This window comes from Lathyrus oleraceus, chromosome 7, assembly GCF_024323335.1.
Source record: "Lathyrus oleraceus cultivar Zhongwan6 chromosome 7, CAAS_Psat_ZW6_1.0, whole genome shotgun sequence".
NCBI lineage: Eukaryota > Viridiplantae > Streptophyta > Magnoliopsida > Fabales > Fabaceae > Lathyrus > Lathyrus oleraceus.
Window position 1 is genome coordinate 233,037,977 of NC_066585.1, and position 72,089 is coordinate 233,110,065.

At 36.8% G+C, this 72,089-nt stretch overlaps 1 protein-coding gene, 1 long non-coding RNA gene and 1 other non-coding gene across 3 annotated transcripts; 2 read left to right on the forward strand and 1 right to left on the reverse strand.

The window, feature by feature from the left end:
* The first annotated feature begins 379 nt into the window (after positions 1–379).
* LOC127106931 (uncharacterized) lies at positions 380–2,588 on the forward strand. The gene has a single exon (XM_051044225.1). It carries the CDS (start codon positions 743–745, stop codon positions 2,282–2,284), a length of 1,542 nt encoding a protein of 513 aa, XP_050900182.1. The 5' UTR covers positions 380–742; the 3' UTR covers positions 2,285–2,588.
* A 25,399-nt stretch (positions 2,589–27,987) lies between these two features.
* LOC127106604 (uncharacterized) lies at positions 27,988–29,592 on the forward strand. Its single transcript, XR_007795426.1, has 2 exons — positions 27,988–28,081; positions 29,065–29,592. It is a non-coding gene; the product is annotated as an uncharacterized LOC127106604 (long non-coding RNA).
* Positions 29,593–31,264: 1,672 nt separating this feature from the next.
* LOC127108796 (small nucleolar RNA R71) lies at positions 31,265–31,371 on the reverse strand. The gene has a single exon (XR_007796307.1). It is a non-coding gene; the product is annotated as a small nucleolar RNA R71 (small nucleolar RNA).
* Between the last annotated feature and the right edge of the window lie 40,718 nt (positions 31,372–72,089).

The window sequence follows — 72,089 nt, forward strand, 5'->3', positions numbered from 1 at the left end:
GTGTAAGTTATGTATGTTTAATTTAAAGTTAAAAACTCTATGGGACGACATGTGAGAATGTGGCAATAGTCACAACCAAAGGGCTACATAAAATGAAAAACAAAAAACGAAATATTTTAGTGAAAAACAAAAGTTGAAATCCTTTCTCAAGAAAAGGATTGGAGATTGTGACACTTTAAAATGAGAAGCAAGCAAGTTGTGAATTTATAAGTCATAGCTTTAGTTTTGGATGCTTCATTTTTGGTATGCCATATATAGTACTCTCCAAAAACAAAAAGCTAGAGTAATCTTGGCCGTTGAAATAATCTCCCAATTATTCTCACACAAGTACACGTGCACCTATCACACATTTTTTAATTTTTGATCTATTATTACTTGTTGCTTTCATGCATGGAATTCTCCTCCAACACAAACAAATGAAAGAAAGAGTCATTCTTATGCTTTTATTACCTCTCTTAATATTACTTCAACTCTTCAACACACCTCATTAATTTTCTTACAACCCCATTAATTTAATTTAATCAAAATTTAATTTTTGTTCATTCTATTGTGAAACGGAAATGAAGGGGTCTCTCCCCTTTTTGTGGGTCGGATCTTGTACTTATACAACTGTCACATCTTCACCATCATCATGATCATGAAATAACGCACATTTCATGTTTGTGATATTGTTTCTGAGTAGTTTTGTTATATATATTTAGATCAGATTCATATAATTCTTCAGTGTTGTGATTGCGAATCAATGGAGGAGAAGCAGAGGAAGTTTGTTTGTAAGTATTGTTTCAAGAGATATCCTTGTGGAAAGTCTCTTGGTGGTCACATCAGAACACATATGAGTGAACAAAGAACTCATAATGCTGCTGCTATTGCTGTTGCTGCTGTTGCTGCCGATGCTCGTGTTTTCAAGCTAGATGGTGTTAGAAACAAGAGAGATTCTGAAACTGTTGGTGGTGCTGATGGAAACAACAGTTACGGTCTTAGAGAGAATCCGAGGAAAACAATGAGGTTTGTGCATTCTCATCATCATCAACATCGTCGTCATGATGATCATGCTGCTGCTGCTGCAACAACCGTGGCCGTGGAGCATGAAATGATCAGATTCTGTAAAGAATGTGGGAAGGGATTTCCTTCGTCGAAAGCTCTTTGTGGTCACATGGCTTCTCATTCTGAGAAAGAGAAAAAGATTAACAGATTTGATCAAGTTATGGAGGATAGTCAATCTGATGATGATGATGATGATGATACTGATGATGATGGTTGTGCTGTTGCTGCAACAATGAATCTGAGGAAATCGAAGAGAAGAATTAGGTTTAAGTCTCTTACTCTTTCAAATCAGAATCTAAATCAAATTCAAAATCAACCTTCTTCTTGTTCTGTTAATGGTTCTTCATCTATGTCAGAGATGGAACACGAACAACAAGAGGTTGCTATGTGTTTGATGCTTTTGTCTAGAGATTTTTTTAGTCATAAGGATCGTTTTGTTTCTGAATCTTCTGATAATAATAGCTCTGTTGTTTTAGAGACAAAACCGTACATTTCTGATAAAAAGATTGTTATTAGAAATGGTAACAAATTTGTCTCTAGTAATGATCATCATGAAGCTGCCGAGAAGAAGCTGAAGCTGAAGTCTGTTGGGATTGGTGTTTCCAATAAATCGGATTCGAAGGATTTCAGATATGCCTCCAAGATCAAAATTGTAGATTCAAAAGTTTCAAACTTTGAATTCAAGAGGCCGAAAGATGAAGAAGATAAATCTGGATTTGTGGATTGCAAAAGCAAATACAATGTAACAACAACAACTGTGGTTAAGAAATCAGGGATGAATAAGGATTTGGATCATGATTCGAGAAAGAACTCGAACTATGAAGGATTTAGTTTCAACAACAACAATAACAAGAATGAAGAAATCCATGAAGATGTTAGAAACGGTTTGAAGTACGAGTTTTATGGCAGCGAAAAGGACAATGATTCTTCTTATGTTTCAACAACAGATGAAGAGAGTGATGAAGAAAACAGTTCAGAAAGTGATTCTTTTACTGCTGCAAAATCTCACAACAGTAAAAAGAAACCAAGTAACAAAGCTAAGAAGAAGTTGAAGTCAAAGAAAAGCAAGGAATATGAATGTCCAATTTGCTACAAAATTTTCAGGTCAGGACAAGCATTAGGAGGACATAAAAGATCACATTTTGTTGGAGGATCTGAAGAAAACACTACTTTTGTGATCAAACAAAATGCTGGTCCTTGTTTGATTGATCTCAATCTACCTGCTCCTGTTGATGAGTAAACAAAATGACCAAATGGGTTATCTTTGATTTTACTTTTACATCATTTTTTTTAAGCTTCTTCTATTAAGGTACTTTAATGAATATCTTAAATTTTAAGAATGTTTTTTTTTTGTCATTATCCCATACCATGATAGCAATTTGCAATGTAGACAAAGTGGTATTAAGCACTAGAAACTCACATACAATAACAGTGAGAATTAGAGTTCGAACCGTGATGTTGACGTCTAACCTAACAATTTTGCTAGTTGAACTAGGATTTGCAGAATTGCTTTCATAGTCTTGAAAATTTTGTTTCACCCTTGATTGATTGAATCAATATAGTAAATAATTGTGAGTTGAGGTAGTTGTAAGGTTGCCTAGGATTAAGGTAGGAGAAGCATATAATTGAAGCATGTGTACGTGTATAACACGTAGTTCTAATAGTAGAAGAATTTGTATACTTTTTCTCTTCATGCCAATTACTATATATGTGGTGTATGAGAGGACCACAAAGGTATCATTCTACCTTCTGATCTATCATGTGGGCTCAATAAACAAATTTGGAGCACTCGAGAATCAAATTAACTCGCATATGAACAAAATTGTAAGGTATGTGTGGAGTTATTACAATGAGATAATGCCACTATATGAGTATTGTGAAGAGATTTTTATGAGTAATTAAATTATGAGACACTGTAATTAAAATACAAGTGTCGTTTGATTTTGTGCAGTTTTGTCTGTTTCTATAAATCTGAATTTGTTGGTGAATTGAAATGCAAGAGTCAATGGTAATTAAGTGCAATAAGTTGGTGAAGAAATAAGTGGTTTAGTGTGATCATGCTTAGTGATGAGGGAACAATTGTTGTCTCTATTATACATAAAGTAAATTGCTAAGCATCAACTTTTCTGCTTCAGTGTGACAAAAATATGAACAGTATTTATCTAGATTGCTCTGGCCGGCAGAATCACAAGTTGTTTTGATCAAGTGGCAGGAAAACATAAAATACTAGGAACTCTAGTTTGTTTGGAATGAATGAGTTTATTCAATTTCACCAAGGGAGCTAAAATTTACTTTAAAGGAATAGTAAGATATCGTAGATCGAACTTGTGCACTTGTAATTGGATTTTCATGTACAACTATTAATTGAGTTGAGTGAACTTGAAACCGTGCCTACAATTTAATGTCGATACACACCTACCAACTGAACTAACTTAACTCACGATTAGAATTTCTAAAAATTTGAGACAGCTCGATCTAAATCATCTTCTAATGCATGACAATTTTGTGAGCTCATCTAAATTTGAAGTATCCATCTAAATTTTTGTAATTTTGTCACTTTTTTTAAGTAGTTTAAATTTTTTCTAATTTATACTGTAACAAGGTATGTAGTACTAGTACCAAGTTATTGTTACCGACTTTATAATTGAAATATTGAAAAAAAAAATAGTAGTCACTATTTGTCTGCAATAGAATTTCTGTTAAACTGTGTGCAGACTATGATGTCTGGCTTAATAAGAATAAGATCATTGATTCGTTCTAGAGTGGGCTCAATAAAAATAGTGAAAATAGGGTGAGAGGAGGTTGAATAATTGTAGAGGTAAGAAGTGTCCATGTGATCTAAGTGGATTAATACTTTGAATTTTTTTTCAAGACTTTTCTTTATGAGAGACGTTTAAAACATCTATAACAGTGGAAATCACCATATTATTAGAAGTTTAGGCCCTCCAAGTTTTTATAACCTGAGCAATGAACAAAATAATTGATGAATTTTGAGGTATTAATATCATAGGGGTAACGCAATCACAAAATGAAATGAAAACAAAACAAATGAATCACAAAATGAAATGACAACAAAACAAATGAATAATAGAGACAGCGAGATAACTAGAGATAATTAGGGTGAAAAATGATTGTTTTCATTAACGATGTCGTATATATACAACAATATACATTAATGTAACTAACCAACTAAAATAAAAATAAAAACAACAGACTTTTCAGACATGTATCTGGTTACACCAAAGCTGTAACTGGTTACAATACGCTACTGTCTCAAAATACTGAAAATTGGAGGGTGGTAATCGATTACACCAAAGTTGCAACCGATTACATTCGATTTTGTTTTATTCTGACTATTGCTGAAGTGGTGGTAGTCGGTTACACTCATGTTGTAATCGATTACACTAATTTGAATTATCATTTTTTTCATAACACGCCACCTTAACTTAAGTCCTTCGAGTCTTTCATACTCATGTGTTTTTTCAATCCCTTGAACACTTCAACGGTTATTCCTTTGGTTAGCAAACCGGTCACTTAACCTTCACTTTTGTAATACCTCAATTTTAATTTTCCTTCACTCACAAGCTCTCTCAAGTAGTGAAATCTAATCTTTATATGCTTGGCACTCCCATGCGCATGGGATTCTTAGTAAAGTTTGTAGTGAAAACATTGTCTATCATTAAAGTCATACACTACTACGGAAAACACATATCATAACGGTTGGAAAAGGGATACAATCACGTCCGATCAACCGTTGTGAGGTAGGGTGTGATTGTACGTATGATGCTTTCCACCACGGGCCTTTGACCGTTGTGATAAGCTAGGTAGCGCACTATATATCTGTTAGCTCCCAAGTTCGACGTCCATATAAATTAAGAGAATAAAGTTTCCTATGAAGATGTTTCGACAAATTGTGCGTTTGAAGTTCTAGTCGAAGGTGCCTTGGTACAAGGGTAAAGATGCTGCATGGACTTAGAAATATTTCTAAGTAGTTTAAGATGTTTTTTCGACAGAGGCGCCACCAATTGTGGTTCGACGAGAGATTCAAATTCAAATAAAGGAGAGAACTTTTTGTTCTTATCTGAACTATTGAAAATACATGTGGAGCATAGTGGATGGTTAAGTACATGCAAAGCGCCACTTGTCTCGATTTGGTGGAAAGACCGTTAAAAACGGTTACTTCGACTAGTATAAATAAGAGGTCTTAGTGTTAGGATCAGAGCGTGTGTTCAAGTGTGTACAAAATCTGTCAATTTTACCCAAGTATTCGTGTGCAGAGAAAGATTAAATTGAGAAATGTACGTTTGATGTTACACCATTGTTTTACTTGAAGTAACTTAATCAGTTCTTTATTTTCAGCATTACACTTTACCCAAAAATTTATGTTTACTGCCATTTATTTTCGATTTACAGCATTCTTTTTACCCTATTTCACTTTAAATTTTTATTAAATCTTTTAACAAACCATTGTTGGTATGAACATTGTCGAAGTGTTTATGTTCATTAGAATTCACTTTCTAAAACGGTTAGCACATGTTCTAGGATCAATCTGATCGATCCCGTAAGTAACCAAATCTAGTAATTTGGAAGATCAGCGGTTGTTTACCAGTTTTCACGGTAAACAAATTGGCACGCCCAGTGGGACAGTGCTAACACTTGGGAAAGTAATTTTTTCTTCATTTTTTCTGGTCTTTTAATAATTTTTCCCTTTTGAAAATTTGTTGTATATTATTAAGAAGTGGTAAATTTGCCACAACCAACGAAGATAGTCCAAGGAGAATGGAGAATTCAAATGCGCCAAGTAACCAAAATCCTCAAAATCTAAACAATAATGTACCACCCCTTCTTCTTCGACATGGGCTAACACGACCATAATGCCCATGTCTGAACCGATACCATCTATGGCAAGTTCGATGCCTACACATTCGATTGCCCACACTAAACCCATTTTGACTTACATTGGGTCAAGGGGACCTCCTGACACCCCCCCGCCAATTGGGAATGTCCCAAGTAGGCCTTTGGTACCCCCTGGTTTTTCTATACCTTTTGGTGATCGAGAGCAACCATATCGAATGCCAACTTCAGTAATGGAAAGTTTGCATAACGCTGCTTCGACACTCACAGAACCAATGGTTAACATAACCTCCCAATTACAAGGGTCAGGATCTGGGGTTAACGTGGGTCGAAATAACCAATCTTTAGGTTTGGGATACCAAACACAAATGCCTAACCTTACCAATAATTCTGCAGCAGTGTGGAGGCAGCAGATGGATGAAAGCAATCATGATATGGTCCAGATGCTTACCCAAATATTGACCACTGTATTGAATCCCTTAATTCAAAATACGACATAATCGAATCAACGGATGACAGCGCAAATGCCACAAATGGCTGACTTCTTGGGTGTGCCACAACCCCATCGACACCCTCCAAGGGATGGGATAAGGGAAAACCAAGGGGTAACCTTCGAAGAAGACCCTACCATTAACCAAATTCCACAAAACCAACTGCCACCAGAGATGGCAAATCAAGGAGTAGGAATCGAACTTCCTAGGGCTGAACCACAAATCCCCAGGGAGAGAGAGCCAATGATAGTAATGGTAAATAGAAACCAAAATGTTGATGATGTCATACAGCAAATTCGACACGATGATATGGCAGCAAATAACAATCTAGCAACTATGGTTGAAAGGACTATGACACAAAATGGGGTGAATTTTGGCCTTCAAAGGCCAAATTATACATCACCTTTGTCGGAATATATCCTACAAACAGATACACCCCCTAGAACGAAAATTCCCAACTTTACTAAGTTTTCTGGGGATACCACTAAATCCACTATCGAACATGTGGCTAGGTATATAATAGAGGCAGGAGACATTTCGAACAACGAAAACCTTAGGATAAAGTACTTTCCAAGTTCTCTCACGAAGAACGCCTTCACGTGGTTTACAACCTTGCCACAAAATTCGATCCACACTTGGAATCAGTTAGAAAGAATGTTCCATGAGTAGTTTTATATGGGGAAAACGAAGATAATCCTGAAGGAATTGGCCAACATTAAACGAAAATTTACTGAGCCAATTGGTGATTACCTAAATAGATTTCGATTGCTCAAGGCTAGGTGCTTTACACAGGTACCAGAGCATGAGTTGGGCAAAATGGCCGCTGGGGGCCTTGACTATTCTATCAGGAAAAAGTTAGACACCCAGTATTTGAGAGATATGGCCCAACTGGATGATAGGGTTTGATAATTAGAACGCTTGAAGGAAGAAAAGACTAGAGAAAATAAGAGTAAAAAAATGGCCTGCGTCGAATTCAGTAATGATGATGAAGTGTCCAATAATGAGCCGTTAGATTTCGACGAAAATGAGATCGACCTTGCTGAGTTAAAACAAGGGCCACCTTACTCTTGTAAGGTCTTGGTCTCGTCGAATGGGAAAAACCCTATCGAACCATAAAAGAATGATAAGTTTCCTAAGAAAACTTACACCTTCGACGTTACAAAATGTGACGAGATCTTTGATTTGTTAGTTAAGGATGGCCAAATGATAGTGCCTCCTAGGGCTAAAATGCCTCCTTTGGAACAAAGAAAGAAAAAAGGGTTTTGCAAGTACCATAATTTTATGGGTCATAAAACGTCTTAATGTTTTATTTTCAGGGATCTTGTTCAGAATGCTATTCAGGAAGGAAGACTCAATTTCAGGGACAAACCCAAGAGCCAAATGAAGATCGACTTTGATCATTTGTAAGTGTCTGATTCCCATTAAACAGAGCCAGAGGAAGTCAATATGGTCGAAGTTGCTGATGACTTCAGCCTCACCCCTACTATGGTCGAAGTTACTGAAGACTTCGTTAACAAAGCTGTCATGGTTAGGGTCCATGAGTACCTTGACTAGGAATTCCGCAAAATCTTTGCTCAGGAAGCCGCTGAAAGCTTCACCTGCGGAACTAATGATGGTTTTGACACCGGAGTACTGAGGATTCCAACTTGATGATAGTAACCAAAGAAACTGCTGATAGTTTCAAACAAATTGATAAGGCTACTAAGAGCCTTCAATTGAAATTCCAGAATTTAGACATCACTGAAGATGTCGACATGGGGGTTAACATGGTTGAAATCTCCCAAGAAACCTTCATGGAAGTTGACAACGAGTATCGACAAGAAGAGCATAATAAAGTGGCCTTCCTAAAAGAGGAGGAGACTCTGATGGATTTCCTCCATAGATGCCAAAGAAAAAAATTGGAGGTTATGGTGTGCCCTCATTGTAGTGTTGTGTTCGACAAACAAGCGACCCACAACCTCGAGGGAGTTAGGAGGGCAAAAGACCAAAGTTGCCAAAGAACCCCTAAGGATCAACAGGCTTTTGAGCCTATAAGGGCCTTCGACCCAAAAAGGTATTTCAATCCAAATAGAAGTTTGGTGAGGCTGGATGATATAGAACGAAGGGGTCCTGCTGCCAAACCTATCTCCTTCAAGCCCAATGTTGAGGCTTCCAACGGAAAATGGGTGAAGCCAGTTGAGGGCAGAAAACGTGGCCATGGAAAATGGCAGAACTTCGAAGTAGACAGAGGTTCATCATTGGCATACCGTAAGGAATTCCAGGCCGCCAGAAAAACATCCCACATCTCTTAAAACTACAAAGGGAAAAATATCATGATAAGGCCCCAGTGGAGAAGGGAACAAAGAAGGAGAAAAGCATGGAGGGAGGCTGATGAAAAGGAAAAAGATGAATCTAACACCAATGTGCCTTCCAGGAAGAAGGAAAAAGGGAAGCAAGTCTTGTCAAAGGGAAGTTTAACACTCCCGCAGAAGCGACCAAAGAGAAATATGATCAAATGGTGGCCGAAGAGGAAATGCTAACGGATGACTTCGAATCTGGGTCAGAGCCTTCATTGGATATCTTAGTTGGTGTGGTTTTAATGTTTCCCAGAGAATTCGACCAGATAACAGAGGTCGAAGACACTCACAACATCACAGAGAGGGAAATGGACGCTCATAAACTAGTGTGCTATTATGTAATGAACAATGGTTGCGTAGATGAGCAAAATGATTTCTTTGAAAGACTAGATGAGGCAATGAAGAATTGTCTTAAGCCTCTGTTTATTACTGGGAAGGTCGAAGACGTCCCAATTAACAAGATCCTAGTAGATTGAGGCGCAACGGTAAACCTAATGCAGTATCACATGTTGAGGAATATATGCAAATATGACACAGATGCCAAGCCCCACAACATGGTGCTTTCCAACTACGAAGGAAAGATGGGTACTACCCTTAGAGTAATCCAAGTCGAGTTAACAGTGGGAACTATCACCAGATTAATAACGTTTACGATTGTGGATACAAAGGCCAACTATAACTTGCTACTTGGACGCGAATGGATACATGGAGTTGGAGTTGTGCCATCCTCCATGCACCAAAGAATCATCATATGGCACCCCAGCGGTATTGTGGAGAACATCGAAGTAGACCATTGCTACTTCAAGACTCTTATCAATCATATCGACAGGCGCCAGTTCGACAAACATTTGACCAACATTGCTCCATGCAATCCGACTAACTTTGCATTCACTCCAGACGATAATGCTTATTGTTATTTGTATCTACACCCCATAAATGGGTTCCAATGGGACAATGAAGTAGTGGGCGAAGATGAGTATGGATACATAGGAACGTCAGGAATCGACCAAACGGGTTGGGGAAGCGAATCTAGTGACGATGATTGAGTTCGAAGCGTTAAAAAGGATTTCGGCGTACATAGCCGAAAACAAACAACAAACGACCTTGGAGGCTGAAGTCAAAAACTTGACTGTCGAAGCCAACAAGGAATTTCGTCAAGAAGGTCCTTGAAAGGACTTTGATCCAGAACCACCTGATAATGTTCAAGATGAAGATCAAGACCAGAGGCTCGACGTAATCTATGACGAAGAGCCTTTGGGATTCAAGAAAGATCCACTGGCAACAAATATCAAGATGCTAGCACAAGATCCACTTGAAGAAATAGACTTTGGACATGGGTTGACAAAAAATCCAACTTATATGAGTGCCAATATCAGCCCTCAACTTAAAGTCGAAGTAATCTAGTTGCTGAAGGAGTTCAAGGACTGTTTTGCATGGGATTACGACGAAATGCATGGTTTGAGCAGAGATCTGTTCGAATTGAAGTTGTCAATCAAGCCTGGGAAAAAGCCCATCAAGCAGAATCCAAGGCGATTTGCACCTGCAATTCTCTCAAAGATCAAAGAGGAGGTCGAAAGGCTTCTTCGTTGTAATTTCATCCGTACAGTCAGGTATGTCGAATGGCTAGCCAATATTGTACCTGTTGTTAAGAAAAATGGTACTTTTAGGGTGTGCATAGATTTTAGAGATTTAAACACTGCAACCCCAAAAGATGAATATTCAATGCTCGTGGCAGAAATGCTAGTCGATTCTGCCGCAGGCCATGAGTATCTTAGTATGCTCGATGGGTATTCTGGATATAATCAGATATTCATTGCTAAAGAGGATGTCCCAAAAATAGCATTTCGATGTCTTGGAGCCTTAGGCACCTATGAATGGGGGGTGATGCCTTTTGGCTTAAAGAATGTTGGGGAAACATACCAAAAAGCAATGAATTCGATCTTCCATGATTTCATAGAAAATTTTATGCAGATTTATATCTATGATATTGTTGTTAAATCTCTTTCAGGGAAGAAACATATATGCCATCTTCGACTATCTTTTGAAAGGATGAGGAAACATGGTCTAAAAATGAACCCTCTAAAATGTGCTTTTTGTGTGCAGGCAGGGGATTTCTTAGGCTTTGTGGTCCACAAAAAAGGCATTGAAATAAACCAGAATAAGACCAAGGCTATAATGGAGGCGAAAACGCCATCAACAAAGAAGGAATTGCAGTCACTACTGGGCAAGATCAATTTCCTGAGGAGATTCATCTCGAACATTAGCGGAAAAACACAAGCCTTCTCACCTTTGCTTCGACTTAACAAGGAAGGATTCGAATGGGGGAAGGCTCAGCAAAAATCATTTGACAAAATAAAAGAATACCTGAGTCATCCACCAATTTTGACACCACCTTGTAGGAATAGGAGTATGAGATTGTACATATCTACATCTCACTAGACTTTGGGAGCATGTTGGCTCAGGAGGATGATAATGGTGTCGAAAGAGCCATTTACTACCTCAGTAGGGTCTTGAATGATGCAGAAACTAGGTATAACATAGTTGAAAAATTATGTTTATGCTTGTATTTTTCTTGTACGAAGTTGAAGCATTATATAAAACCTGTTAATGTTTATGTTTCGTCTCACTTCGATGTTATTAAACATATGTTGTCTAAGCCAATTTTGCACAGTCAAATTGGGAAATGGGCACTAGCTTTGACTGAATATTCCTTAATGTATATGCCATTAAAAGCTGTTAAGGGACAAGTGGTGGCAAACTTTATAGTCGATCACTCCATAGCTGAGAATACCCTGGACTATCTTGAATTAGAACCCTGGAAGTTGTACTTCGACGGGTCTAGTCATATAGATGGAACATGCATAGGAGTTCTAATTATTTTTCCTAATAAAATTCCAACAAAACTCAAGTAGAGAGTAGCGGGCCTCTGCTCGAACAATGAGCCTGAATATGAAGCCCTCATAGCCGGACTTGAGATATTGTTGGAACTGGCGGCAACTCGAGTCGAAATAATGGGTGACTCAGAGTTAGTTATAAAACAAATCACAAAAGAGTACATGTGTGTTAAAGAAAATCTCATTATGTACTTCATAATAGCTAGTCAATTGGTGAAAAGATTCGAGATGGCTAATATTCGACACATACCTCGATTGGAAAATCAAGTGGCTAATGACTTGGCTCAAATTGCATCCAGGTATAAAATTTCAAAAGAAAAATTGCAAAACATCATCAAAGTCAGAGGAAGAGTTATGTCGACCAGATTAGCCCCATCAGACTTGGAAAAGACAAAGTTGGGATACACTGATAAAGAAAGCTTCGAAATATTAGCAATAGACAGGCTGACAGTCGGGGATTGGAGGAAACCAATAGTGATTATCAAACCCAACGACATCTGCTGATCGAAAAACCAGGTATCGAGCTTTGAGTTATGTTCTTTTGGGGATGGAATTGTTCAAAAAGACTCCTCAGGGAGTTTTGCTTAAATGTCTTAGTGAACCAGAGGTATATTTAGCCCTTTCGACTGTCTATAGTGGGGCATACAGGGCACATCAAGTTGGCCATAAGATGAAATGGTTATTATTTTTCCAGGGTATGTATTGGCCCACCATGTTGAAAGACTGCGCCGAATTCGCCAAAGGATGCCAAGAGTGTCAGGTACATGTAGGCATACAACATGTCCCTGCGAGCGAACTACACTCTTTAGTCAAACCTTAGCCCTTTAGAGGTTGGGCTTTAGATTTGATTGGGGAAATTCGACCACCATCATCTAAGAATCAGAGATATATCTTGGTTGGCATTGATTATTTTACAAAATGATCGAAGTTATACCTTTGCCAAATGTAGGCCAAGAGATGTGATTGAATTCATCTAGAAGCACATCATTTACAAATTTGGGATCACAGAGACCGTTACAACGGATCAAGGATCGTCGTTTACTGGTCGAAAGATGCAAGAATTTGCTAAGGATATGGGTTTCAAATTGTTAACATCTACGCCATATTACGCTCAAGTCAATGGTCAGGTCGAAGCAGTAAATAAAGTGGTAATTGGTTTGATCAACAAACATGTAGGGAAGAAACCTAGAAATTGGCATAGAACTTTAGATCAGATTTTGTGGGCATGTCGGACTTCGCCTAAAGAAGCCACTAATTTGACCCCATTTTGGTTGACCTTTGGTCATGATGTAGTCTTACCAATAGAAATTTACCTGCAATCAACAAGGATTCAGAGGCATCATGAAATTCCATCAGAATCATATTGGAACACGATGCTAGATGAGTTAGTCGATCTAGATGAAGAGAGACTAAAGGCCTTGGAATTATTGCAAAGGCATCAGAAGAGAGTAGAGAACTGTTATAATAAGAAGGTTAAAATGAAGACATTTTCACCTAAAGATTTGGTTTGGAAAGTTATCCTTCCAATGGATCGAAAGGATAGGGTCCTAGGGAAATGGTCTCCCAAATAGGAATACCCTTTTCAAATTTTACAAGTTTTCTCTAATGGTGCTTATGAGATCGAAGAACTTAGTCGACACAACAAAATATTAAGACTGAATGGAAATTATTTGAAAAATATAAGTCAGCGCTCCAAGAAATAAGAATAATAAACGAGTAATTGCATTAAAGTAAGTTGCTGCCAACATGGTAATGTAAAAATATTGCCAATATGGCTGGAATTCGTTACAAAGGCCAAAAGGGCTAATGATCAATACAAGTAAAACCAAAAAGTCATTAAGGGGTAAATGATGATAAGGAGACAATAGTTAAAATGATTGATGATTCTTCATATGGAGGTATTTGGTCTTGTGAAGCTCCAGACGTTTTTCATATAGAGATCATTTTGATCAAAGAGTTGTGAGCTCTGTCTCTAGTTTGCGTGCTTTTTCGAAAAACTCCAAGCCAAAACCTAGCTCTTTAGCCATGGAAGCATCATCGAATTGTAAAAGTTCATCTTTGTGTTTCTTTGCTTCAGTGATCTTGGCCTAAGTTCCCTCATTTGCGCTTCCCAAGAGGAAATATCGCGGTCATGATTTTCGATCTTGGATTGGTTTGTCTTCTTCGTCTCCTCCATTTCCAACGCTTTGTTGGTTGATTCACTAGTTGCATCCCAAGCAACGACTTCAGCACCTGATTTCTGCTTGATTTCTTTGGTAATCCGGGGAAGCAGTTTATGGTCTTAGACAACTTGTTCTATCATCGTACCCAATTCCAAGACGACATTGACAACTTCAGGAGAAACATCCAACAAATTAACTTGGCTGAGGAGAGCCTTCAAGGAGAGGGGGCAGAAGGATCAACCAACAAGAGTAAAAATAAGTCACCCTTAATAATTTTCTCTTTAATTTTTGAGAGTGCCTCGTTTGCGGGTCTGCTCGAAGATTGATCCTCAAAGGCTGTAGAAGTACTAAGACTTTTTTCAGATGAGCTTTCTCTTTGACTCAGCATAGCCTTCAAATGCTCAAGAGGTTGGCTTTGTTTCAGAGCTGCCAATTCCTCTGAAGAAAGAACCCCATTTGATCTTGTCGAATCTGTAAAACCCCCATGGATAATTTCCGGTGTGGGGGTTATAGGAGTTTGGTCCTAAAGTTGTTCTTCTTGGTCCTTAAGCTCCTCATCATCATCAGCATTATTAGCATCGTTGAATACCGGCGGCTCTTCGACTTCTTCTTCTTCGTCTTCTCTCAGCTCCTCATCTTGGGCATCATTATCTCCTAAAGCAATGGTGTATGCACCTTCGACGTCAGGTGAATCACCTTTAGAAACGTTGCTAACTTGGAATTCTTTATCCACTATCATGGCATCTTTGTTCGTCTCAACTTGGGTTTCTGGTCCCAAATCATCTTCGCAATCAAAGCCACTTGTGTGAGAGTGTTGAGTAATGGTTTTTTGTGGCGAAGTATCAAGTCTTTCAGCAACGAGTTGGTTAATCTCACTCATTGAGCCTTTCTCTGATGAGGGTCAATAGGTGGGTTCGCCAGCACTATTGAGAATATCTGCTGTAGAAGAAGATTTGCCTGCTGTTTGAGTGGCAGCGGCTGCACCTTCCTAAAAGCCAAAGGTTAAGAAAAAATAATAAGTTAGTCAAAGTATTAAAGGATAATAAATCAAAAGAAGCTAAGTCATGTGTGCTTCTCCCTTGGTTCCTTCGACTCCTCGACATATCTTCAAGAGTATGCTCCAGGATGGAGAGGGCAGCGGGTCGCTTTATAACTTCGGCAATTTTTGCCTGAGGCTGACTGGAGGTTTTGACAACCTTGGGTTGTTTCTCCCTCTTCCTAAGAGTCAGATCTAGGACGGGAGATAGATCCTCTTCGTATGATTCTATTATCACAGGAGCCGCCGCTGCTTTTATTCTGATTTTTTGAGGAGTAGGGGGAGGTTTTCGAGCACCCTGAATACAAGATCGAAGTGTTAGAGATGCCATTATACATAACAAAAAGTAATGGGTAGAGTAAAGATGTACCTTAATGGTCTTGCTGCCACCCTCAGTTTTTTCTTTGACCAACTTCTTGGTTGTTGGTTTCCTAGGTGGGACTATGACAGCTAAAAGAAATAAAATGAAGCAGTTACTACAAGTCGAGAGTAAATATCTTGATAAGATTTGTGATTCAAAAAGGCATTCCATCCCACACCTTCATACATATCTGATTTGATGCGAACATCTTCGATTCCTATATGAAGATGCCCTTTGAAACTGTCTAAAGTATGCTTAGTCACAACCATTCGTTGGGATTTTTTCTGTGACTATTGTGGAAGGAATTTTATGGAATCCCCACAGATGAACCAGTCTGGGAATGGAGGGGCAAGGGCCACTCCAAAATTAGTGTTTGGCAGTCGAGGAAACTTAAAATGATACATTTTGAAAGCCACTTCGTAACGTTTCTCAAGGGGAACGTACGAAGGGATTTTTAAACCCTCCATTTTCTTCGATTTTTTTTCCTTTAGAGTAACAGTTGCCTCTCGAATGGTTTGACTAAGATCATCAGGCCTATAGGCAGTTTCAAAGTGATTTTGGAATGCCTGAATTTCTTTGATGAGTGTGTAGGTACATTTTTTGGTTTTTTCCTGCACAGAGAGGAAAGCTTTAGTAATATGCTGAGTAAATGTAGAAACATCATAGAATTCTTCAACATAGTATTTTGGCCACCACTTCTCAAATTCTGGAGTATAGAGGAAGCATGGCTCAAATTTAACTGGAGCAAGATGTGTTCTACCAGTATATCGGGCTATCTATTTGACAATAGTGGTTTCATTATGGATGGCGTTGTAAAGAAGGAGGTCGTTTTTCTTGTCATAAAGACACTTTGGGAGAGCCTGAACTAATCCAAACTATTGAGCCAAAAGGTTAGGTTGATGAGTAATTAAGGTAACCTGGGTCTTCAATGGATGTAACCTGAGGGTTATGAGTTTTGGGGTTAGAAAGGCTTTCCAAAGCAGAAGGGATTATGTCTCTTGTTTCTTGGCAGGAGAGGGAAAAGGTCTTCTGAACCATATTTTTTGGATGCAAAGGGGGCCATGTTCGACGTGAACTCATAGCGTCTTGAAAACATCAGAATGTAGCCTAAGAATGTAGTTCGAAGGGCTTGTCCTTCATCATTTGGTGTCAGCTGAGCCAATCGAACTCATTCAACCCTTTTATTATTCTCTTCTTCGAAATCTTCGTCGACAAGGCCTTTGTTGGGAAGGCTTGCCTCGAAGGTGGCATTTAACCAGAGTTGTAACAGCCAGAAAGGCCCAGAAATAAGGAGATTTCCTTTCTCTCCCTGATTTTTTAGTTGAGTAACACCGTCGCTTACAGATTTATAAAGGTTGGCCAAGATCATTTCGCTCAAACAAACATCGTGACCAGCATGTAGTTGGTTCGCCAGAGTAAGGTACTTCTTGGCGAGCTACAGTGACTTCGAGCAGAACATGCAATGGGATAACCATAAAGCCAGAAAGGAAATATGTTCCACGTCATAGACTGACTCGATGTCCTTGTCATGATAATGGGCTATATAGGTCGAATAAGCAGCCCTAGAAGTGGAGAAGGCAATGGAATCCTCAGAGTCTATCTCTGGGCTATAAGTATGTCCAATCGGTTTTAGCCATGTGATAGTGGCTACGTCGAAGAGGGTGGGGATAACCATTCCACGAGGAAAATGAAAAGTGTAGTGGGTGATATCCCATAAGTATAAGGATGAGACTAATAAGGATGAATTATACTCTAATCCTACCTTCGACAACATGATTAAATCATATATCCCCATGTCTTTCCAAGTTTGAGCTTTGGCTTTTTCTAGTTTGTTTAGCCAGTTTATATAATCAGTTGGATCTTTAATTGAAGGAGTTGCCCGAAAAACCCTAAAACCATTATTCATGAATCTAAGGTCTATAGGTTAATTTGTTGACGATTGAGGCTCCTCAATAGTGTTAGCCCTAAGTTTTTTGGATTATCCTATCGGTTTGCGTTTATGGTAAGAGGGGAAGAAATCCCTAAGTTTGCTAGGGTCAGCATTTAAATCAGGCAAAGGTCCAAGCAAAGCATTAGTTTTTCCAAAGAAAGTAACAAGAATAAGTACCTGGGATTCATAGATTTTCTGTTGTTCTTCAGTCTTGAGTTCAGGGATGTATTGTTGGTTTCCTCTCATTACTGGACCAGGGAGCATAGCGAAGGGAGGAAGATCTAAAATCTTTTTTGGAATATTCATGGATTTAACAGAAACCTTAGCAGCTTTGGTGGTTTATTTGGAAGGTTTGCTTAAAGTAACCATTGTTATTGAGAGTTTGAAGAAAATATAGGTTTTGTTCTGAGTTGTTTTGGGAGGAGGATGAAAAGTTGAAGTGCTTAAGGTTTTTGGAACGCATATAAAAGAGAAATAAGGAAGAAGTTCACCTTTTATAAGTTTTTTGGAAGAGAAACGGTTCAAATCAACATTAATGGTTGACAAGTGAGTGGGACACGTGTCTCTCCAGGATTACATAGTGAAGCGGCGGTAATTAAGGCTTAATCCCACGATCTCCTAGAGTCTAGGAAACATGATAATTAAAAGATTCGAGTATGGGCGGAAAAGACATGTTGGGAAAGGGGTAATGATGATGTTGACGTCACAAGCCAGCTGGAGGAAACTGAAAGGTTTTGTAATGTTGGATGTTGGTGACATGCAACAGTTGCTCAAGGCAGCGAACCATACTCTTAAAAAATGCTTTTTTCTTCGAAATGTCGAAAATGACATTTTTCGGGGGCAATTTCTTAGCTCCCAATTTAGATGCCCATATAAATTAAGAGAATAAAGTTTCCTGTGAAGATGTTTCGATAAATTGTGCGTTTGAAGTTCTAGTCGAAGATGCCTTGGTACAAGGGTAAAGATGTTGCGTGGACTTAGAAATATTTCTAAGTAGTTTAAGGTGTTTTTTTGACAGAGGCGCCACCAGTTGTGGTTCGACGAGAGATTCAAATTCAAATAAAGGAGGGGACTTTTTGTTCTTATCTGAATTGTTGAAAATACACGTGGAGCATAGTGGATGGTTACTGTAGCGGGGTATTCGTTACCTTTAGATTTATTGACTAAATCAAAAGTAAGCATACAATTCGAGTCGTCGCCGCACTTCTATTTATCCAAAGGAAAGGTTAGAAAGCGAACAAAAACCAAGTAAGAAGTTTTATCAAATCAAAAACTAATAAAAAAGTCAGAGATCTGGGTAAGGGGGTTGGTTATGCAATGGGAAGGTTTTAAACACCCAAAACATCCTTAGTACTCTAAGGGAGCCCTTTTTGCAAATGTGTATTGTAGGTTGGTATTTGTGAAAATATTTGTGCAAACAAGATGAGGGAGATGAGAAAAGAATACAATTTTGTTGTTTGAATGGATAAACCCATTGCCTACGTACCATCACAAAGGTAGGATCAAAACCTCGTAGTTCGGGGTAAAAATCTCAAAATATGGGTGAATTGATTTGATCAAAAGCCTTAAGGTCTTTTGTTATCAACGGGAGAAAACTCAACCTAAACCAACAATCCACCATGTGAGGAGAGCTTCAACATACTAGTGAGGGATCCACCCTATAATAAGTATGGAAGACTTATAGTCCAATCACTAAGGATAAGGTGAGGTTTACATCAACCACTATGATAACTCAAACCTATGGCTAATGTTTACAAAAAAGGTTTTGCCAAAGGTGGCCATTGGAACCATAAAAACAATTTGAAGTGAGTTGTATTTACAAGTTAAGTATTCACAAAATGAAGTCAAAGTTGACTTAAGGTTCATTTAAAATAAGTATTTAATGAAAAGAGTTTGAAAAAAGCCAAAGGCATAAGGCCCAGGTTTCTAATTTGAGAACAATGTCAATGTTTGCACAAAAATTAGTTTGGCTTGGGTTAGAGTGGAGAGAAGAAGAGAAGGGCTAGTCATAAACATGCAAAGATGAGAGAAGAGATAAAACCTTTGGAGTTCCTTTCTTGAGATCATAAAGATGATTCAAGATGCTCCTTTCCTTTGGACTTAGCAAGCAAGAAGCAATCAAACAAATATTCAATCAAGCTCCTAGGATCTCCACTTGGCTTGTCTCTCTTACCTTGGCTATTCATGACAATGGTCCTTCTCACTATATCAAGTTTGGAATCCCTATCACACAAGAACAAACAATCAAAAAGTTCACAATGCAATAAGAGGAATGGACAAAGAATGAGTTTGGATTAGGGGTCCTTTGATGTCAACTTAAGATTAAGCATTCTAAAGGCATGAGGCCTAGTTGCTCTTCAACAAATTTAGCATTCTAAAGGCATGAGGCCTAGTTGCTCTTGAACTCTTTTAAGCATAGGTAAGGTCCTAATTCTAAGTCCTTTCTCCTTTTTGCATTGGGTTCAAACAAACAATCACAAAACAAGCACAAAGCCACAATATATTTATTCACAATAATGAGCTCAAGTGAGCAAAAGGAAAATAACATAAACATAAAATATGAGCTCAAGTGAGAAAAGGGAAAAGGCAATATGAATAAATGAGCAAGAAAGTAAATTGCATTAAGTAAATTGCAAGAATTAAATGCTCAAATTAAAGTTAGTAATTAGTAGTTAATGTTAGTGTGTCATAAGACAATTTAGTGTTATGTTAAGCAATCGTAAGTGGACTAATGTAGTAGTCACACCTATCTGAGACCGGTCAATAAAACTATAGGCAAATAAATACAAGTTAGAGATCATGACTAGTAAGCCAAGCTCCTACAACTTGCCATGCCAAAAGAAAAGAAGGAAAAGCCTTGTATGGATTTCAGGTTCTTTACATGACCAAGAAGCAGCCTATCTTGGACACAAATTAACTCACTTGATCTTTGATCAAGTTGAGTTTGATTTGGATCAAAGAAGGTTAAGCTCCTCATATGTCAAGGCTAACCACAAATCATTAACTCATTGGCCAAAAGAAAAAAGAAGAAGATGAAGATGAAATGAAATGGACAAAATGAGAAATCAAAACACAATGATCAAATGTGAATAAAATCAACATTAACCAATGTAAAACAGAAGAGAAATGTAATTAGAAGTCAACAAAGTCAAACATATTTTTGGTATTTTTTTGGAATTAAAATAAAACATAAAATGAAATGAATAAAATTATGGTCAAACTTCAAATTCAATTCAAATCAACTTGAAAAAGTCCAATTGAATTATCATGAGTCTAACATGGTCAAACAAGGTTTGACAAATTTTCTCAACATTTTTTGAAAACAGAAACTATTTTAAAACAATTAAAAACAAAGAAAAATAACACAAATGAACTAAAATCTCAAATAAATCTCAAATCAATTAAGAAATTAATGAGAATATTTTTCATAGACTTATCATGATCCCTATGTGTTAAGAAAATATTTTTGGATATCAAAAAGTATTTAAAATGAATTAAAAACCATTAAAAACAAAATAATTCACAAAAAATATTAAATGGAATCACAAAAATGATTAAAAATCAGATTATGAAACTAGATTTTAAAAAGAAATTTTTTGCAATTGGTCTCATATTTTTTTGATTCCAAATAAAATAGTTATGAATTTTTTAAAATAAAACAGAAATTAGAAAAATATGGAAAATCAGGGAGCGCATGATCCATTTCATTAAATGACGTGGACACAATCAAAGGCTCAGAGGCGCGCTTCTATGGTAGGCAAGAGTCAAGCGCGAAACACATTGGATTTAAAAAAGTCAAATAAACAAAAGGTCGGGATTAGAACGCTGGAAGGAGATCCAAGGGCACCACCGTCTTCTCCGGTGAACTAACTGTTTCCAGCCACCAGTTGCAGGTTTTTAAACCTCAACCAAAATGCATGATCCTTATACCAAAATGAAGCTGGGATGATGTACATCACCCCTGTAACCTTGGATTATCCTCAAGATCCCTATGGAATGAGAAATCTGAGATGGAAAATCCAGGTGTGAAAACTGAAATGCTTCAATTCACAAAATCAAAGCCACCATTGGCTTGCCTCTCACACGAGGACTTCAGAAAACCATTTGAACACAAGCAATTCACATCATACGAAGAGATTTAGATCAAAACAGTTTGAGCATCTACCTTTGAAGAACAACTTTGTGCAGCACGATCCACTCAATCTCTTGCTTCCAAATTGATCTTGAGGTGTGATATGAGTGCAAGGCTAAGGAATAAGTGTTGATGATCAACTGATTTTGTTGAAATTCAAACTTGAAATGAGAAATTAAAAATGAGAATTCCTTTGGTATGGTTAGGTTTCCAATTCTGCAGAGCTTCAGGTTGAATTCAGGATGAAATTTGAATGAGGCAAGACTCTTATTTATAGCTGAAGTGCAAGCAAATGAGGTGCCAAACTCGTGTCCATGAAGCTTTGGGTCCTCCATGCATGGGCCTATACAGGCGCATGTGAGGCCCAAACTCAAGTGGAAATGCAAGCTGAACTCATTCCAAGCTGAATTGGACGTGCAATTTGAATGGCAATTGCTTGTGCATGAAGATTCCAATTGAATTTCATATTTGGTCATAAATGTTCCCCTCTTCGAAAGTCCCATATATAAAATCCAAACATAGGCATGTGAGTAATGGTTGGAAAGGTCTTGACATAAGTAACAAAATCTATGTTGGACAAATATCCATTTGGAGTTTGGAAAATTGTGAAAACTGATCATGAAGTTTGAGGTACAAAACATGCCTTTGAAAAATTTGCCAAAAGTGACCAACTTCAAGCCCTTCTGTTTTAGTGATTCACGCCTCAAATGGAAAAATCTTCAACACAAAATTTATATATCTTTTCAAGAGGATAAGTTTGGACTTAAATTTTGAATCATTTGGATTTTTTATGAGAAAGTTATGGACACTTGAAGTTGGACTTTTTCAAGATTCAATGGTTTTGTCCAAAGTGACCTATAATGTTTTGTATTATCACATGTGTTTCTTTTAGGATTATGAAATTTTATCCAACATAACATTTGAAGTAGACATCTTAAGATTTCCAATTCAATTTGTCTCACCTCAAAATCATAAAAAATGAAGGATTTAGGTCCTTGGGAAGTTGACCCAAAATTAGGGTTTCAATCAAAATGACCTATAATGTTTTGAAATGAATGATGACCTTCCAAGTTTCAAATGGATTTTTTATGAACATGAAAGTTGTTCATATGGTTATTAAGAACATAGTTTCTCTTGGGGTCATCTTCATTTGACAAACACATCAAACATTAGGTCTCAGTGGATTTCAATTTGGTCAGATGACTTGACTGGTCAACTTCTCAAGTCCAAACTTCAAATCTTGATGAATGAATGATTGAGGATACTCACATAAGCTCATATATGCATAAAATTATGAATGAAAGAATTTCCCTTGATTTATTTTAATCATGGGTTGAGGTTGCTTCATGAGCAAGGCACAATCAATGCAAAGTTGAATTAGGGTTTCCTTGGGAAGCAATCCTCAAGCCCTTTGGTTTATCTTGATAAAATTGACAAATTTAGATACTTGGGAGGCATATATGATTATTTAGAGCCTTGGGAATCATTTTCATTCTTGCTTTCATCTTCATCTAGCCACTTCTTTGAGCATAGGAGCCTCCTAGGAGCTTTGGATCACATGACTGCTTATGCTTCAAAACAAAAGATGTTAGTGACATATTTTTATGCTTTTGGTTAGTAAAAAAATAAGAGAATCAATAGTATACAATTCAAGCATGCTTGGTGGTCTCCAACCAACTCACACAAGTCCCAACCCTAGGGTTAAGGAGCCAAGATGCTATGATCCTTGAGGCAAATGCAATGTGCAATGATATGATGCCATGAGGGATCTTACGGTAAAAATTAGGGTCTTACAGTTACTTACATGCAAAGCGCCACTTGTCTCGATTTGGTGGAAAGGTCGTTAAAAGTGGTTACTCTGACTAGTATAAATAAGAGGTCTTAGTGTTAGGATCAGGGTGTGTGTTCAAGTGTGTACAAAATTTGTCAATTTTACCCAAGTATCCGTGTGCAGAAAAAGAGTAAATTGAGTAATGTACGTTTGATTTTACACCATTGTTTTGCTTGAAGTAATTTAATCAGTTCTTTATTTCTAGCATTACATTTTACCCAGAAATTTATCTTTACTGCCATTTATTTTTGATTTACAACATTCTTTTTACCGTCTTTCACTTTAAATTTTCATTAAATCTTTTAAAAAATCATTACTGGTATGAACACTGTCGAAGTGTTTATGTTCATTAGAATTCACTTTCTAAAACGGTTAGCACATGTCCTAGGATCAATCTGATCGATCCTCTAAGTAACCAAATCTTATAATTTGGAATATCAACGGTTGCTTACCAATTTTCACGGTAAACAATATCACAACTGTCGAGATAATAAACTATTGTGATATAAAGCGAATGGTCATGAGTTCGAAACCCAATGAATGTATGGTTAATAATATAATGTGTATGTGTGTGCGCGCGTGCATGCGTGCGTGTGAGTGTGTGCATGCGTGTGCGTGCATGCGTGTGAACGTGTGTGGGTGTGCGTATGGGTGTGTGTGCATGTGTGCTTATGTGTGTGCATGTGCGTGCGTGCGTGTGTTTGTGTGCATGTGCGCGTGTGTGTGTGTGTGTGTTTGTGTGTGTGTGTGTGTGTGTGTGCATGCATGTGTGTGTGTGTGTGTGTGTGTGTGTGTGTCCGCATGTCTATCTGTTTGTATGTGTGTGTGTCTCTCGGCAACCCTGTATATTGAAAAATGATTTAAAAATATTACACACTAAGATAATTACAAAGTTAAAGATTAAATTTCACAAAAAAGTCTCATAAATATAAAGTTATAACTAATAATAATTTGTTTCATCATAGGATCAAGTTATTTGTCTAATGAACACAGTGTAGTTACCATATTCGTCCGAAGAGATATGATGATCAATTGATAATGTTCTCTGAATGAACAGTACAAACATATATAATTAGTATTTGGTAAAATATGAAAACTAAATATAATAGAGACACTATAATTTTAAAACTACTCATTTATTGAGGAATTATGCTAAGTAGCATTCTTTCCCATCTGATATTCGTGATGTTAAGTATTTGTCAATGTTTTTAGCAGAATTATTTGAAAATTGTACTTTAACTGGATCAAACATTCCATAAGTATTTGATTTATGTAATTCTATATATACACGGCGAATGTACCTAAAAGGTTAAACAAGGTACAAAAACCACGTGAGAAATTAATTTTATACAAAATAATAAATGTACCATATAATGATATATATTTACATGCACCAAACTTCTAGTAACCTTATGTCTAGCCACTGGTTTCCACCAATCATTTCCTTTATATCTTTAGGAACCATAAACAATTCCTTTAACCCCTCAATCGTAGGATCATATTCTAGTGGAAAAGTACTTATCACTTCTTCGTTGCGCACAATGTAAGCCATCATTTTGGAATATGATTCTTCAGAAGGAGCCAATAACCCGTATTGGATCTCTCTACTGGTGGAGGGCTGAACAACTGTCTTTTGTGCTTGCATCACATACAACATTTCTACCAGGAAATTTATCATCAGCATCATCCTCTTCATTTGTACATTGTGGCACAGTTCCACAGATCCTCTACATCATAAAATACACAAAGTAACACAAAACAAAATTAACACAATATGCACAACAAGTAAGCATATAACTCTTCAGATAACACAATTCTCACTCTCACATACCGCATATAACTCTTTTAATTCATCAAATTCTTTCTTTTGAGTATCTATCTTCCTTTAAACCTCTTCCAACGTTTCATTTTGCACCTATTCCAATTGCTTCTACTAGTATATCATGTCGTGGTTCTAGAACAAAAGGTACCTTCACGGGTTGAGTTAACCAATGAATCCTACACAACATGATAAGACATGCATTGTTAATTTCCAAAGCGACTCATGGAGGCATCTGAAGTGTAGTCTACATACATATGCACATAAGTCCTACTTACAATTCTCTTAGCTACCAATCTGGAGGAATCTGAAGTGTATTCTCCATTTAGTCTCAATTGAACCCTCTTCCACTTCTCATGTTATGATGATGGAGATGGTTCCCGATCACGACTCATGGAGTCCCCTCTCCTAGTTGTTGTCTTTTTTTAGCAATCATGGTTTTCTCAATTTTCTTATATCCCCCACGAGACAATCTATGGTGGTATTTATTTTTGGACTTGTTCAACTTTCCCGCTTGACTTTTAACCTATTATAAACATAGGAAAAATACTAACGTCCATGGTTTATCCATAAAGTTATCAGAAAATACCACTGGTGCTAACCATGAACTCCTCACTACTACGAGACTTTACAAACATTTTCCAAACCTTCTTACTAAGATACCGATATTTTACCCACAACCACTCAATATTAGGCTTTGGCTTCATAATGTAGTCACTCGTGAGTCATGACTTAAAACTTCTCCAAGTCGTACCATCATAAGTTATCCAATTTTTTTTTAACTTCGAATCATCACTAAATTCAAACATCAACTACACGTTTAAAACAATAGTAAGTATGTATCAATGTTTATATAACGTAATATCGAATAGATAACAATTGAAATTACTACCTGAATTTCTGCCATATGATATTTTTCACCTCATATACATCCTTCTAATTATCTAAAAAAATGTTGACTTTGCTACATCCCAAGAACACAACATAACTCTTAAACAGCGAAGAATTAGGACCATCCAGAACAATATGAAAAATACAAAACTCGACCTGAAGTTTAACACCCGAATTGCGGACTTTTGTTAGTGTAGCCATAATTGTGGAACCTCTTTATTTTTTTATGTGTTCTCCTACTACAAGTTGCGAATCATTTGGCATGGTTTCATTTATATGTGTAGCTTTGTCGTTACTAGATGAATAAGAGGCCATCTATCAAGACATAAGCATCAACAACAGTAAGCAAGCATCAACAACATCAATAAGCATCAACAATAACAAATACATAAGCATCATCTTCAATAATAAGCATCAATAACGACAAAGATATAAGCATCAATAACAATAATAATCAACAACAACAATAACAACATTAAGCATCATCAACAATATTAAGCATCAACAATAACAAATAAGCATCAAAAAAAAAAAATACATAAGCATCAAACAACAATAAGAATCAACAACAACAAGAAGCATCATCTTTAACAAAGCATTAATCTCTTTCTCAATGACTTCTTCTTCTTAGAAGGATTTTAAACTTCCTTATGAGATAGTGAAGCAATTGTCTTTCTCTTATTAAAGGATTTGAACATTTCAGTAGGATTATTGGGTAAGTCTATGTATCTTATAACCACTCCTTCTTTGAATGCTTGTTCAATGTATAATCTGATTACTTCAGGATTTTTCATCTTAGTGATGACATGATAATCCTCAAGATAATCAGGATTAGTACATCTAACTAAGAGAGGCACTTTTGAAGTCACCACTTCACTTTTCTTCAGAAGCTTCATGTTGGCAAGAACATAAGAAGATAAAATGTTCCCATGGATATCCTCTAGATCCTCATTGTCAGGAAAATTTTTAAGGGCATCACTAGACGGCCCTGATAAAATAGTTCAGACAATAGTCTATCATAGGGCATATTCTTCTTATGATGCTTTATGCTCTCCTTGATTGCCCCATAAAGATGATTGTAGATGTAGGTAGAGAGATTTATTTTATATTCATTTTTAAGGTAGAAGATGAAGTGATTATGATCCCACAAAATCTGATCAATGCTACTTTCTCTGAGGATCAAACAACCAATAAGAATTTTGAACAGTAGCTTAAAATCCTTTTTCATGTTCTTGACCCTTCCAAAGTTAGAAGAACACAAATTTCCAGAGTTTTCAAACAAACATATCTTGATGGCTTCAACTTCAAGACTATTTTCCTTTGTATTCAAGATAAACCTTCCAGAGTTTGGTACCTTCAAAAGCTTAGCAACTGTCTTCTGAGTGATGACAACTTCAACACCTACGACTGCTGATCTAATCTCTACTTCTTCAAACCCACTTCTTCTCTACTCTTTCATTTCAAAGAGCTGACATTCTCTACCAAAAGACTTAGTTCCACAGACGCATAATATTCATCAAAAACTTCAGCTCTAACCTAGAAATCTCTTACTAGATGAGGGTAAGTTGGTCCATTCGACATATCAAAGAATGAACTCTTGTAGTCTGAAGAAGCTCCAAAGGTCACACCCATTTTGATTAAAATAGTTAAAGTCAACAATTTGTTGCACCAAAAGCTTTAGATCATTCTGATTGATATCCATGGTCTTGGGTTTGATAGTCAGACTCTTGCCAGATTCGACAGTCATGTGTGCTTGTTTAGAATGTGATGAGGATGCCATTGTAGAAGAAGTTTCTAGGGTTTCTAGGATTTTATTTTTGAAAAGGGTTTTTTCATGGGAGGTTTGAGAAAATAAAAGTGGGGAAAGTGATATATATATATATATATATATATATATATATATATATATATAAAGAGAGAGAGAGAGAGAGAGAGAGAGAGAGAGAGTCTGGTATGTAGTGATTTTGAGTGTAAAATAATTTTAATCAAAAATATAAATACATAAACAAACAGGAAAAATGAATATTAACTGAGACATAACAACAAGATAAGATGAGTTTTTACCTAACAACAATAATCCATGTGTCATTAGACATTCCAGATTTATGACACATAAGAGGACAGGTGTCATAGGTAGAAAAACAATTTTGTCCACTTGTGTGCTTATCAAATGAGGATAACTTTCTTCTGAGTTTCAGAGGCTAAGATTCTTCATAGGCTATTATACATCAGAATTTGATTCAGAGCTTCTGATTATAGTAGCTTTTGAACATCATCAGACTCTGCTATTCCAATCAGAAGTAAGCACTGGTCTTTAAAATATAAAGATGCTTGACTCAGATATAGAATAAGATTCTTTTCCATTCTGATAGAAGTAGAATTAACACAATGAAGTTTAATTCTTCTTTCATAAATAGGAAGCTCTTCTGACAGAGAAAACAAATAGGATTAAAAACGAATGCATAAAAACATATAGATATTCATACCTTTCTTTGTGCAACTTTTAATCTGTAATTGAGATTATTCATGAGGAACACATTATTCCAACAATACTCTTCAAAAAGTCATCAGGAATATTCTTAGATTCTGAAGCGGCTCAATAAACTTTAGATATGTATCAAGAGTCTGAAGCACCAGCACTTTAGGACAACCTCAATCTTTCCAGTACCAATAATCTTGCCTTACTGGTTTCTTCTAGATTCCATATTTCCTTCCTCCTTCAGAGTTAAGATTTGGAATATAGGCCTTCTTCTTGTTGTAATTTGTAAGAAACCACTCTTTTGTATCCTCTGAATCTGATTTAGAATCAACTTCTGATTTTGAGTCTGAAAGAGTTGAGGCCATCAAAGCAAGGTTAGCTTCTTCTTTATAAACTTATTCTTCATTGTCAAGCTCTTCTCATGTTTCCATGATACTTTTCTTGAACTTGCTTTTGAAGTTGTTACTCTGGAAGCTTTCCTTTTTGTTTTTATCCGTTAGAAGATCAAGAGAAATAACAATGAAATGATCATGCTTCTTGTAGTTGAAGCAACCTTTTTGATCATCTTTATCACTTATAGAGCTTGACTCTTTAAAGCCACCGCTTCTACCAGAGAATATGTTATTCTTCTTGGCCAAGTGTTAAAATCATTTTAGGATGAAAGTCATTTCATCATCATCAGATTCTTCATCAGAAGCTTGATAACACTGAAATTTACCGTATTTTCGACTCCGATTTCACATGCATTCTAGTTGTTTTATTGTTATTTTGTTGTGTTACTGCTATGTTTTCCTTTGTTTTCAGGTTTTTACTTTAATCGGAGCCCCGATCGAGAAAAGGAGTGAAAAAGAGCTAAAAACCCTAAAATTCAGCATTTTGTACTTGTGGCCTACCCCATGGCTGGCGCCATAGACCCTGCCATGACGTGTCCAAGCTCAACTTCCCTCAACTGCCACGTTCCCCACTACTTCCACTAAGGCGCCTCAGATTGGCCTTGTTGCGGGCGCCATGGCCTTGTGGCGGGCGCCACAAGAGGAAAAGTTTTCCCTCCCATTTTCAAGTTGAAGGGCATCCTTATCATTTCCATCTTTTTACTTGCTTATAAATAGAAACTCGAAATCACTTTTACAATGATCCAAACTTAGAGCAGAGGCAAACTCAGAGCAACTTTGTTTCACTTAGGCATATATTCAGTATTATAAAGTGGTAATCGCTTCGCATTGGAGTGTTACCACAATTATGTAATCAAGTCTGTGATAGAGTCTGTAATCGAGTTTGGAGCACTTTGGAAGGAAGTTAATCATGCCGCCATTTTCATTTCCGCTTTGCAAATTTATTCAACCCTCCGATTGGAGTAGGTTTTTATTACTTGTCTTTATCTTATTTATTTTCTCGCACTCGCTTTAAATTATTTATTTCCTCGCACTCGCTTTAAATTATTTATTTCCTCGCACCCGCTTTAAATTATTTATTTCCTCGCACTCGCTTTACTTTGTTTATTTTCTCGCACTCGCTTTAAATTATTTATTTTCCCCACACTCGCTTTACTTTTATTTATTTCCCGCACTCTCTTTACATTATTTACTTTCCCGCACTCGCTTTACATTATTTACTTTCCGCACTCGCACTACTTTTATTTAAATTAATGCACTTTTATTTTACCATGTCTAACTAAATTTATAAGGTTAGAATGTAAGGATCGTAATTGAACCGATAATCCGTACAATTGTTCGTAGAAACACTTAAGGGTTATTTTAACTTTCAACTTAAGTTTTCCCGCACTTCAATTTCGTTGGGTAAGATCGAAAGCCGTCCAACGTCTATCTAAACTTAATTGTTTTTAACTATTTTAAAAACAGCGAAAGCGCTTTGTTTAGTTCATTAGGAGTTTTTAATTTAAGAAGAAAAGAGATTTTAAAACTATTTTCGGACGCGTTTATAAGTTTAGAGTCTGGTTCGTAAGAACCTCTTTTGGTTAAGAAATCCAGGTTATAATACTTTTCAACTTAGTCAAGATACTATATTTCTTAAAAATAGGTTTACTACTCTAACGCAATGCGCGCCTTTTTATAAGTGACAATAAGAGGGTTTGATTAGGGAGTACAACTCGGTTCTAATTACGCGAAAGCGACAGTTCCTGTTAAATTAGTTCTTTTCAAAGTAGGAAACACTGCCCATAAGTAATTCTATTAGCAAGTACTTGGATTATTAATTGATTACGTGAATTACATTCGACCCTGTCTTTATCAATTAATCTTTATTCAACACTTTACTTTTCATTGCACACTCCAAAAACACCTATTTTGATTGCCTTTGATAAACACCATAACGATAGATAACGATAGATTGACACTTGGTCTCTGTGGATAAGACAATCTTTTATATTACTCTGACGCGTTCGTATACTTGCGAAACACTGCATCAAGTTTTTGGCGCCGTTGCCAGGGACCAATTTCGTCAAATTTCATTTTCCTGTTGTTATATCGTTTAGACTTAGGCTATTTCCCGCCGGTCAATGCGAAGAACTCGCAGCACCGGAAGTTTAAGCTTAGTATACCCTCTGGCGGAACCTGAACGTTACGCTCGCGCACGTTTATTCTTTCATAGGATTAAGAGAGCTATGGCCGAAGATCAAAACCAAAGACCTCTTAAAGATTTCTCTCAACCATCTAATGAAGAACCTAGTTCTAGTATAGTAAACCCAACCATCCCAGCTAATAATTTTGAACTTAAATCATCCCTGTTGCAACTAGTGCAACAAAGACAATTCGCAGGTCTCGCTACTGAGAACCCAAACCAACATTTAAAAATATTTCTTCAATTAGCAGACACCTTTAAAACCAATGGAACTTCTCCTGAGGCAATACGTTTAAGATTATTTCCTTTTTCCCTCAGAGATAAAGCCCTATCATGGTTAGATTCCCTTCCACCCAATTCCATTACGACTTGGGATAACCTTAGAAGAGTATTTCTTGCTAGATATTTTCCCCCGAGTAAGACCGCCGTTCTTCGAAACCATATAACTAGATTTACCCAAAACCAAGGAGAATCGTTGTTCGAAGCTTGGGAGAGATATAAAGAGTTGTTACGAGCGTGCCCACATCATGGTTTAGAAAATTGGTCAATCATTCAAACCTTCTCTAATGGACTTCACTATAACACAAAGATGACCATCGACGCTGCCGCAGGCTGTGCTCTGATGAACAAACCTTATCCTGAAGCTAGTGCCCTCATTGAAGATATGGCTCAAAACCATCAATCATGGGGAGTCGAACGAGCGACAGTTGAGAAGAAGGAAGCCCAAGGAGGAGTGCATGAACTAAGCTCTATAGACATGATGCAAGCTAAAATGGACGCATTAGCCCTTAAGGTCGAGCATATGTGCATAAACCCGAATGTTGTAGCCACAGTTTCGTCGGATTGTGAGATATGTGGGACCAAAGGACACCAATCTGCAGAATGCAATCTATTAAACGAAACCCACTCCGAGCAAGTGAACTACACCCAAGGGAACCCATACTCGAATACCTATAACCCTGGATGGAGGAATCACCCGAACTTCTCCTATAAAAACAATAACCAAATCCAAAATAATGCACCTCTGAGACCTAGTTATCAAGCCCCTAGATCGAATCAACCTATGCAACCTGTGCCACCAAAGCCGAGCCTTGAGAAAATTATGAAATTTTTTATCACAGCTCAAACCCAACAAAACAAGGAGTTCATGAACTAGAACATTCATGTTAACGAATTAATTACTCAGTTAGGAACCAAGGTTGACCAAATAGTTACTCATACCAAGATGCTTGAAACCCAGATCTCTCAGGTAGCTTTAAACCAAGCCCCTCAGACTACACCTGGAGGACAATTCCCTGGACAACCTCAACAAAATCCGAGAGGACAAGCCAATGCCATTACCCTACGAAGTGGGAACGCTTATGATGAGCACCAAACCCTAGATTGAGTGAACCCGAAACTTCTAAGGAATGTACCAAACCCACGGACGAAGTAAAGGAACCAGAGGAACCTGAAAACCAGGAAGGTCGAGAAAATGGAGGAGAACCTAAAGATAAAACTTTCGTACCACCCCCGCCATATAAACCACCTATACCATATCCGCAAAGACTCAAACGAACCCAGATCAATAAACAGTATCAAAAATTTATTAAAGTTATAGAAAAACTTCATGTAGAAATCCCTTTCACAGAAGCCATCACCCAAATACCTTCTTATGCAAAGTTTCTCAAAGACATCCTTACTAACAAACGTAGACTTGACGATCCGAAGCCTTTGGAATGTAATGCTATCTCCGAGGATAAATTAGCGAAGAAAGATAAAGATCCTGGAAATTTCTCTATTCCTTGCCTTTTGGGTAATCATGTCATCGAAAAAGCTTTTCTAGACTTAGGAGCTAGTGTGAGCCTAATGCCTTTAGCAGTCTGTGAGAGGTTAAACTTAGGAGAATTACAGCCCACTAAGATGTCACTTCAGTTAGCCGATAGATCTGTTAAATATCCGATAGACATTTTAGAAGATGTCCCTGTTAGGATAGGTCAGTTATTTATCCCTACTGACTTTGTTGTCATGGACATTAAAGAGGACAATGATATACCAATCCTTCTAGGTAGACCATTCTTATCGACTGCAGGAGCCATAATAGATGTCAAGAAAGGAAAGTTGACATTTGAGGTAGGTGACGAGAAAATAGAATTTATACTTTCGAAATTTCTTATGGAACCTGTGATGGGAGACTCGTGTTATGCCTTAGATATCATTGATGAATGTGTTAGAGAATTAGAACAAAAAGAAATTATAAAAACAATTAAGTTACCATCAACTCTCATAAGGGAAGATGATGACTTTAAGAAACCCTACATCGATGATAACCTTTACGAATGTTTATCCCTTACCCCAGATCATATGTCATGCCCTAAGAAACCAACTTTAGAACTTAAGGAACTGCCTAAGAACCTGAGATATGAGTTCTTCGATGAAAAGATGAATCGTCCAGTTATAGTTAGTGCTACCTTGAGCCAAGAGGAAACGAACCAACTTTTAGACGTTTTACGAAGATATCCCTCAGCCTTAGGATATAATATCTCTGACCTGAAAGGTATAAGCCCATCCGTATGCATGCATCGAATTTCGCTCGAAGAAGATTCAAAACCCTCCAGGGAACATCAGAGAAGAATAAACCCTATAATGAGTGATGTTGTTAAAAAGGAAGTTCTTAAGTTACTTGAGGCAGGTATCATCTACCAGATCTCTGATAGTAAGTGGGTGAGCCCTGTGCATGTAGTACCTAAAAAGGGAGGCATCACAGTCGTGCAAAACGATAAAGGCGAACATGTAGCAAAACATTTAGAAGGAGGATGGCGGATGTGTATAGATTATAGAAAATTAAATAAAGCAACTAGGAAGGATCATTTCCCTTTACCATTTATAGACCAAATGTTGGAGCGTCTAGCCAGACACTCTTACTTCTGTTATCTAGATGGATACTCTGGATTCTTCCAAATACCTATCCACCCCGAAGGTCAAGAAAAAACTACCTTTACATGCCCTTATGGAACTTTTGCCTACAGACGAATGCCATTCGGCCTCTGTAATTCCCCAGCTACTTTCCAACGCTGCATGATGTCAATCTTTGCAGATTACCTAGATGGTATCATGGAAGTGTTTATGGATGATGTCTCGGTTTGCGGATTTGATTTCCATAATTGTCTTGCTAACCTTGAGAAAATCCTGGAGAGATGCGTGGAGGTGAACCTTGTGCTAAACTGGGAAAAGTGTCATTTCATGGTGACCGAAGGAATATTTTTAGGACATATAGTTTCCGAAAAAGGTATAGAGGTAGATAAAGCCAAAATAGAAGTTATAGAAAACCTAAAACCACCAAAAACCATCAGAGAAGTCCGAAGCTTTCTTGGACACGCTGGATTCTACCGGCGTTTTATTAAGGACTTCTCCAAAATAACTAAACCTTTAACTGGACTTTTAATGAAAGATGCTGAGTTCATTTTCGATGAAAAATGTAATGACGCATTTAATCTTTTAAAGCAAGCATTGATCTCAGCACCTATTATGAAACCGCCCGATTGGTCGGAACCTTTTGAGATAATGTGCGATGCTAGTGATTATGCAGGTGGAGCCGTTCTAGGACAAAGGAAAGATAAAAAATTACATGCCATTTATTATGCCAGTAGAACCCTAGATGCTGCCCAACTTAACTATGCAACAACTGAAAAAGAATTACTCGCTGTAGTTTTCGCTATAGACAAATTTAGATCTTATCTAGTAGGAGCAAAAATTATAGTTTACACCGATCATGCTTCCATTTGTTACCTATTAAGTAAAAAAGATGCCAAGCCCAGGTTACTCCGATGGATTCTATTACTACAAGAGTTTGATTTAGATATAAGAGATAAAAAAGGCACTGAAAATGTAGTAGCTGATCACCTTTCTAGGCTAGAACATCTAAAACCAGAACTAGTACCCATAAATGATGATTTCGCCTATGATAGACTGATAGCTAGAGTAGAAACCATTGAAGATAATAACCTAAGCCCTCATGAGCATCCCCAAAATTCCTTAGCAATAAGTAATGTACCCTGGTATGCAGACTTCGTTAATTACCTAGCTGCTGATATAGTACCCCCTGATCTTGACTACCACCGCAAGAAGAAATTCTTCCACGATGTGAGAAACTTCTATTGGGATGAACCGCTCCTTTTCAAAAGGGGTAAAGATGGCATTTTTCGCCGTTGCGTTCCTGAAGAAGAGGTAAATAGTATTATCGAGCATTGTCATTCTGCAACTTATGGTGGACATGCGAGCACCTCTAAGACATACGCCAAGATTCTTCAAGCTGGCCTATTCTGGCCTACCATGTGGCGTGATGTCTATGCTTGCATTGTCAAATGTGATAGATGCCAACGCACTGGAAACATTTCAAGGCGTGATGAAATGCCTCTAAGAAACATTCAGGAAGTAGAACTCTTTAACGTATGGGGTATAGATTTCATGGGACCTTTCCCACCATCCTTAGGGAACAGGTATATCTTAGTAGCTTTGGACTATGTGTCTAAGTGGATTGAAGCTATAGCTGCACCCACAAACGACACTAGGGTAGTGACCAAACTATTTAAAAACTATATATTCCCTAGATTTGGAACACCATGTTTAGTCATAAGCGATGGAGGATCACACTTCATATCGAGAATATTTGACAAACTTTTAAGAAAATATGGAGTTAGGCATAGAGTAGAAACACCATACCACCCACAGACTAGTGGCCAAGTAGAAGTATCTAATAGGGAAATAAAACAAATCCTAGAGAAAACTGTTTCTATTTCTAGGAGAGACTGGTCTCAGAAGCTTCAAGAAGCATTATGGGCCTATAGAACCACTTTCAAAACCCCTATAGGAACTACTCCTTACCAATTAGTTTATGGAAAATCCTGTCACTTACCATTCGAATTAGAGCATAAGGCCTATTGGGCCATTAAAACTTTGAATTTAGACTACATAGCCGCTGGAGAAAAGCGTACCCTAGACATTCATAAACTAGAAGAACTTAGGCAATCTGCCTACGAGAATGCAAAAATATATAAAGAGAGGACAAAAGCCTATCACGACAAAAGAATAGTAAAGAAAAACTTCAATATAGGCGATCCTGTTCTCCTTTTCAACTCTAGGTTACGACTCTTCCCTGGAAAGCTACATTCAAGATGGACTGGTCCTTTCGAAGTATCCGAGATTCTGAGATCCGGAGCCGTAGAAATCAAGAACGAAACCTATAGTCCATTCTTGTAAATGGACAAAGACTGAAGCTCTACGAAGGAGGAGACATTCCAGCATACTACTCAAGCCACACCCTGATTGATCCGCCAATTCCTACTACTACAGGTGTATAAATTCTAATCGTCAAGCTAATGACGTTAAACAAGCGTTGCGTGGGAGGCAACCCATGGTTTTTCTTTCATTTAACTTTTTCGCATTTATTTAATTTAATTTTATTTTATCATATTTTGCATCGAGACTAAAAATTTGAATGGTTTGCATTTTCAGGATCACTTTCTTAACTTTTACAGGATGCAGGATTTCAATGATATGCACGTGGCCTATAGAGATAATGCTCAGAGAGAGCGCTACATCGCTCTGTATCAGCGCCCTATGGCACCCACACGTTATCCTGGTCAGCACTGTATGGAGGCACTGGGCATTGAGCCGAGTATTCGATTCCTTAGCCACCAGCTTCACTGGGACGAGTTTGCTGATGACTTGAGTAACACCTATAGGAACCTGACATTGGAGTTCCTGAGTTCATTCGACTATGACCCATACTCTGGACCAGATGGGTATGCTGCTTTCAGGCTCTTTGGAGTTGAGTACTCTTTCAGCCAGAAAGAGTTCGGCGACCTATTGGGTTTCCAGACCACTCCTGATGTTATCCCGGAGACACCTATGGGATATTTTCTGGGTAAGGAGGTGGAGAAGTTTTGGAGTGATATATCAGGTGGCGGAAGCCAAGATCCATCTATGCAGCTATCTCATGTTATACATAACCCCGCCTTTAGATACTTTCAGATGATATTAGCACATTCCTTCCTGGGAAGACCGAATGCAGAGACACTACTGAGTGAAGAGGAGATCTTCCTATTATTTTGTGCATCCCAGTCTCGCCCAGTAGCATGTGGGAACTTTTTGTTATACAGTCTCAGCGGTGTCTCCAGATCTACCGAAGGAGTCATCCATGTGGGTGGGATCATCACGCAGATTGTTGTCGCCTTAGGTCTGTCTCGCAAGCTGTCACATCTTCGGATCTACTGTGGGTACACTACCATGGACATCGACTTCTGTTTGTCCAAAGGGTTGATGAGGAGAGCCTCTTTCCACCCATGTCAGTTCCAATTGCTGGTCGACAGCGAGGCTATCCATTATTTCACACTGCCAGATCCTATGATGACCAGTGTGCATGATCCAGCGAATTTGAGTTATACTCTAGAGGGTCAGGGAGAGACCGTCGAGGAGCCGAGATCACCACCCATTTTTGAATACACGCCTACACCACCATCTCCAAGGATCAATGTTTTCTCTAATAATCTTTCATTGCAGACCCCCGACATCCGCACTCAGATTGCTGAGTGTCGTAGAGAGATCGCAGAGCTTAGACAGGAGGTGGCTGACCTCACTTTACAGATGGGAGTGTCTGATCTCACCCATGCTACTGAAGCCGACTGTCTATATCAGGAGATCGCAGAGCTCAGGCAGGAGGTAGCCATGCTCCGTGGATCCTCTCAGGAAGACGACATCCCTACTATATGATCTCACCATTCCATCTTATTTTATCTTTCTTTTATTTTATTTTTTTCTCGTATTTACATAACTCATCTTATATTATCGCATTTGGAATATTATATAAACTATGTCTATACATTAATACTTCTACTTTTATCTATATATGTCTTATGTTTGTTTTATTTGCATTTTTTATTTTATTTTAGTTATTTATTTATTTATTTATTAGTCTAAATTTAATTTTTGTTTTATTTTATTTTTACTTCTATAAAAAATTATGCAAGTCAATGATGCTAGGAAAATCACAAGACAAATGCTATCCAGACCCCTCAAAGCCAAAAGACAAGAGAAGCCCAAACCAAAGGACCAAAATCCGGCCCAACCAGATTTTGCCTTGTGGCGCCCGCCATAGGCCCTGTGGCGCCCGCCACAGCGTCTGTAAAAGGTCGGGGCAGAACCCCTTTCTTCACCATTTCACACCTTACAACCTTCCAAACCCATTTTTTCACCTTGGAAAAACATCCTTGAACCCATAAAAAGCTCATACCTTTCTACTCACCACACCGTACAAATCATTTTTCCGATTTCCATTTTCATTTTCATCCGTCGGATTTCGTAAAAATCCAACCTTTTCACATTCCACTTCATCTTCTTCGTCACTTTTCAAGATCTTCCAAATGGAGTTTAATGGATTCATTCTTCGAGGAGGGAAACCGGGGGATAGACAAAGAAAAATTATCGAACAGTTGCAAAATCGGGAGATCCTTCCGACAAGGTATGTTGACGAAAACTGTCTCTACACTTTAGGTATCTATCATAGCATATTTCATTTATTAGATAACTTAGGTTTGCATAATTTATTTTCCAACAAAGAACCCACCTATGAGCGATTGACAATTGAATTTTTGAGTTCCTTAATCTATATTGTCAACCCTAACACTGCTAGCACAGTTCGTACTGTCAGATTTAGAATGTTTGCTGTTGAATATGAATTCAGTACCGACGAACTAGCCAGCTTGTTAGGAATCCCTCATGGGGAAGGTGCTATTTGTGAGGCCCCTTTGGATTCGAAGTGGTTAGTTGAGGTATTTTCCTTCTGGGAGCGTTTATCAAACACTTCCATAAACTCTTTTGAAGGAGTTCTTGCCTCAACTATCCATAACCCGGCCATCAGAGTTTTTAGATATTTGTTGGCATGCACTATTTTTGGCCGGGAGAATCCAAATAAGGTTAATGCTAGAGAGTTTCTATTTTTACAAGGAAGCCTCACAAATAGACGAATTAATTCGGTCCCGTTCATGTTTTCTCATATGACTTTAACTTTGAATAAAGCGGGACCGATTTCTTTTGGTGGATTGATTACATCTATTGCTCGGGCGCTTAACCTGAACAATGAGATGGCTACCCTAGACCCCTTACCTCCTCGCACAATTAACCTAAAATTTCTGAGAGACATGAAATTATGTCGTTTGAGGAGAGAAGGAGGCTATTTGCTTATGGTTCATGGTGTAGCCATCCCATCTGTTGTTTTACCGTGCACTAGACGTACAAATGTACGAGATGAAAGGAATTGGACCTACGCTTTAGATGCTCCACCTGTTTTGGGTCCTCTTCCTCCTAATATTCCTGATGAGGCAGGACATCACACTGATGATGAATATGATCAGAGAGAGAGATCTCCCGTACCCCATGTGTCCCCCCATCATCCTTCACCGCCACACACCGCACCATCTTCTTCTTCTGCAGGTACCACTCCTGGCTTTTATATTACGGGGGAGATGTGGCGTGACCACATGGCTAGAGAGCAAAGGCGTGACGACCTACTCTCTATGATCCAACAACAGCTGGCGAATAACATGAGCTTCATACAAGAGTCGCAGCGGAGGACAGACAGGTCCTACGACACTGTTCTACAGTCCCTGCAAACGATCACAGATACACAAGCCCGTCAGTAACACTACCACCAGAGACATATGGCACTCATTGAAGCCACTCAAGGTTCCATTATGGGTAACCTTCGAGAGGTGAGGACCGTTCAGGATGCCCTGCAGGCGAGGATGGATCAGAGAGACCGTCGTCGTACCCGATCCCGTCGTCCACCTCAGGATGGCGAGGGCACTAGTGGTCAGCAATAGGTTGTCAGGTACCTCTTCCCTTATCTTATTTCGAAACATTGGGGACAATGTTCGATTTAAGTGTGGGAGGAGACTCTATCGTCTTTTCTTTATTATTTTTCTCGTCTTTCCTTTATCGTTTTTCTTTGCTGTTTCTAGATAGTTTATTTATTTTTATTTCCTTTTAGTTGTTTATTTTGCTTTTTTAGTACAATGCATGAGTCTGACGAGTCACCAAATATAGTAGATCTTTAGTACAATCCTACCTCCCCATACCTTTAGCCCCACCGAAAAAAAAATTGCAAAAGAAAATAGTGTTATTCCGAAAGTTTTCAGGTTTTAAAGACATGTTTTGAGTAAGGATGCGGTGACTTGGGAGAACTTTGCGAAACATCAGTATTATTTTAGCACCATAGACTTCGTAAATATAGTAACCACTCTCGAAACCCCATATACCATAACCTTAATCATCATTTCCGTATAAGTCCTCAGTAGTTTATCTCAGCAGTCAGCTCCGGCCTACGCATCCTCTACGTAGGGGACCGATGCAAATAAGTGAATGATCCAGCAAAAAAAAAAAAGAAAGCAAAAAAAGGCAACTCCGGGATAGGTGACCCTCACAAAGTCATTTAAACCAAAGAATTGTAAAAATTTGCTACAAAAAAAGAAAAAAAAGTAAAAGAAAAAGAAAAAAGAAAAACTTACCCACTGATAGTTGGTTCAGAGGTATCTGGCACTGAACTCGGTCGGGCGGATTACGATTCGATCCCCCACAACTACAGTTGGGTCCAATAAAAGGGTTTACACATATTTATGTGCCAGAAACCCCATGCTCAGATCATAATCACTAACAGGCCACTCTACTATGAAGCATGTACGGATAACGGGCTTAATGTGATTGCGCCTGAATGAAGAGGACACAAAAAGAGATGAAGAGGCAGGCCTAGGTATTGTGGGATAATATGGGTTGGTTAATATAGGAATGAAGTTTATGTCCGTATTTTGGGATTAGTGTCATCATGATACCCTTAGTTCACTCAGTTAGTACCTATCACCGCATCCCGACCTGAACTTAGAATTTTTACCTGAAGCACTCGTTCGCACCAATTTTTCTTTTATGAGCTTTTTAATTCTTTGCTTGAGGACAAGCAAAGGTTTAAGTGTGGGAGAGTTTGATAACACTAAAATTTACTGTATTTTCGACTCCGATTTCACATGCATTCTAGTTGTTTTATTGTTATTTTGTTGTGTTATTGCTATGTTTTCCTTTGTTTTCAGGTTTTTACTTTAATCGGAGCCCCGATCGAGAAAAGGAGTGAAAAAGAGCTAAAAACCCTAAAATTCAGCATTTTGTACTTGTGGCCTACCCCATGGCTGGCGCCATAGACCCTGCCATGATGTGTCCAAGCTCAACTTCCCTCAACTGCCACGTTCCCCACTACTTCCACTAAGGCGCCTCAGATTGGCCTTGTTGCGGGCGCCATGGCCTTGTGGTGGGCGCCACAAGAGGAAAAGTTTTCCCTCCCATTTTCAAGTTGAAGGGCATCCTTGTCATTTCCATCTTTTTACTTGCTTATAAATAGAAACTCGAAATCACTTTTACAATGATCCAAACTTAGAGCAGAGGCAAACTCATAGCAACTTTGTTTCACTTAGGCATATATTCAGTATTATAAAGTGGTAATCGCTTCGCATTGGAGTGTTACCACAATTATGTAATCAAGTCTGTGATAGAGTTTTTAATCGAGTTTGGAGCACTTTGGAAGGAAGTTAATCCTGCCGCCATTTTCATTTTCGCTTTGCAAATTTATTCAACCCTCCAATTGGAGCAGGTTTTTATTACTTGTCTTTATCTTATTTATTTTCTCGCACTCGCTTTAAATTATTTATTTCCTCGCACTCGCTTTAAATTATTTATTTCCTCGCACCCGCTTTAAATTATTTATTTCCTCTCACTCGCTTTACTTTGTTTATTTTCTCGCACTCGCTTTAAATTATTTATTTTCCTCGCACTCGCTTTACTTTTATTTATTTCCCGCACTCGCTTTACATTATTTACTTTCCCGCACTCGCTTTACATTATTTACTTTCCGCACTCGCACTACTTTTATTTAAATTAATGTACTTTTACTTTACCATGTCTAACTAAATTTATAAGGTTAGAATGTAAGGATCGTAATTGAACCGATAATCCGTACAATTGTTCGTAGAAACACTTAAGGGCTATTTTAACTTTCAACTTAAGTTTTCCCGCACTTCAATTTCGTTGGGTAAGATCGAAAGTCGTCCAACGTCTATCTAAACTTAATTGTTTTTAACTATTTCAAAAACAGCGAAAGCGCTTTGTTTAGTTCATTAGGAGTTTTTAATTTAAGAAGAAAAGAGATTTTAAAACTGTTTTCGGACGCGTTTATAAGTTTAGAGTCTGGTTCGTAAGAACCTCTTTTGGTTAAGAAATCCAGGTTATAATACTTTTCAACTTAGTCAAGATACTATATTTCTTAAAAATAGGTTTACTACTCTAACGCAATGCGCGCCTTTTTATAAGTGACAATAAGAGGGTTTAATTAGGGAGTACAACTCGGTTCTGATTACGCGAAAGCGACAGTTCCTGTTAAATTAGTTCTTTTCAAAGTAGGAAACACTGCCCATAAGTAATTCTATTAGCAAGTACTTGGATTATTAATTGATTACGTGAATTACATTCGACCTTGTCTTTATCAATTAATCTTTATTCAACACTTTACTTTTCATTGCACACTCCAAAAACACCTATTTTGATTGTCTTTGATAAACACCATAACAATAGATAACGATAGATTGACACTTGGTCTCTATGGATTCGACAATCTTTTATATTACTCTGACGCGTTCGTATACTTGCGAATCACCGCATCAAAGCTTCATCATGAGTGGCTTCTTTATGCTCCCTAGTCTGAGAAGATTTCTCAGACCTCCCAATTGAATTTAAACCAATTATTTTAAATTACTTTAGAGTCTTATCTTTATTTGGCTCCAGATCATGGCTTTGTATATTTCTAACAAGACTTTCAAGACTTAATGTGTTTAAGTCTTTAGCCTCTTGAATAGCAATAACTTTGGGTTTGAATTTGGTAGGAAGACTCCTAAGTATCTTCGTGACATGATCTGATGTAGCTTCTTGAACTTGAAATCTTAAGAACATAGTTTCAATGTTCTCATCATCTTTCATTATGAAAAACTCATATTGTTGAACGATAAGATCTTCTTTAGCTTCTTGAACTTGTAGATTACCTTCATATGTAGCACATAAAGATTTAAATATAGTTTTGGCATTTGACTTATCATTAATCTTTATGTACTCAGAATGCAACAAGGCATGAACAAGAGTGCCTCTCACTCAATGATGTTTTCTTTATATCTTTTTCTAAGAAGGAGTGAGAGACTTTCTATCAGAAACCATTACGATTCCATTAATTTGAATGTCAATGCCATCTTCCAAGATGTCCCATAACTCATCATCCAGGCTAATGATGCGAGTGTGAATCTTACTCTTCCACCATTCAAATTCAGTAGAGTCTCCAATGAATGTTAGTGGTCTAGCAATATAGTTTTTTTAACCAGATGTACTTTGATCATGTTTATTATTACCACGAGGAATACCACCATCAAGACTGTTAACTTCAGGACCATCACGCATGATGAATGGAGTATTTTTCTCAAGATCTTATTTACACCACTATTAAGTGTAATAGTACATATCATGCTCTGATGCCAACTTAAGGTGAGAAAAATACACAAGAAGGGGAGGTTGAGTTTTGTATGTTATTTCTTTTTTAACTTCTGAAAAACCAGCTTCAGAATCTGAATATGTTCAGAGTCTGAACGCAGAGTTAGTTTACAGCAGAATGATAAACAATAAAAAATAAGAGTAAAGCACACACAAAGTTTATCCTGGTTCCTCTCCTAAACTCAGAGTAGTCCAGTCCCCTTTTCTAACAAGATATTTCCACTATAATCAAACTGATTACAACTTTGCTTAAGCAAACTAGCCAGAGACTTCCACTAACCAATAACACTAGAAAAAGACTTCCGCTCAAGCAATCCTTCAAGAGACTTCTGCTCAATCATACCAGAAAGAGACTTCATTGCTCAAGCACACATGCAAGAGACTTCATTGCTCAAGCACACATGCAAGAGACTTCATTGCTCAAGCACACATGCAAGAGACTTCATTGCTCAAGCAACCTTGTAAGATACTTCCCCTACTTTAAAAAACCAGTTTAATAGAAATGATTACACCTAAACTTTGATACAAAATCAAAAGTTTTACAACAACCACAATGATTCTTAACACTTAATATTTATAAGATATACAAAGATAAGAAATATTAAGAGTTTTGTGCAAATAAATAGATGAAACTTTAGCTCAAAGTTTGTATTCAATGTGTTCTGTTAGATTGTGTAGTAGTTGTTAACCTTTCTTCAAATATTCAACTCCATTTTATAGAGGTAGAAAAAAATTGTTGGAAAGTTGTAGGCACAAGAGAACTTTGAAATGCAGTAGCTCCAAGAGAGAGACGTTGGAAGATGAATCTTGTTAAGATCTTCAACCAATGTGTAATAGCATAGTCCACTGCATCTCTTTTCCATCCTAGGTATAAACTATACGAGGGGGTGAACTAGAGAATTCACATCAGATTTTTTTGAGCCTTGTACTAAGGTACTATAGTTGACTTTTCCCCAAGTCAGGTGTTGACAAGATAGGTCTGTTACGGTGACAAAATACAGACCAAAAGCTGAGAACCTTAATTCGAGGTCTCTAGAGTCTGAGTTGTCACCAGAGACAGAAGAACCATGATTAGAGTCTGAACCTTCAGAAGCTGAAGCACCACATTTAGAGCCCAGTCCTTCAGAGTCATTAGATTTTGTTCCATCAAAATCTGAGACATTTAGCTTGTCAACAAATGATTTCAGCAGAGTCAATTATGAGTTGAATTTAAGCTTTATGGTCCTGCATACTTGAACATATGTTAGTATACCCAATTGTTCTTTAAATACTTTGTTATCATCAAAATCCAAGGGATATAAACAAATCTTGTTCCAACAGTGATCACAGAACACCTCAAATCTGGAGCCAAACAAATAAGGTCTCCAAATCTTTTACACAAACAACACTGCAGCCAACTCTAGATCATGCGTAGGATAATTCCTTTCATGAATCCTAAATTTTCTATAAGTGTAAGCCATAACCTGGTCGTTCTACTTTAACACACCACTTAGACCTATCTTTGAAGTATAACAATACACAACAAATGACTCACTTGGATTCGACAAAATCAACATTGGAGCACACGCCATTTTCCTCTTGAGTTCTTGAAAAATTTCTTATCAATGCACATCTCAAACATAGGCTTGACCATTTTGAGTCAAGTGAGTCAAAGGCAATGCCAAATTTGAAAAGCCTTTGATAAACTTCATGTATTAACCAGGCAAACTAAGAAAACTTATAATCTCTATAATATACCTCAGAGTCTCCAACTATAACATAGTGTCAATCTTCGAAGGATCAACCATAATACCACCACTCAAAATCACGTGACCAAGGAAACTCACTTCTCGCAACCAGAACTCGCACTTGGACAGCTTCGCATATAACTTCTTCTGTTTCAAGGTTTGTAACACAACTCTCAAATGCTTCGCATGCTCCTTATCAGACTTCGAGTATATCAAGATGTCATTGATGAATACCAACATAAATTGATCTAAGTATGGATGGAATATTCTATTTATGTACTCCATGAATACTTCATATGCATTAAATACTCCAAACGACATCACTGAATACTTATAATGATCATGCCTCATTCTAAACGCAGTCTTCAGAATATCTTCTAACTTCACATGAATCAAATGATAACCCGTACACAAATCAATCTTACTGAACATGCAAGCACCAATAAATTGATCCATCAAATCTCCAATCCTCGGGAGTGAATACATATTCCTAGTTGTCACTTTATTCAGTTGTCGATAGTCAACACACAGTCGCATGTTACCATATTTCTTCTTGACTAGAAACATTGGTGCACTCCACAATGAAACACTTGGCCAAACAAACGTTTCCTGAAGCAACTCCTCTAACTGTTTCTTCAGCTCACTCGGCTCAAAAGCAGACATTGTATAAGGAGCCATCGACACCGGACTAGTACCAGCTACTAGGTTTATAGCAAATTCTACCTCACACTCCAGCGAAAAATCACTAATATCATCTGGAAACACCTCTGGAAAATTACACACCACTGGTAACTCACCAATCGCATATTTTCTTTTAGCATTCATAGAAGCTAATATTATAAACACGTTAGCCTCATCCTTCACGAACTCGTCCATTTTCTTAGCAAACACGAATCTGATGATAACATGTACACAAATCAATTTTACTGAACATGCAAGCATTAACAAACTGATCCATCAAATTGTCAATCCTCGAGAGTGGATACTTATTCTTGATCGTTACTTTATTTAGTTGTCGATAATCAACACACGGTCTCATACTACCATCTTTCTTCTTCACCAACAATACTGGCGCACCCCACGATGAAGCACTCAGTCGAACAAACTTCTTCTTAAGTAGCTCTCCTAATTTCTTCTTCAATTCACTTAACTCTGAAGGAGACATCCTATAAGGATCCATCGATACCGGACTAGTACCAAGCACTAAGTCTATAGAAAACTCCACCTCGCGCTCCGATGGCAAATTACTTATATCTTTTGGAAACATTTCCGAAAAATCACACACCACAGGAAACTCACCAATCACAACTTGTTCTAAGTCTTGATCGAAGCTAGTAACATAAACACTTCAGTGTCATCCTTCATGAACTCGTCCACTTACTTAGCAGGCACAAACATATCATCACTTGTGTTAAACTTTGGAAATGACACTGACTTGTTAAAAAACCATCACTCTTGCAACCAGCGACACAATGAACATATTATCTGCACCTGAAAGATCACAGAGAAGAAGAAGCTTCTCCCCAACTTGTTTCACTCCCGCTCCTTCCGACAAGCGGTTAGAAAAATAAATAAGCACTGATAGTGTTTCACACACATGTCGTATAATAGGGAAGAACAATGTTACAAAACCTAACTGGGCTGACCGACTTGCTTTGATACAACTATGTAACACCCTAAACCCCTAAAAATGAAATAATGTGAAAATAAAACAATTACACAACAAGGGTGTCACTTAAATACAACAGAAATCTGCTCCACAACACGGGTTATTCGAAATATGCATCAATAAAAACACATGTCATCACATGTTCACCTAAACACGGCTCATCGTAGCGGAATCATTTAATGGAAACAATTCAACATTTAAATAAATCTCACGACATAAACATGGTAATGGAAAAATGCCTCCAACATCATCAACATAGCAATTAATAACAAAATCAATCGATTCGTTCACCCGCCTAGTGTTACATATCAGAGCAACGAAATACTAAATAAACGCATAAAATGGGAAAAGGAAGAACAACCTCTACGTCTTATTTCATCCTCTAAGCAGCTACTCAGTTATCTGCTCGTCTGTACCCCAAAAAGGAGCACAAAACCACACAAACAACAAAGGAGTGAGAATACACTCATAACAATTAATAGTGCAAAAGTATGCAATGGTAGCCTAACAAACAACAACAATTATTCAACACAATCTAATTTCATACATCACCGAAGCATTTCTCAACCACCAACATCAACATAGTTATTAAATGCATATACAAAAAATTAATACAATTAACTCAACACCATAACTCAATAATGCATGCGGTACCATTATGGACAACACGAGTCCATCTTACTCCTGAATCCCTACCATAGGACCAGAGCATACCAAATTGTTACCACCACCATAGGAAATGTTTCACCAATTCCCATATGGAACCAACTACTCGCTCCTGAATCCCCACCATGGGACTAGAGCACACCAAAACTCAACTGAAGTTTGTACGCCATGATGCATGATTCACCATAACATGAAATATCACCAAAAATGTTCACCATGGTATCACCATAACCATAACAACATATTCTCCATAACACCATTAAACATACAAAACATGTAAATTAATTCGTAATGACATAATACCAATATCATGCATCTCCAAACAATGGCCTGAACACAGCATAACACCAAAAATCGAAAAAAACGAAACAATTCTCCACAGTTGGGTGAAGAACACTCATTTTGGTTGCATGATGGGTTACCTATCACCAAGGTGACACTCGTCACCTTCCATTTCACACATGTGACGACTGTATTAATCAAACATGCCTGAGGACCATGGCGGTCTACCTGTCAGGCAGCTGACGCCTGCTAACGCCTCTTAACAGGATATCGTCCAAGGCGTCATCTGGGTGACACCCGTCACCCTGAACCAGAATAGAAAAATGTGTTTTCTATCATGGAGTTCAAAACATAACTCTGATTTTCATTCCCTAGACCCCAAATCGCACAGCAACAGCAAGGAGTATGATATCTAACATCAAAGCAACAATCATCCACCAATTAGCATGCAATTTCAACAATTATTCATAGATTAAATCATGGTTTTGACATATTTTTCATCAAAACTACCATATAGATATGAACATTCATACATAAAACATCATGGATCATGAACACATAAATCTCATGGTAAAACAATGCACGAAATTCACACAACACAACATACAATTATGCAATTACATAATTGATTTCATATGTTCATCCAAGATTCATCAAAGGAATAAAAGTGACAAAAATCTAATGGGACTAATGGTATCCCTCTAGTCAAACATGGAAAATACATCCTATTAGGAGTACCCCCCCCCACCCCGCATTGATTTTCCAGCAAGATACAACCTCAAACATTAACAATAGAGTTCCTTTATCCCTAGCCCTTGCCTCTTCTCACCACAAAATTATGTTTTATGTAAAAACTCTCAAAATTTTCTTACTAATTATTTTATCATTAACCTAATCTCCCTCAATTAGAAGCTTCCAACACTACCCTCACCTGTCCTTTTATTTACCAACTTGCCCTTCTCATTCTCTAATTTATTTTAATAAAAATAATACTAATATTTTCTCCAATTCCTACTACTTTATTTCAACAATTTAAATAAAATAAGTATAGTCTAATTATTAACAATTCCCATTACTCTAAATGAATTAATAAATTAATTATATTGTATTATTAATTAAAATGCCAACATTCTAGTTATTTCTACTTATTCTACCAAGCATCTATTTCTCACCATACCTTACCAATATTGTTAACCTCCATAACCACATAATTTCATTTTAATTAAAACACCAAATAATCAGATAAAAATTTAAATAATTTAATTAAATTAATTAATCGAATTTGGGGTGTTACAAGAAGCTCAAAACATATTGTGACACTACCATAATTCACTATATGGAGGTCATTGCAGTGGAGAAAAATGGAAACAAAAGTTCTTTAATCGGGTTTTTTATGGCCTACATTTTTTAAAGATGCACACGAGCATACTCAAAATTGTGACAACATTCAAAGAGCGCTAGAAGAATTTCAAAGAGGAATAAAATGCTACTACAGAACATCCTTGAAGTGGAAGTATTTTATTATTGAGGAGTTAACTTTGTGGACCATTTCCCTCTTCATACTCCAACATTTACATCTTAGTGGCGGTAGATTACGTGTCAAAATGGATGGAATAAATTTCAGCACCAAAAGCCGATGGCAAGACATGCATAAAATTCCTTAAAAAAATATCTTCTCTCGTTTTAGAACATCTCGGGTACTTGTAAGTGATGGAGAGTCACATTTCCGCAACAGTCATCTAAAAGCTCTTCAACATTATAGGGTCATACATAAAGTAGCATATCCCTATCACCCCCAGACTAATGGGTAAGTTGAAGTATACAACATAGAGATCAAGAGAATCATGGAAAAGATAATTTCTACATTACGAAAAGAATGGTCGACAAAATATAATGAAGCTATGTGGGCCAATAGAACAACATTTAAATATCTTATTGGCCTGACACCATTTCAAATGGTCTATGGTAAATCATGACATGTTTTAGTAGAATTCAAACACAAAGCATATTAGACCATAAAATTCCTGAATTTTGATCAATCACAAGTTAGAGAGAAAAGGAAGACACAACTACATTAATTAGAAAATATGAGATGTCAAGCTTATGAATCGTCCATATTATATAAAGAGAAAGTAAAAAAGTATCATGATTGACAGCTCATCAAAAGAGACTTTAAACCATGAGAAATAGCCTTACTGTTTAATTCCACACTAAAATAATTTCAAGGCAAACTAAGACCCAAAAGGTATGGACCATTCAAAATCAAAGAAGTTAAACCATATGGAGAATGGAATTGGAAGATCCAATTTCAAAATAAAGTTAGATTGTAAACGGCCAAAGATTTAAAACATACCTTAGTGATGAGGTAGACAAAAACACCACAATCATTCAACTATAAGAGACTTAAAGAAAAATCAGGTGTCAAGCTAATGATGTTAAACAAGCGCTTATTATGAGGTAACCAATTTTCTATTAGTAGTTCTTTACTACTAATTGTGTTTTATTATGCAAAACAAGTTTTAAATTATGCAGAAGTTTCACTGAAGAAGACTTTCTACTCGTTAAGTGAAACCAAGTAGTAAAAAGGTGATCAAAATAAAAATAAAAATAATGTACTTTGCCAAAAAGAAATTAAAAAAAATCTAAAGAAAAGAAAAAGAAAGATCCAATATTTAAAGATAACAATTCAAAAGAGAAATCACCAAAAACAAAGTTGTAAGTGAAAAGAATGAGTATTTCGTGGAAAAAAGGTTGAAAACAGTTTATGCTCTGTTATTTGATAGGAACATTTGAATCCAAATAAAAACCAAGATTTCCTGTAGCCCAGCTGTATTACAACTGATTAAAAGACCTAATGATTCATGACTGACTACATACTATGTGATATTGAGGGATACACTAACCTATTGAGCGACATGCAATGAGACCATGATTTTCATGGAAAATTAAATGGTGATCTTAACCTAGTTTGGAATCATACTTTGACTAAACAAAGTTTTCATGTTGATCCCATGTGTAGCGGTAAATTCATGACCATCAAGCTATGGATAAGCTTAACGTCAATAAAACCAGAGTCGCCACCGCGCTATTATTATTTCCAAAGGAAAAGGGAAAAGTACGAACAAAACCCACAGATAAGAAGTTTTTAAATCAAAACTAATAAAATTCCATAGATTACAGGTAAGGGGGTTGGTTACACAGAAGAAAGGTGTTATCACCAAAAGTGTCTTAGGTACTCCTAGGGAGCCCTTTTTTATGTGTGCATATGTGTTTGGTATAAAAGATGTTTGAGAAAAAATAGAGTGTGGGGATGAGAAAAGAATTTATTGATTATATTTTTGTGTTTGACAAGACCTTTAGACTTGTGCCTACGTACCAACATAAAAATGAGGGATCAAAACCTCGTAGTTCGTGATAACAATTTCAAAGTGAGTGAATTGCTTTTATTCAAAAGTTAATAAAAAAAGACACAAAAGGCCAAAAATTTGAATGAAGTTGTTAGTTCCTTTTGTCTTTTGAAATTTTAAGTCAATATGATTAGATTTATTTACAAGTTTGATTTAAGAAAAAGGAGTTTGAAAATTCAATGGCATAAGGCCAAAGTTTCTACTTGAAATAAGGTCTAAGTTTAAAATCACAAGCAAAGAAAGTTTTTGAAAAGGGGAAGAGATTTTGAAATTTTATAAGTGGGAGGAGATGAAGAGACTAATCCTAAGCATAAACTTAAAAGTTAAGAGTTGAAAAGATCTAACCAATGGGATGCAATCCAATAGACCAGTATGAAATATAGAAAACCCATTTTCCTTTTGGACTGAATCAAGCAATAATCAATCAGGCAATTAGCAATATCAAACATCATGAAAATCAAGGCATCAAATAAAGATATCCATATCCAAGCAAGCAAATCCCATAGCTAGCATTCTTCTTTGTCTTCTCATGTATCAGATGAAATGCTCCTTGATCAACTCAGAATAAAGCATTAGACACAAGATCAAAATGATAATTAAGCACAAAAACAGAGTAGCTGATAAATTCAAACAAATCGCAAGGCTTGCATCAGATGAAAGATCAGTTCACAATAGCTTGATCTAAGAATGTTGGCACTGGCCAAGTCCTTTTTGCACAGGGAATGTTGCCTAGTTTAAGTCCAAAAGTTCAGATCAAGATCAACAGTCCACCAAATGTTTTTTAGGGTTTTTTTTGTTTATTAAGTATTTTAAGGTCCTAAGACCACAAACACAATCAAAATACACAAACAAAATATATACAATCACAAGATATGGCTCAAATAGCAAAGCGAAAATGGCATAAACATAAACAAGTTTAATGAAATGTAAATGGCAGTGAATGATAAATGACTAGAAATTAAATTGCATAAAATAAATGACTTGAAAGTAAAGCAATACTATTAAGAGTTAGTCAAATGTTAGTCAAAGTTAATTGAATGTTAGTAGTGTTTTTCTTTTTAATTGATTAAGTCATTCTTTGGAGAACACTCAACAATCTATTCACAAGCATGAATCCTTGAACCAAGACATCTTCCATAGGAAGGAAAAAGGCCAAGTTTTCACACAATACCATGAAAGATGGGAGACTTACAATCTCACTTACTAGAATTTTATGCCTTTAGGGTCAAATTTAGCTTTATGTTAAGCAATCATAATTGGACTTATGTGGAAGTCAGAACTATCTGAGGTCGGGCAATAGAAATTTAGGTGTTAATGCATGTTAGAGATTTGGTATGGTGAACCAAACTCCTAAAACATACCACACACAAAAAGAAAAGATCAAAAGGGGTGAACCTATCTCATTCATACTTGTATTGGTTCATCTGACACAAGGTTATTGATGAACCAATTAGCCTTAGAATATTTGAGATTTCATTGGTCAATGTAAGGAATGGGAAAGAATGGGGATGAAGATGAAGGGGGAGGGGAGTGAGAGAAACAAAAAATTGGTTATGGGAGGAAATTTATCAAATTAAAATCATTCCTTCATTTTGGGAGATGAAATGTACATTTCATCAATCCCCTAAATCCAATTATTTTAATCCAACAAAACTCAAATCAACCTTGACTAAAGCCCAAACAAATAGTCAAACATCATAAGACCATAAAAATGTTTCAGCATAATTTTTACACAATTAATCAATTAAAAATCAAATAAAAAAATGTATTAAAATTCAATTAAATTTGGTCAAAGCCTAAAAGCTCTTCAAAATACCAAATAAATGGCCAAGAGATTTATCCTAGGCCAAACAAGGTCAATGGACCTTAGACAAAAAATTTCATGATTTTTGAAAAGTCAGAAGTATTTTTAAACAATTAAAAATATGCATAAAAACATTTAATTCATGAAAAATATCAAAATTAATCCAAAAAATAATTTTAATTCAGAAAATGAAAGAGAAAAATATTTGAATTTTTTTGGTGAAAGTACCATATTTTTTAGATTAAAAACGAAATTATTATAAATTAACCAAAATAAAGCAATTAAATAAAAAAATCAGAAAATACAAAAAAATTGGGCCATCAGATTTCCCTCATTAATTGAGGTGGAAGATCTGATGGCCACGTGTGCGCTATCCATGATGCACCTCAGTCAAAGCATCACACGCGTGGTAATCACAATGGGGGGCTGAGATTAAAATGTTTGAACATGATCTGATTGTCAAGAGGCGTGCCAACACACCACCGAAGCTAGGGCTTCGGTCTTCCTCTCCGGTGGACCTCACCGGACTGGTCCACCACCAACCACCACTAAAATGAAAAACAAGGATATGAATTTATATAAAAAAATGCTCAGGAGCTCGAATCTGGCCTCAATTTTCTCCAATTCCAAGTATATAAAAAGATATAGGGATTTGAATTTTGAGGATCATGAACTGAGTTGCTTCGATTTGAATTCAAAGCAACTCAATCTTGTTGCCTACATTGGTAGGAATACAACCAACCAAAAATCACAAAGAATAGTGAAGAATTGAGGGATAATCGAAGAGATGAAAATTCTGAAAAATTACCTTCGAGGGAGCTTCAACCTTGCTTGATCTTGATCCCAATTGTGCTTGGCGTTGTTTTAGAAGCTTGTAGGAAGTGATTAAGATCTGAAAATGGCTTGGACTGTTGGAGTTTCAATCTCAAAACAGAATGAGATTTGAAGCTCGATTTTTAAATGAAAACCTTCAAGGTTATCCTTTAATGGTGAGGGTTTGGATTGCACTTTCAAAGCTTGGGCATGAGGTCCTCAATTTTGAGCATGATGGGTTGTATTTATAGACAATGTGATTCATTTCCACACGCTTCCAATTTTTGCCAAATTTAGCAATTTTCATTGCATGCTTGCATGGGCGTGTGATAGGCCCATCAAGTGATGTATTCAGGTCCAAAGTTGCTTGAGAATCATGCTGAATTCATGTCATGTGGCCATGCATTTGAGTTTGAAATGTGAAGGTGAAAATCATCCAATTGGCCCCTTGAAAAGAACCCATGCACAAGTCCTTCATTCTTTGGGAAAATTAGATGATCTTGGACTTTTTGGAAAGGTGAGATCAAAGGGAACAAATTTCATGTTGAACACTTTTCCATTTTAAGCTTGGATCATGATGAATTTTGAGGCGAAAGTTTGGAAAATCAAACATGTTTGAAAATTTTCTAAGTACCGAGTCAAACATTCACTTCTTCCACTTTGAATAACCTTTACTATGGGCTTCTAATGAAAAATGTTACTTCATCAAAGTTGTATCTCTTTTAAACCTCTTCAATTTGGTTACAAATTTGACCTCATTTCAATTTGGCATGAAGGAGTTATGCATTTTAGAAGTTGAGGAAAATCACTTGTTCAATGGTAATGGCCCAAAATGACCTATAATCTTTCCTCTTCACACATGCATTTGCAAGTTGAATTTGAACTTATTACAAACATAAAAGTTGAAAAGGACATCTTTAATTTGATCATGAAACTTTAATTACTTTCATCTCATAAAAATTGAGCAAGTTGTGGTCTTTGAAAGTTGACCTCCTAACTAGGGTTCAGACAAAATGACCTATAATCTTTCACCATACAAAATTATTTTACAAGCACAACTATCTCTTGACTTCAACGTGAAACTATTTGGAATGTCATAAGGAGAAACTTTTCTCTTGGAATCATTTTATGACAAAAATTGTAGGAGATAGGGTCTAGGGAACCCCAATTTTGACTAGTTGACTTTCTCTGGTCAACCACCATGAACCATCTTGCAAACTTGACATTCTCTTGATCTTTGGGACTCATGGAGGATCATATATGTATAAGATTATGTAATATTAAGTATCCCTTGATAAATCTGATCAAATGATGAAGAAACTTGTTGAGAAAGTCACACAAGATATTTAGATGAATTAGGGCTTCCAAGGCAAACAAGCTTCAAACTCTTGATGACTTCTTGATCAAAATGATATGTGAAGACCATGGGGATCCATACATGATGTCTAGAGTCAATTTAAACCACCTCTTGATTTATCTCCTTGCATTGAGGGTCTTAAACCCTAGATATGAGCTTGATGGAGCATGGGTGAACACACACTACCTACAAAAGCAACAAACTATACATTTACATATTTTTGGTATTTTGGGTTAGTAAATAATGAAAAACAAAGTATAATACAATCAAATGTTCTTGGTGATCTCTCCCAACGCAAACCCAATGAATGAGGGGTAAGGAGGATGCTAAGGTGTGATCCCTAAGCCAATGCATATGATGAGATAACGTAAGGGATCTTAGGGTCAAAATTAGGGTCTTACAGCTGCCCCTATTTAAGGACATTCTAATTGGGGATGTGAAGGTTAAAATCTTCATATCAACTTAGTAGAATGGACTTAAATAACATCATATAGAAACAAATATTGGTCCCTAAGAGACCTCATGATGCATATGATATGAATGTTAAAACTAATCTCTGTGGGGAAGATATTGCCACAAAGGAAAAGAATCCGGAGAGACTAAAAGTCCACAGGAGCATATTGCATTCCATAAGGAAAACTCATTGGGGAAACAGAGACTCTGGGGTATAAAAGTGTTGTGCGTAGGCCAGGCTACGACTTAAAAAGTGCGAAAGGACTCGGTCTGGGGAAGAGGGGAAACTTTGCGGGGGAAATAGATAGATCAGAACAAAGCCGAAATACCTGAATCAAACTCAATTGAGGAAGAATGATCTTCAATACAAGAGTACCAGAAATATATTATCTATTACCAGTTACTGGGTAGGAAGATAATGTACTCTGACAGAGGGACATCCGTTACCGGTTAGGGTAAACATATCAAGGATGACTCGCTGAGAAAAAGGAGGTGCGTTCATTACCGATTACTGGGTAATAAATAGCCTACTGGGGAATATATCAAATAGGATTTACAACTACCGATTACTGGGCAGAAGACCATAGAGAGAATATCTGCTACTGGTTAAAGTGAACATATCAAGGGTAGACTCAAAGGAAGAATATTGTCACTGGCTATGATGAACATATCAAGGATAGACCACCTAGGGAAATGGGAAGAATATATGTTACCGGTTAGGGTAAACATATCAAGGATAGACTGCCAGAGAAAAGTAGGAATTATATCTATTGGTTATTGGATAGAATACCAAAGAGAGAATATTCGTCACCGGTCAAAGTGAACATATCAAGGATAGACTCAGCCGGGGGAAGCAGGATTTACAATTATCGGTTACTGGGGAGAAGACCGTAAAGAGGAGAAAATTCGTCATCGGTTAAGATGAACATATCAAGGACTAACTCTCTGGGGAATAAAATAGGGACTACAACTACCTTTTTACTGGGTAGAAAACCACAAAGGAAGAATATATGTCATCGGTTAGGATGAACATATCAAGGATAGATTACCTGGGGAAACGTGAAAACGAATCCGCCAGGGAAAACAAAGGAAGTAGATTACATTTTACTTGGTATTGGGCAAAAGTAAAGTACTCAAAAATTGAGAAGAATATTACCAGTTACTAGGTAATAGACTCTTAAAGGACCAAAAATATATATCTATGTAAGAGCTAGAAAGAAACGGTTGAACAAAGACTCACCCTAATGAGGATATAACTCAAGGGGAGTGATTCCATCCAGATAATTAACTAGGGAGGAAACTGAAATAATAATCATCCACGAGAAAATAACTCAGTGGGGAATGAGAAAGGTTAAATTCTTTCTGCTTAAGGGGCTGACACTCTACAGTTGAAGGATGACAGACGCATCAAATCTGCATGGGGAAATAATATCACCAAAACAGGGAATCAGAATAATGAAATCAAATGCAATAAAAAATGCATAATGAAATATCTGATGTATGAACATGTATGTATATGATTGATGATTATGCTGACAAAACCATCACGAAGGATACAAATATGAAAAATTTGAATCACCACTGCAACACTCGGCTAATCTCAACAAGATGGAAACACCAACTGGAGAAAAATGTTGGGGATGAACATAAATCATCTGGATCTGAATAATTCAACCCTGGCTGAGGAGAGAGAAAAGATCTGTTGAGGATCTAAGTTATCCACTCTGTGGGGAATTTTAGGTCAACACCATATCAAATGGGGGGACAACCTCACAGGGGACCAAATCAAATATTACCCAAAAACTGCCGGGAATCAGAGATCTTCGATATCTGAAGATGGACTCAGCCGAGGAATATAGGAGATAAAACTTTGCACGGAGGATCTAGGCAAAATGCCGAGGATGTGAGCATACAACTCAGCTGGAGAATGATTTGTAAAAGGGACCGATCAGCAGCTTCACTCTATTAGGGATGAATGATGAACTAATTGGGAAATATTACTAAACCAACTGCTTGGGTAAGACCAACAAGGCTTCGCATGTCAAGACTTACATGTTCTTAGACTGCTGTTGATATTCCTTGCTGAAATCAATTGTTCTTAAAGTAATTGCTTTTATATTCTTAAGAAAAATGATCTTTATTTATTAATTTATTTCAAAATTATCATCATAAAAATTCATTTTATTTAGTTGAAATAAATAAGAGTAGAAACAATTGGATAAAAAGCTCAACTTTATTTTATAGAATGGTAGTCTGTAAATGACAAGACTCTATAGATCTTTACAAAAGTTGAAAATGGTAATTTACATGGAAAAAGGATACATTGAATACCATGATCACTACTCTCCCTATCCACTTCAATATCCGATGCGCTCTTGGTTTTGGTTGAGAATGATGAATCAGAACCAAACGACTTGCTCCAAATTACTCTAATAATCAGGACCAACTGAATGCAGTTACTTGCCATCATCCCTATCTTTTTCCTAGATTCCCCCAAGGTGGGGTACTCAATCTATCGGGATAAATTTTCTGTTTTATGTCTCTAACTTTTGCCTGGATCGTCCTGGCGGGTTTTCAATCCACCGAGATGCTCATTTTTGCCTAAGCCACCCTTTCGGGTTTTTAACTTAGCAAGATGTTTTTCTTTTTCTTTTTAGGCGAAGTATTTTTTGACTGCATCAACATTCACAGGACGAGTGAGCTCTTCACCATCCATAGTTCAAAGAATTAAAGCACCGCTTGAAAAGGCTCTCTTAACAACATATGGGCCTTCATAATTAGGAGTCCATTTCCCCCTAGCATCAGGTTTGAAAGATAAAATCTTTTTGAGCACAAGGTCACCTTCTCTGAACATACGAGGCCTGACCTTCTTATCAAAAGCCTTCTTCATTCACTGCTGATATAACTGACCATGACACATGGCAGTCAACCTCTTCTCTTCAATTAAGTTCAACTGGTCATATCTGGTCTAGCACCATTCAGCTTCGGTCAACTTGGCTTCCATCAAGACACGTAATGATGGGATCTCAACCTCCCCGGGGAGCACAACTTCCATACCGTAGACAAGAGAGAAGGGGGTTGCCCCTGTTGAAGTATGGATAAATGTACAATACCCATGCAAAGCAAATGGGAGCATCTCATGCGAATCTTTATATGTCACAACCATCTTCTGAATGATCTTCTTGATGTTCTTATTTGCAGCTTCAACAACCCCATTCATCTTAGGTTTGTAGGGAGAAGAATTATGATGTGCAATTTTGAAGTCTTTATAAAGAGCTTCCACCATATTGTTGTTCAAGTTCGATCCATTATCAATAATTATCTTACTTGGCACACCATACCGGCACATAATCTGATTCAAGATTAACCTCACAACAACTTGCTTGGTCACATTTGCATATGATGCCACTTCAACCCACTTTGTGAAGTAGTCAATAGCCACCAAAATAAAACGATGTTCGTTTGAAGCTTTGGGCTCAATCATGCCGATCATATCAATTCCCCACATGGAGAAAGGCCATGGAAAGGAAATGACATTCAACAGTGTTGGAGGAACGTGAATTTTATCTGCATAGATTTGACACTTGTGACATTTCTTCACAAACTTGCAATAGTCAGATTCCATTATCAACCAATAGTAACATGCTCTCAACATCTTCTTAGCCATAGCATGTTCATTGGAATGAGTACCAAAGGAACCTTCATGGACTTCAGTCATCAATAAGTCTGCTTCGTGTCTATCCATGCATCTGAGCAAGACCATATCGAAGTTTCTCTTGTATAGCACATCATCATTCAAGTAGAAGTTTCCAACTAATCTTCTTAAAGTCTTCTTATCTTTCAAAGATGCCCCAGGAGGGTAAATATGACTTTGGAGGAAACATTTGATATCAAAATACCATGGCTTTTCATCCTTGACTTCTTCAACAAAAAACACATGAGTTGGCCTATCAAGACGCATCACAGTCAAATTGGGAACTTCATTCCAAAATTTCACCACAATCATTGAAGCCAACGTTGCAAGAGCACCTGCCATCCTATTTTCATCTCGAGGGATATGATGAAACTCAACCTTTGTAAAGAAAGTTGAAATCCTCCTCGCATAGTCTCTATATGGTATCAAACCGGGTTGATTCGTCTCCCATTCACCTTTGATCTGATTCACAACCAAAGTTGAATCTCCATAGACATCAAGATATTTGATTCTGAGATCAATGGCCTCTTCAAGTCCCATAATGCAAGCTTCATACTCAGTCATATTGTTTGTACACTTGAAAGTCAATATAGTTGTAAATGGAAAATGAATGCCTTGAGGAGTAATAATCATTGTCCCAATGCTATTACCATAAGATTTAACAGCTCCATTAAATACCATGCCCCAACGAGAACCAGGTTCTGGCCATTCTTCAAGCAATAGTTCATCACAATCTTTCATCTTTAAGTACAAAATCTCTTCGTCAGGAAAATCATACTGCACTGACTGGTAATCTTCAATCGGTTGGTGAGCCAAATGGTCAACCAAGACACTACCTTTGATTGCTTTTTGAGATTGGTATTCAATATCATACTCAGATAATAACATCTGACAACAGACAATTCTCCTAGTTAAAACAGGCTTCTCAAAAATGTACTTGATTGGATCCATTTTGGTTATCAATCAAGTAGTATGATTTAACATATATTGACGCAGATGCTTAGCAGCCCAAGCCAATGTGAAATAAGTCTTTTCCAACATAGAATACCGAGTCTCACAGTCGGTGAACTTCTTATTGAGGTAGTAAATTGCATATTCTTTCTTCCCATATTCATCTTGCTAACCCAAAACACAGCCCATACTTTCTTCCAGTACAGTCAAATACATGATCAATGATCTTCCTTCAACAGGCGAAGATAGAATCGGAGGCTCAAGCAGATACTCTTTGATACTATAAAAAGCTTTCTGGAAATCTTCGGTCCAATCACAAGACTGGTCTTTCCGAAGAAGCTTGAATATAGGCGCACATGTGGTAGTCCTATGCGATATAAATCTTGAGATATAATTCAAGTGGCTGAGAAAACCTCTGACTTGCTTCTCAGTTTTGGGCGCAGTCATCTCTTGTATTGCTTTGACCTTGGCAAGATCAACCTCAATACCCTTCTCCCTGACGATAAAGCCCAACAACTTACCAGAATGAACACCAAAGGTACACTTATTGGGATTCAAACGGAGTTTGTACTTCCTCAAACGTTGGAATAACTTCAACAAATGCTCAACATGTTCTTCTTCATCACTTGATTTGGCAATCATATCATCAACATAAACTTCAATCTCTTTATGCATCATGTCGCGACTGGAAAAATTACAGAGTCACCACCATTCTTTATTCGTTCTTAAGGAACAGGGAAATAATGATAAAACCTATTAACTAAGGGTAAGATGCTAGGTTCGGGAGTCAGTTAAGTAAGGGGAAGGTGTTATGCACCCCTTACCTCCATTGTACTCAATGGGATCCTCCTCTAATTCTAAGGTTAGTGTGTTTCTAAGAAACATTTGCTTTATTAATTATTATTGGTTAATTAATTATCTATTTATTGAAAATTATTTTATTATTTAAAAGAAAATTGAGAAATTGAGAAAAAAATTTTTTGATTATTTTACTCACCAGAGTCTTACAACTCTATGCCTACAAACCCTCAAATTTATTGAAGGATCAGAGCCCGGTAGTTCGTCTTAAAAAATGTTGGTTGGTTGGTTGTTTTTATCCCTTGAAAGTTCTCACGCATCGGGGGCGGAGAAGTAATTGATTTTGAAAAATATCTCAATGCACTATGGCATAAGACTTCTAGTTTAAAGTGACTTTAGATCGATTTTATCCCAATTGATTATTTGCAAAAATATGATTATTAATTTATTTAAGAAATTAAATTAAAAGTAAACCTAAGTAATAATCCCTTATCCCTAAAAAAAAATTATCCCTTAAACCCTAAAATTTCCTTAGCTATTTATCCCATGATTATCCTTATTATTGATTAAAAATAAATATTACATATTTATATGACATACCCCTTTTGATTGATAAAAAAATCTAACTACTTTCATTTAAGAAAGCAAACTCATATTATATATATCATGATATTATATATATGTTTGTCCCTCGATGTATCTCTTGTTTTTGTCCCTTCTTTTTATCCCTTGTATTTTATCCCCCTGTGTTTTATCCCCTGTGTTTTATCCCTTGTTTTTATTCCTTAAACTTGTTATAAAAAAATTTATTCCTAAAACCCTAAAACTTTATCCCCACTTATTATCCCAAAATTATCCTAAAGTTATCCCTAAATCATCTCGTAGTTATTCTTTATCCCTTAAAAGCATGATATTTTATCCCATAAAATTATCCCATGTTATCCCTAAGATTATCCAAATTAATTATTTGCAAAAAAATATAATCATTAGTTTATTTAAAAAAAATATAAAAACCCAAGTGTTATATCCCTATTTATTGTCCCAAAATTTATTCCAAAATTATCCCTAAATTATCCCATAGTTATCCCATAAATTTTTATCCCTTAAAATCCTAGGGTTTTGTCCCATAACCTTACCAATATTATCCCAAAATTTATCCCAAAGTTATCCCTAAATTATCTCATAGTTATCTCATAAGTTTACTCAAATTCCCTAATTAATTAATATTTCATAATTAATATTATTTTATATTCCTTGTTAATTATATTAAATAGGAATTATTAATTATTTGACTAATTATTAATCCAATTATATTTAATTATAGAATTAAGCTTAATCCCAATTTAAACCTTTAATTATATATTATGATTTTGACTTGAAAATTAACTTTGATTAGTGATTTTGAAACAAATTATGATTTTGTTAATTGGAAATAGATTATACATTTTGGTTGTATTCATTTTCTATTATGATACTTTAAAAAATATTGTTAGAAAATAAAATTGATTTAGAAATTATTTCAGAATTTTAGTTATAAAAAGTTTAAGATGTTTGTTAAAAAAAATTATAATAATAGTTTTAAAAAAAGATTTGTGATATTAGTAAAAAAGATTTGCCTAAAACAATTGATTTGCTAACATTTGTTAGAAAAAATTTGATTTAAAAAGTTCTTTTAGAAAATTGGAATTAAAAGTTGACTTAAAAATAGTTGATTTTTTTATAAGAAATTAGATTTACAATACCAATTTAAAATGATTTTAAATTTGATTATATAAAGTTTAACGAAAATATCTACAAAAATCAAATATAAATGATAATTAGAAACCCCAAGACAATATCAAATATCGATCAACAAACTCAAATTGGTGTCAATTTCAATATATATAAACATGTATAAATGATTATTGAGAGGTTAAACGAAAATCAACTTACGGGGAAGAGATTGTCCCTGGTGAGTAAAATAATTCATTTTGAGCTTTTCGCATTCTTCGCGCCACCAATTATAATCCTTGCCTTTTGATCCGATCTTTTCCCTTTCTCCTTGATAGAATAGATGCTCGTAGGAAATTTAGGGTTTTGTGTTGTTATTCTTCAGTGTGAAGAACAACAATTTTAGGATAGATAATTTGTAGATTGTGAATAGGGGAATAGTAACGTTTAATATGATTGAGTTGGTTTGTGTAATATTCACCAGAATTGTAAATTATTAGTAAAATAATTATTCTAGATTATTAATAAGAAATTGTGTTAATAAATAATCTAAACTATAATTAAAAAAACAAAAAAAAATTAAAAAAAAAAAAGAAAGAAAAAAACCATCAGGTAATCATCATGTGGTAGAGTAGTAATTGGTTCATATTATTTACAAAAAAAAGTTGTAAATTATTAGTAAAAAAAATCATTAGTAAATTATAAAAAAAATACAAATTATATTAGTAGATAATCTAAAAACGATAAAAAAAAAAGAATAATGAAATCGAAAAACAAACCATCAGATGATCATCATGTGGTTTTGGAAAAATAAAAAGTAGAAAACACTTTTACAGGAAAAATTGGGACTTTGTAATCCTCGGTGAGAGAGTTTAATCAAATTAAAAAGAATTAAAACCCAAAAATAAAGTTTGGAACCCTTGAGTAAAAGTTTGAGACTTTGTGAGACTCGTATGAAATCCTATGTAAAACTATGTGTAATTCTCCCATCCAATTGTGAGAAAAAGGAGTCATATTTATAGGAAAAATTAGGTCATTACAAATGGAAATGAATTAATTGTGATAAAGCACAACCAATCCGAAATCAGATTTGAAAAATTGACAAAATACATTGAACCTGCACACTTTTGATATTTTTTATTTTAAATCATTTTTAACTATTTTTATGAATAAAATGCAAAAAAGTGAAAAAAAATCAATTTTTAAAAATATATAAAATGAAAATACGAAAATAAATTAATAAAAGAAAAAAAATGCAAAATTTGAATTTTTTGTGATTTTTATAATTAAAACACAAAAAGGAAAAAAATATGAGAGGTGAGATTTGAACAAATGACCTCTGCATTCCAACTTCTTAGAAATCTTCTTTTACCAATTTTGCCAATGTACTTAGTTGAAATAAAATAGAATCATAATACTAATATATTAATGAGAGTTAATTATATTAATAATATTAAAACCTCTATAATTTCATCAATTTATACTTTTATTAAGTAAGTACTACCCCTAATTAATTGATTTTTTTAATAAATAAGACATATTATCCTTATTACTAACCCTACTAACTTTCCTAAAATTTAATAATAATATCCTTTTTAGCATGCTCCTACAAATTATGTGTTTTTTTAATCTAAATAATACCCCTAAACTAAAATCAACTCCTAAGAGGGACTAAAAAATCAAAATGGTCTCCCTTTGACTTTTTAGGTCATTTGACCAGATGACTGGTATGCTCTGGATGTGTTAGTGTCGGCTAAAAATAAAAATGAAAAGGTGGTCAAAATTTAGGGTACGACAGCTGCCCCTATTTAATCAGCTTCTAACTGAGAGGATGATGATGCTGAGCCTTAATCTTCTCATGGTGGAAGATGATTAAATATAGAGAGAGGCCCTAATTTTGACCACGTAATCAGTGGATTATGGGAATACGCAATGATTGAACAATCCTTGATGCTCCATTGGCATCTAGACCAACCTTTGATGGAACCCCAATAATACCCTAGCGATTAATTTCAGCCCATCTGGGTGAAATTTGTATATAATTCCTATGATCATCCGATCATGTTACCGAAATCGGGTAGGACTCTAACGACCCTCCGGTCGTTGTTTCATAAACCTTGGTAGAACCCCTGATAAAACTCCTAATAAAATACTTGGCAAAACTCTTGATGAAACCCCTGATACAACTTCTAATGGAACCTCTAATGATAAAACCCTAATGAAAAACCCTTTGACAAATTCCTGATGGAACCCCTTGATGAAACTCTTGATAGAACTCGTTGATAGAATCCTTTGATGAAACCCCTGATATAATCCTTGTTAAAACCCACGGTGAAACCCTGGTGGAACCCATTGATAAAACCTTGATGAAACCCCTTTGATAAAAAATCTGATGAAATCCCTAATGGAACCTTTGATGAAATCTCCTTATGAAACCCTTTTTGGTCAATTTTAACATTCTCGGTGAAACTTGCATACGATTACCATGATCATCTGATCATTTCACGGGAATCAGGTAGTACTCTACGGATACCCTCGATCACTCTGGATGAAACCCCTTGGTAAAATTCTGGAAGAACCCCTTAATGGAATCTTTTGATGACATTCTAGATAAACCCTTTTTGATAAAATCCCTTGACAAAACCCTTTTGATAAAACCCTTTGATAAAATTCTGGCAGAACCCTCTGGTAGAAAATTCCGGTAAAATTCTTTAATAAATCCATGATGAAACCCCTTGATAATAACACTTTGTTGAAACTTCTTGGTAAAACCCCAGTGAACCCTCGACGGATAATATCTGATGAAAACCCCTTGATTGAACCCCTTTGATAAAACTCCTTTGATAAAATCCCTTGATAGAACCCCTTGATGAAAACCCTTTATACTTTTGATGAAACCCCTAATGGAACTTCTAGTAAAATCTCTTTAGTGAAACCCTTGGTGGAACCCCTTGAAAACCCCTAATATAACCCTTTGATAAAACCCTGGTGTATTTGATGGAACGTATCCCTTATGTGGGTTAGGTTAATAACCTGGAGATGTGAGAGGTGAAGACCCACTAAATAGTTGATAACGATCATTCAGGATGACCGGCTACTGGATAGATTCCAATGACGACTCACGTTGAGTGAGTTTGTTGGGAAAGTCCTTTATTGAAAAGGCTTTGTGGAGATGGTTACTTATTGGGGAATCCCAATAAGCATTCCTACTTGGAAATTGTACCTGTATAGTTGGGGATTGAGATTTCAATCGTCATCGGTATAAGAACCAATGCTAAATAAATTATCATTGTTGTAAAACCCCGAGAGTAGTGATAGTGGTATAAGAACTAAAAGAAGTAACAACGATAGAAGAACCGTAAACTGAAATGACAAACGATATAAGAAATCGTACAAATGAATTGATAAACAGTGTAAGAACCAAAATGAATGGATGCCAATGGCGTAAAACCCAAAGTGAGTAAATGACAACGGTGTAAGAGCCGAAGTGACTGAGTGACAATAGTGTAAGAACCAAAGTGAACAGTGGTGTAAGAACCAAAGTGACAATGGTAATAGAACTTTTATTGAGGAGTTCTCTAAGAAGACATGAATAAAAGGAGATTGAAAAAAGAACTCGATGTCCCAAATGGGGAAGACTGGTGTCATGTAAGATGATTGTCTACTAGGGAATATGCTTCCAGGAGAGGTTCCCTAAGGAGCGCGGGTGTTGGAGAAAGCCCTAAGAAATCCCTGCAAGAATCTGGTGAAGGAATTGTATACCATTATGGCATATTGGGGGACAATGTTGCTAAGTATTTTCTGCTTGGAGAATGAGTTCCAAGGATACTTGCTGGGGAATTTTCCTTAAGACTGACCCACTGGGTGTACAATGAGAAAAGAGCTTGGGAGAAGCTTGGACAGAGATCTATCACCGATTAGTTGGGGATATCCAGACTCTCACAATGAGTCTTGAGTCTCAGTCTGTGTTATGTATCTATGTTATGTATGCATATTATGTTATGTCATTTATGCATGTTTAGTGTTTGTATGGTGTAATGATCCACATTAACGGATATGCTACGCGTGATATGATGTATTAATGCAATGATTGATGCACATGATGTATTAGTCTCGGGCTGTATGGCTAAAGATTGTGCCATTTGTAGGTATTGAGTGCCAAACAAGGTTGGGCTTTTGTGAGATGCCAATCAAAGTTGGGATTTTGGGGTGAATTCCAAATGAGGTTGGGCTTTTTGGATGTAGGTTCCAAATAAAATTAGGCTTTTGTGTGGTGCCAAGTATGATTGGGCTTTTGTAGATGTTAGATTCATGATATGGGAATATGTTATATGAATGAGATGATACACATGGTTTGACGCTAGAGCGTAACGACATGATTAATGCATGACAATGATTTAAATATTTCCACAAGTGCCCATGTGGTGGGTCGTGGATTGTTAAGGCTTAGAGAGGTTGTTTGTGTAACCATGATATTTTTCAAAAGGTGGTAGGGTGTTACGCTAGCATGGCTTCCCGATACTCGTTTCAAACTTAATGATTGTTGATAAATGGAAGAGCTTGTACATGCATCTTGAAATTATTGAGAGGGAGTGTCCCTGCAGTATCCCATAGTTGCCCTAGCCTGTTGGGTATTTGAAGAAATTCACCTCAATATGAGTTTGAAGCGGATTTACCATTCCATGCACTTGAGACGGCCTTCTGTACTATTGTCCCTGGAGACATTTGTCCTTGACTAATAGACCCTTGGAATGATTTTCCCCTGATAAAATGTTCTTTTGAAGCAGTCTCTTTTGGTCAAGCCTTGCGGCGGTCTGCCCCAGATTGATAGAGCCTTTAAGGGTATTTCCTGAAAAGGAACTTGGATCCCATCATGTTGTAGTATGACTTTGATATGGACTGCCTCATTATATGGATCTTGAAAAGTATGTCCCTGATTATTAGGGTCTGGAGGAGTGCCGTGAGAAGGAACTTAGATCCCACAATGCTGCAATCTGACCTTTATATGAATTTACCTAGTATTTGAATCTTTGAAAAGTATGCCCCAAATTAGATGACTTTTTGGAGTGATTGGCCTCATTATAACCTTGAGTTGGTGTACCCCAGTATGAGAGTCTTGAAAGCCACGCCTCTGATCATGAGGGTCATGGATGTTATTTGACATACGTGTGTCAAATATTGAAATGTTTCACCTCTAATCAGTACGATCTTCAGATGATATGTCCCTAGGATCATAAGGATTTTTCCCCTAATTGGGAGGATCCTTAGGTGACTTGCTCCTAGTCAGGAATGTCTCAAAGTGGTATGCCCCTGATCAGACCAGTGTTTATATTTCCTTGGTGCTAAGTATTGATTTGTGGGAAAAATGTTCTTTTTGAAAAGTAATTATAATATCATGCTCATGCAAGTTTTTGAAATTGAAAATTGTTATGGAAAATGGATATGGTGTATACAGATGATATATGTCCATGAGGTTGGCACAAAGGAAGATGTGATAGAACAAGATGGTTAATAACAAACATTCAGAGTTAGCTTAACAACGATTTTTCCGAGTATGCTTTCATAGTGAACCTAGCTTCAATTAGGACTTTTGAAGGTTGTAACGTGGCCTGGTTCACGGTTTAACAAAAAAGGATATAAGGCTCAAATTTTAATTTTATCCCACCCCTTCTCCTTGATGTTCTCTATTCCTAAATTCAATTAACTCAACAAATGCTTTCAATCTGCAAGAGAGTTTTGATAGTAATGATGATGGAAGTAATGGTTCAAGCACCGATGAGATTCTTGAGGTGGCAGTCACCTACTTTCACTTACAAGCTTGTTTCCGTTTTTCTTTTTTTGCTTTTTAATCCCTATTTTTGCATGGAACAATTATTTTGAATTGTGGTCCATCGGGATGCCCTAACTTTTGCCTAAGTCAACTCCTTTTTAGTTTTTGACTTAGAGAGATTTAAAACAACTCTTGTGATATTTGATTTTGATTTCAAAAGTTGTGACTACCATGTTAGCTAATGTGAGCTTTGACTTCATGGCTTCCTCGATGTTGAATGGCGTGAGGAATAAGATGTGCTTGAACCTATTATCCTTGTGATTAGATGGAATAATTCTCTTGAGACTAAAATGCATAATTGGATTAATTGAAATTACCCTGCCCCTGGTTAATATTAATGGTTTTTATAAATTGAAAAAGAAACATCAACTTCTGGCTCGATGGGGTTAACTACAGATTAACTCCTTATTTCTGCAGTGTTTGGGGAAGTAAAACAATGCCTTACATCGTCATCCAGGTCTTACTATTAAAAGCATACTCAGCAAATTCAGTTGTTTTTTACATCATTCTCCTCATAAGTTGTTAATAGATTAGAAGTGAGAATAAAAGGTTTGATTGCTTTTTATTTTTATTTTCATGATGGCATAAGAAAGAGAGTGTAAATGAATGGATTGATTTCAAAAACATGCATGCTCATTTTATTAAAATTATTTCCCAAAGAATATAACTTTTAATACAAAAAACACTTAGAAAAAAAGAAATTACAACTAGAACTCATAAACCCTATTGATCTTAGGGATGAGCTTCATTGTTGATCCACTGTCTTCAGGGGGTGCTTTTTTGATGTTCTTGCACTTTATCAAAGTAAGGGTGACCGTTCAATAATGGGACTCATTTTTTCAAGAGTCAGCGGCTTGTCACCGATCCAGTCTTAGACTTTGTATTCTCTTCATTCTCTTCATAACTGGGAGGATATGGACGAGGAGAAGGACCAAGGGATTGTAGCCTTACTATGGCACTTTTGAGTAAGTCATGAGACATTGTGTAGGATCCAGTTTCCTTCCAAACTTCATTTATTGTGATTGATAAGGTGCATGGGGTTGCTGTTGAAGAAGATACTGTTGCATACCTTGTTGCAGGGGTCATTATCCAGGGTTGTATTTGAGGCTCTAGGTAGGTCGTGGCTGGCATGGCGAAGGGTTACCTTCTCTCTTCAATGGTACTTTCCCCTCTCGAGTTCCTTCATAGTTTCTTGAGATATCCTTTGAGTTCGTTTGTGAGTATCAGGAAGTCTGTTAGCTAGAAAGTTGGAGGAAGGTCGAAAGTGGAAAGGATATGCAAATGTATGTGCATGTATGCAAATGCATGAAAATGAAAGTGAATGCAAAAAATATTTTTAAATTTTTTTAAATTTTTAATTTTGAAGGTATGCTAAAAGTTTTATTTTAGATGCAATGCAAGTGTCACATTAGGATAGTGACAAATAGGAGAACCCACATGGGTTTAACGATAATGTCAAATATAAGGACGCCTTGTTTAAGAAGGATCCTTATAGATAGGGATAATGATCGACATGGGAAATCCAAACGGGTTTTAAGGATAGGTAAAGTAATGCAAGCATGACCTAGCTAAGGTGGTCTTCTTATCACACGCCAGTTCTAAGTTTAGACTACCAAATCCCCTCACTTGTAGGATATAATGTATTTGTAGGATGATAGCCCTAGAGCCATGGACTATACCCTTGTTTTACCATGAGAAGAAGCAAGCATTCCTACGGTAATCCTTCGGGATAAGTCTTGTCTAGGCGGGAGCTTAGTAACGACCTTTTCAGGTTGATAATATAAGGTCACCCTCAGTTAAGAGGATTCTAGAAGAGTGTCGCATCCTGAAAAAGGGAATGCGAAAAAACAACCGACGAGAAAGAAAAGACAGAAGAGTCGCCACCGTGCGTTATTTATCCCAAAGGAGGGAAAGGAAACGCTTGAAGTAAACCTGGAAAAGGGAAAGGAAAAGACAAGGTCTCGCAACCAAATCTTGGGTTCGGGAGTCGATTATGCGAAGGGAAGGTATTAGCACCCCTACGCATCTGTAGTACTCTACGGGATCCACTCTTGTTGTTCTTGTCTAAAGGGTGTGGGTTTATCTAATGTACTATTTGCTAAAAGAGGGGGTCAAAAGAAAATGACTCGCACGGATATCGCATCCACTGCATACGTATCTCATCTGGATATGAGAATCAGAGTCTTCGTAGCTCGACTGCCTATGGGCTAAAGAGGAGTGTGCTCGCTAAGACATCGCGTCTTATGCCTACGTATCTCATCTGGAATGAGAATCAGAGCAAGTCGTAGTTCGGCTAACTACGGGTTAAGGGTTGTATTTTTTAGATGAACGACGTTACTACGCAATCTACCGGATGCTCGACCTTTGGAGACTTACTCGCCTGTAGTAGAAGGAGTTAACATGTTCTTAGGAGAAGAAAAATCAATGAGTTTGTTTGGGTTTTAGGAATGCTCATGCAAAAAAGGAAGTCCTAGACGAAGGAACAGTGCTACCTTAATTGACATGCAAACGAGAGACTATACGAAGCCTAGCAATCCTATGGGGAGACGATCACACCATACAAAACAAACATGCATAAAGTAAAATGCCACCAAGGGGGCTCAAACCTACATGGGTAGGGCTTTAGTCAAGAGGGGTCATATCAACCTCGACAAACAAGCCATGGAATAGGTAATCAAATGGACTCTTAACCACTGACATTGAACGTCAGGGTGAGCAAATCAAAAGGGTAATGAGGATAAGACCTCATAACTCTTAACCCTGGACAGGGTGAGCTCATGACAAAAAGTGGGGATTCAGAAAGGTGGAACCCTCTCCACTGACTGACCGGACAAAAGATCTTGCGCTTTTGTTCTGAAGCTTCGACACGTAGTGCGAGCATAAAGAACGACACACTGAATAACGGGGGATTGATTACTAATCCCTTTTATCCGTCAATTTCCTCGTCGGGGAGGTCTTTAGCACTGGTGCCTCTTCTTGGAGGTCTTTGGGCACAAAAGTAAACAAACAAAAGAAAATATTGTCTCCTATCGAGGTCTTCCAGCTAAGAAAACGGTAAAATGCGGGAAAGATAAAGGATCAAGAGATCTACCACACGGATAAAGATCCGAAGTAATAACAGCTAAAGAAATAAGAAACCCAGAGATCTCTCGAGCTGGCACCATCAAAGAAAGCAAGTCAATACAGGTAATCGGAATAAATCTCCAAATGGTATCCCACAAATAAAATGGAGTGCCAAGCAAGCTATCATTTCAGGAATCATGTGAGCCCTCACAAAAAACTCAACAAACAGGTTAGAGTGACAAGATGGGGTGCAATCAAGAGTTGCACCAAATAAGAGAATCACATGAATCATGCCATTAAAGTTCACAAAAAGCTCACAAAAAGCAACCAAGGGTAGGAGGCATAAACCTCTTGTCAAACAAATGCATCAAAAGGGTATCAAAATTCAAAGTCAGGGGGGCAAGGATCCACACATCAAGACA

Excerpts from the sequence above, each read along its gene's own strand:
- LOC127106931 (XM_051044225.1), top strand. The coding sequence starts at position 743 with ATGGAGGAGAAGCAGAGGAAGTTTGTTTGTAAGTATTGTTTCAAGAGA.